Consider the following 72,089-nt stretch of genomic DNA (forward strand, 5'->3'; position numbering starts at 1 on the left):
TTGTCTTAAATCATGAGAATACTTTGAACGAGATTTCGGAATTTTTTTTGATAGATTTTATTAAAGTGTCTTAATGTGAGATGGAAAATTTCTACTACGATGCTAAAACATTTTTCTCAAATATCTAATGTAAAGATGAATTCGCAATTTTTCTAAGGGAATTATAATAGTATTATTCTTACGTCCCCGATTAAATGGGTTGATATAGGTAAAAGTTTATTTTGTGGTATGAATTGCATATGCTTTGAAAGTTGCCCTTGCAAAAATCTTCTAAAAACTCTTGAGACGGTGAAGACTATAATGACGAAGAACAATTTTTCTCGATTCCTTTTTGGAGCATATACAATGCATAAAAGGCATGAGCATATAATGATTTATTTTATTTACCCTTTTCAGAAAGGCTTACGAGAAAGTGGCAGTTAAGGTAGAGAGGTACCCCTCCCTCCGATTCACATGGCGGAGGTGTAAAATATTTCTGGAAATGGTAGTGCCTCCGTTTGAACGCAGGATGTTTGTTTGCCCTGAAATCCATTTGGCTGGCGTGGTATTAAAATAAATTCACCACCTCGAGAATCGGGGAGGCAATAATGTGACATAAGGTGACAGCTGCCTTTCAAGCAGATTCTTCCTTTATTTCCTTTTCTGTCGTTTTATTGCCAAGTTGCCCCTTTTCAACGACACGTCTCACTAACCTGGTATCTGCGAACTTTTTCACCGAACAAAGGAAGAATATCTCTCTATTCATCTCTTATCTTTGTTCTATCTCCCTCCATTGCATCTTGGATGGCTCCCACTTTCCGCAGAGTCCCCGTATCACAAAGGAATTCGTCTTTCTTGACACCGGACACCGGGCCGTAGCCTCTCGTGAGCCATTTGCTCTCCCTACTCTCTCCCTGCCTCACTGCATCTCTCTCTGTCTCTCTCTCTCTCTCTCACTCTACGCTTTCTTGACGACGTGCCTCGTTCCGTGTCCCGGAAATGGCCACCCGGTGATAACCCCGCTGCCCGTTTTACTCGGACCTCACATATTAAGTGCGGTGACACAACCCCCATCCCCATTCTCTCTCTCTCTCCTTGTATCCCTCCTACCTCTATTCCATCTATATCCACGCCCTTCGCGAATGTATGTACTGCCACGACGGTCGGTCAACACCAGCCGCCGACGCCTGCCCCCGTCACCCTCTCCCACCCGCCGGCCCCTTTCCTCTTCATACCCAGCTCCCCGTCGCACACCACCTCGTGACCGGATTACATTTACCTGAATGGTGGGGAGGGGATAGACGATATGGGGTGCGAGGTTGGTGAGGTTGGTGATGGTGGCTCGACGGGGGAGGAGCGACCGCAACACTGTCGTCTAATTCGAGTCTGTTCCCTCCCTCGGCCACTGCTTGCTCTCCTCAGCCCAGTCTCCTCCATCATTATTCCCGGTTCCACATTTTCCTCCAATTATGCCTGTGTTGCACATTACGCCATTATCACCTATTCGCCCGGAGTAATTCTACTGTCGCGCACCGGTCATCTTCTTTTAAACTGGGCGTTGAGCGACGGGTGGGAAATTAAATTGGCTATAATTAATATTTTTACTTTGACGAGGTGTAAAATTAAAGTGAATAACCAGAATAAATTCGTGGTCGGCAAAACATTAATGGGCACTTATCGTTATGTACCTCTACTGAAACGAAAGGATTTATGTAGTGATTTTTATTTATGTCATATATATTTGTCATGTCATGTTCATCATTGATTTACGGCATAAATATTTCACTTAAAAATAAACTATTATTCGTATCCGTGAAGGCATTTAATTTTCAAGTAGTTGCAGTTTCGAGTAGATTTTATATCTAAAGCCTGTAGCATAGCCCTCCTTATGTATAATACTTGTGCTGTCAAACAGTTTTAGAAATTTGATCATAATGAAACGAACTTTCTTATATTTCCATGGAAATGTATTGGTAGTGAAAGCGTTGCATAGTTATGTGCTTCGTCAAAAGGGATGATGACTAATGATCATAATGCAGTTTTGAAACATTTAAAAATAATATTTCACCCCATATATTCACTTCACGGATGCATAAATAATACGCACATATTCGCAGCGTTGCCATTCTCAATTATTCTGATTCAGAAGGGAACTTATGTAATTTCTTTGAGGTTAGAACAGTACTTCGTGGTTGTGTATACAATCCCTTCCAGCTAATACCTAGGACAAGTCTATGTAATATCATAATTATACTGTGGATGGTACAAAATTATTCTTGGGCTTGCAGTATTGTAATAGGAACACAAGCCTTGAATTAACCATGTAAACGAATTTTATTTGGGAATTAAACAATTGTAGCCAGAATGTATCCCGTGGTGCTAGGTACTAGTATGTATGTATGTATGTATATATACATATATATATATAAATATATATATATATATTTATAACTTACGTGAAAGTCTCACGGATGTGAATAATGAATATCAAGATAGCCCTGGCGAAAAAAACAAAAATACAGAAGCACACAAAAAAGAAAAGTAACGAGTGAGTTTCTGTGTTTCTGCTTTTGTTCGCCAGTGCTATCGCCGGTACATATATATGTTCGTTATATATACGTGTTCGCCAGTACATATATATATATATATATATATATATATATATATATCACAAATTTCAAGTGCCGATGATCGCCTACCTGGACGACTGGTTGTTTTTCTTTCCCCCAGGTACTCCGCAATCCGTCAGGGAAATCATTCAGTTCTTGCAGAATGATCTGGGTATTGCTATTAACATAAACAAAAGTGTACTTCATCCAACTCAGAGATTAAAGTACTTAGGTGTGAATATAGATACAGGTACACGTGAACTATCCTTAACCAAGGGAAGCCTACAAAGGGCAAAGTACATCATAGACGTCATCCCAAGGTTACGCAGAAGTGACTTCCCAAAAGCCTTGGGCTTCATTTCTTGGTGTGCATATATTCTCCGTCTCCCATACTTCCTAATGTCCGACCTCGGTCGGCGTCAAGTGAGATGGGCAACGGAATTATGGGAGGCGGGAATAGTTTAGAATAGGGCACAAGAGGCGAAAGTTTAGTTAATATACGACACAAATTGATGTATATACAGACGCAACGCCTTTTCAGGTGGCATGGGTAATCCCAGCCTTCGACGTTACTGAAATTTGGTGTTTCGACACGGACCAACCCATCCTCGAAGCGGAATGTTATGCCGCGCTCATGGGTTTGTCTCACGCAATTCAAATTTGTCCAAATCATTGTACCATTAATATGTTCTGCGACAACATGGCTGTCGTGCATTCGATGTTAAAAGGTAAAGGGGCGCTCTTTGCGAACCCCGAATTAAAACTTTTGTATATAAATATAATAAAGGAATCGTCACAAGTTGTGACCTGGCAGTACATCTCCACCGCCGATAATCCAGCCGATCGTCCGTCTCGGACCGTCCTTCCTCCCTATGCCAGATCGGCCCGCTTATTCGGCGGCCGGATGGATATACTACCTTGATCAAAAATTTCCCGGAATTTATTCAGAAAATTAAAAATACAAGTTTATTCATCTAAATCTATATTGTCCCCTTCAAAGTAATCCCCATCGACTGCAACACACTTATGCCAGCGCTTGATCCAATCCTCGAAACATTTTTTATATTCGGTTTTCGGTGTCCATCAGTGCTTCCTGCGATTTTTCCATTACTTCCTCTCGGCTGCTAAAACGCGTTCCCCGTAATGGTTTTTTAACTCGATTGAACAGAAAGAAGTCACAGGGAGCCAAATCAGGTGAATTCGGTGGCTGTTGGATGGTATTTGTTGCATTTTTCGTCAAAAAATTACGAATAATGATAGCACTGTGCGACGGTGCGTTATCATGGTGCAAAATCCACGAGTTTTCTGCCCACATTTCTGGTCTCTTTCGGCGAATTGCTTCACGCAAACGTCTCATAACGCCCAAATAATACTCTTTGCTTACTGTCTGGCCTTCTGGCAAAAATTCATGATGCACTACACCGTTGTAATCCATGAAAACCGTCAGCATTGCCTTCTTTTTTGACTGAAAACGACGTGGTTTTTTTGGTCTCGGCTCATTTGGTGAACGCCATTCACTTGCCTGATGTCTGGATTGCGTGTCGTACTCATAAACCCACGTCTCGTCTCCAGTAATGATCCTTTTGATGAATGTGGGATCGGATTCAGCCTCGCAAATCATGTCTTTTGCGACGTCAACACGGTCTCTTTTTTGCATGAAATTGAGGTACTTTGCTGCTACACGACGGAAACCCAAATCATTAACCACAATGTCTTGGGCGGATCCATGGGCAATGTTCAAGTCCTCCGCTATTTCTCTGATGGTTAATTTGCGGTTATTGACCAACATTTCTTTTACTTTATCAATTTTTTCACCGACTTTCGATGTCGATGGTCTGCCACTGCGTTCATCATCTTCGATTGACTCACGACCACTTCTGAACCGCTCGTGCCACTGGTAAACGACCGTTTTTTTTAGAGAATCGTTGCCGAAACACTTTTCCAACATTTCCAACGTCCGTGCGCCACTAAATCCGTTTTTTACGCAAAATTTAATACAAGTTCGTTGTTGCAAATTTAAATCCATTTCTGAAATTGTAAAAAATCGCCAACACACACAGAGATAGATGTACTCTTGGCTACGTAACTTTTGCAAATGTCAAGTTATGACACTAAGATTTAAAGGGAATATCAACAACAGATGTACCAATTTAACAAAAAAAAACAGAACTCAAATCGGAACGATGGGAGCGCCACACGGTGGTTATTCCGGGAACTTTTTGATCAAGGTAGTATAGGAGGGACGAGGCCTGAGACGGCAGTCGACTGGAAATCAGCAAGTGGAGGTGCGCTGCCAGTGGAACTTTCGCTGGCCAATGCAGTATAGGGCACCCTCAACATGTACCCTGAAGTGCTTGTTGCGCCCAGGTGCTCTCCCTTCTCAAAACTCAGCTCTTGCTCATTCTGGGATCGGGTGGCGCCTTGGCGGACCCATTCCTGGATCACCCTGATGACCTCCACTACCGTTGCCGACAGTATTGGAGGCCAAAATTGGTCCAGACCTACCTCTCCCACCCTTACCGGGTCCAATCTGACCCTGTCCATTTCGTGCTCTGTACCATTCGGGATCAGATGGCGGCCGATTGGTAATTGTATTTGACTAGAGCAGTGCCTATGGCTTCTGAGGGATCTGCAGGAAGCTGGCGCCCAACGTGGGTACATTCCGTTGCCCGATTATATATATATATATATATATATATATATATATATATATATATATATATATATATATATACACACACACACACACAGATGTAGACTTTTAAACCATAGAAAAATCTGTATTTTTTTATATTTGTGCGTCGCCGAAGAGCGTTCCATTTCGAAGATATATATGTAAAATATATGTAGTATATGTATAATATGTATCTTAGTGAGTCTCTTTTGTGTGTGTTTCTGGGTTTTTGTCTGTGTCCACTAGCGCATATATATATATATTTATTTATTTATTTATTTATTTATTTATAGTGGAACCGAAGCACTATTTAAAAACTAAAAAAAGGCAGTTTCCACCGCCACCTTCTCTGCGCGCCGCCCTCCCGCCCCTGGTGCGGTCTTCATCCCCAGTCCTCGTGTTTGTCTTTCTAATTCCCTCACTTTTTTCTCTCCACTCTTATCGCCACCTCACTCATTTCTTTTTGCCATCGCTCTCCTAAATGGCTGCCTTGATTTCTCTCTCATTCTCCTCTTCTGTAGAGCTTCCTCGTGGGTCTTCACGCGTCGACCCCGGCGTGGACCAACCGCACCAAATCCTCCGCGTCCAGCAAACTTCCTTTGACCAGTCTCGGGCACCACCAAACACGTCCATTCTGTGCGAAGGGGAGGAGGCGGAGCGGTAGCTGGGCTTTTTGAGTTCGCACACCACCCCACCACTATCTGTAACCCCATTCTATTCCTCCAGGGAGAGGTTTGCCGGCGCCCAATCACTGGTAAGTGAGACCGCACGCTTTCCTTTCTCTTCGCAATTATGAATTGAGGGAGATGCGCTTTAAAGTAAAAGAGGAAACTTGACCGCTTAAGTGCTCTCGAAGGCGTAAAAAGAAAGCAATATGAATCGCAGAAGTTGGAGAAATGGGGAGCGGGTAATTGTCATATTTCAGAGCTACCCTATGGCAGTGGTGGAAGGAGGAGCGCGAGTTTGGCACGTGGCCTCGTACTCTTCTATGTACTCCCATCTCAACCCCCTCTGTCACATCGGTGGATCTCTGCACTATGAATATTTTGTAATCAACCCCATTCGCCCTCCTGACATCAGTTTATCACATGCGACAAGTGGGTGAAATTTTCGCTCGTAAGATAACCATTAGGAGTTGCCAATATAACGAAAGGAATTAACATAAATCTGTCCTTGTGCAGGATTATTCAATGATTTCCGGAGACATCTTTCATGGCGCCTATGCTTTCAAAAGTTGATGGCGATGCATTTATAGGAATTTCGTACGACTGTCGCTTTTTAAGTGTCCCAAGGCAAGAACAAATCTTTACTGCTCTAATCAATTTATTGTAGCCTTTCAATTTAGCGGTTGGTTTCATGTGGAACAAAGATGAGTGGAGGGTAATTAATAATAAAAACAATAATGGGTTACAGAGAAATTTCCTTGAGTGAAAACAAACATGATAACTTCTTGCCTTTAAGTATGTGTCTAAATTTTACATTTTCATTCTTTTGTTCATTAAATTTTGATACACGAGATTGATTTAAGATACTATGTCTTCTAACTTAAATGAAGACCATAATCAGATTAATTTGCGTGTCTATTCAGATAAAAATAATGCATGCAATATGTATTTAAATGCGTCCATATTGATCCCACTAATCGCCGATCGCATGCCATAGACTCCTCAATTTAAAGATTAAAAATTTCGTTGCCACGTGGAGGTTATCCTCAGACATCTATTTTTTACCTATTGGGAAAACATTAAAACCCCTTGGGTTCCTTGAATCTCACTTCAGACAATGCATAGTACTTTTATCGCACCATATCTGATCGACGAACGACCAGCTTCGCGGAGCGAGGCATGGTTTTCGTCCGTCATAATGATGCACACTCACGTGCAACGACTTTTACGCTGATGGTAGCCTAGGAAACGTGCGCCCGGAGTTTATGGGCAGAGCTCTAAAATTTCCATAAACGTGCTTACCTCAGAAAGTATTTCTGAGTAAAATGCGGGTCATTGAGTCAGTCGATGGGGCGAAGTGCATTTCGTGTCCATTTTAAAGGCGAGAGCTTGATCGTCAGGTTACCTTCATAACAATGCCAAATGTTTGGGCGTTTTTAGTGGATTATCTACTAAAAGTACGTTCGATATATATAGTAATATCTTCAAGAATACACTCTATCCATAGAATTCGTGTTTTAAAATATATCCGTGAAGGAAATCATTGGAATTCTATTGGTATAATCCAACCACAGTCCACAACACGAAACCCGTTTGAATGGTATTCCTTCGGCGTTATCACCAATGGCATACAAAATGTACCCATTCAATACTATTCCTATCTAAGCTGCTTTCTCTGTGCCACCTGCAAATGGAAGCTCTGGGACCGATAAAATAGAACAGCTTGTGTTTTACTCGGGGTTTTCCAGAGCCAACCCGGATTTGAATCCTACTTGGTCTTTCCAATACGTTTTACTCCACAAGCTATCAAGTTGTTCTAATGATTCTGTAACAAGTATTTTCCTTCCAATATTGCACACAGTTGTTACTTCGGTAGGCGTGCGGGCAATATGCTCACGGGTGGCCGATTTTGTGTTTTCTTGTCAAAGATTTAGTTGTTCTGTAAAGAAACCAAAAATTCTCTGCGGTACGATGATCCTAACTGATGTGGCGCCATCAGGAGTGGTAATGGTGATGTGAAGTGTTCCTTGAAATATCTGCACACGATAAAGGCTTATCCGAAATCAGGTCTAGAATTCCAAGTGAGTTCGTCAAGCTGTTATTGGAAGTTATGACCGCTCCTCGCTAACGCTCATTTTTATTAAAACTCCATCCGCCAATCAATTATGAAGAAAGGACTTTGCGGCACACGTCCTTGGCACTTCTGTCCACATCTTCTGGTAGTTCCGTTGTTGTAGATTTTAGAACGAAATTCGCATAAGGTGAGTGGATCATTTACGTTACACTTTATAAGATACGACGGAGGATGAACTTTGTCAAAGCAAGGGGTTAAGCCACAGACATGTCTCTTTCTGCAGTTTCTCATTCTGTTCATTATATTGGCACGCATTTGTACATGTACTCCTTCACACTCATAAATATATATTTTCTACAAAACATCCTGAAGTCATGTGGTCGAAATTTAATTTAACGCAACACTTGATTGTTAAAACAGAGTATACATCATGTTTTTATAATTGTTTGAAATAAAATAAAATATAAATATAATAAATAAAAAGAAATAAAATAATAACATTCGTAATAATATTCTTGATCTGCTGCTGAAAAAAATTCATAGAACAGAACGCTAGTTTCAATTTCTCTGTAATCGAGATTATTGGACGTTTGGACAAATTAAAAGTCAAATTCGTTAATTCCCACAGACGCTACAGTGAATACTGCTTCTCAAATGCTGAAATCTGTAATTTTCTTAATTACGTATTTCCAAATAGGATGGTTACGATCAATCTTGTAGTAAAAAAATTATCATTTCAACCTATTGTCTGTTCATTAGAATAAATGCTGTACTAATTACCGCTGAGGGAAGATGAACACGATTTAAAAATATGAGTAATTGCTTTGCCTTAAAACTTTCCATTTTTATGCGTGAAATTTCGAGAGTTTAAAAACTTTATTGCAAATAATTGTATTGTATATGTGGGATTATTAAAATTCATAAAAAGAGGAGCATTTGAATCATTTAAAAATATTTTTCATTCCTGAAAAAATGGAAAAATCAGGCATGGATGGATTTAGGTAAATTTTTAATGAATCCATAAAAACTTTATAAATGTTTAGTTATGGACAGGATTTAATTTGATACAGTTATGCACCAGACAACATCTTTTGCGACCTCATTCTGTTCTCAATTTTAGTTCCCCTATGCGGAGACGCTCAGAAAAAGATCAATGACACTGGCGCAATTCCTGACCACTTCATTTGAAAGCAGTTGCTCATTTGCTGATTGAAATACAGTCTTTAGATGAAGCCTGCAAACTCTAGAGGCTCACCTCTCAAGAGATAAATGAACTATGTACGCGCCGTATGTGATTTGAACCATTGAAATCATTTGTCACGGCCTGGGAAATTACAATTTGTGTTTCCCACCGGATAAGGATTTAATTCGTCATTTGTGACATACGAATACTTTAGCTTTTCATGTAGTTAAACTGATCAGAGTTTTCTCCTCTCACTGGAGATTTGGAGACGAAACAATTCATCGTAATAAGGATCTAAGATGTAAATCCATCAAAATACTGTGTTTTGCATTAATGTATGGTATTCTCATGAGCGTAGATCAAGTTGTCTGGGTTGAAATGGCTCTACTTTCACCAAGATTTATTTTATGTTTAAAAAACGTTACCACATAAAATAATTTATTAAGATTTCCGTGAAGGTTTATTTTATTATTGCTAGATATTAAATGCATTCACTCTTTCCTCTTATCAACCAAAAGATTTAGTTAGAAAATAACAAAAGCTTTAGCCAAGAGAAAATATATGTGAGTATGTCTGTATGTTGTGATGCTTGCAAAAAAATAACATTTCAAGGAATACGACCCGAAGTTCAGCGGGATATTCTAATGTATTCGTAAAAAAATCACTCAAATGTGTTTCAAGTTCATAGAGCATTCGGGAACTTTTAAATCAGACATTTTGACTCAGATTTAACATATTTTGCCAAAAGAAGTCCAAGTTGAAACATGAATGCAAATAATGAACAAAAGTAAGTAAACAGGTAGACATAAGAGCACATCTTCATTTAAAATAGCCTTTTTCGAATGGTAGAACTTTGCATGCGACATAAATCAGGACGTTTCTCCTTAATCAGCCTCGAGGTGTACTTATTTCCGAGAGAGAAGAGAAAGAAACAAGACACTGCGGATTATGCATTGAGTTCATCGTGTGAGAGGGGGTGGGGAGCAATATGACAAATAGGTGTGGAGTGGAGGTAATTTCAGGAGTTAGAGGTAAGCATCCGTTTCTCACCAGCGAGGTATTCTTTTTTTAAAAGAATGCGTCGAGAAGAAAGTAGGGTTCGAATTTCAAATCGAATTTGTTCACGTAATTTCATTTTAAAAAGGAACAACGCTGAATTTCTTTGACTTTGATCGACATCGTTGATAATCTCTCTCTTAAATTTATATTTTGGAGGGACTGTAGTCATTATGCATTACGCTTTGCGTAGATTTCCTTTTGTTTTCCCTGTCTCATTTCCTTCTCCGGTTTTCCATATTTCCTCTATGCCTTTATCTCGTCTAAAAGTCTATTCTCTGCATCCATCTATCACTCTCTTTACATACATTCTTATTTTACAACTTTTTAAATCCCGGTACTTGAAATCAATTACCTAATAACCGTGAAAAGGAGGCGAATCAGATAACTTATTGGAGGGTTAAAGCATGAAAGAAGTACCTATATCTTATTTAATAAAATTTGAGCGTTAAATTGTGATGACTCATACAAGAAATTTGATCGCAGCTTGCTTGCACGCCCTAATTACAGCATGGATCTAAGGCTTAAGAGAACACTTGCCTTCCTCGGTAACTTTATTCAGAATAAGCCAAACTGACAAATTTGGTAGGATGGTGCAAGTTCAGATAAAGCCAAGTGTCGGGGGGGGATAAGTTCTCAAATCTATTTTTTAACTCAAGTGGATAGCGCGCTGGGAAAGCACAATGCGGAGAAAAATGGTAGCCGAGAGTGGGAAACCTTAATTGTTGAATTATCTTCACCAGGGTCCCTCAAAGTGGCGCGCAGATCATTTACAGTTTCACGTGTGACTCTGTGGGGGTTCACCGACTTCATCCTTTCATTCGTCGTAAAAATTTCCCCGAAATGCGCAATAGCCATTTCTTTAAGAGTTGGTGTAAAAGGCAGAAAGAACGTCGATGTCTCTAAGGACAATATTATTTCAACATGCATAGGAAAAAAATGTAAACATTTGAATCTGAGGACCTGTTTTACAATAACTGGAAAAACGTCTCTTGTCTTGAGTAATATTTTTAACTAGAATATCCGAGAGACAAGGGCATCGGGACGCTAAATGCTTTAAAAGAAGAAACATGTATTCCAGGTCCGCCCTAACAAAGGAAGGAATATTCAAATATACTTCTTTTGATAATAGTAATACATCAACTTGAGCGAAATGAGGGAAATAGCTTTTCCTCGAAATATCCAATTTTGCTCTATAAAGACCGTAATTTTCAATTAAAATACAGTTTATATATCCCCCTAAATATTGAAAAAATAATGATCCACATTATGCATAATCACAAATGAATAAGCTTTTCTAAAATATTTGTTATCATTTCATTCTTCGTAAAGTAATATTTACTATATCGAATCGTAGAATATTAAAATAATGGGAAATGAAAATATTCTCAACTGCCCCTTAAGTACCACATCTAGATGAGGACCAAGGTAAAGCCTGTAGCCATGCGGAATGCGTCATGATGAGCTGAAACAAATACGGCTTCAATAGCACTCCCGAAGATGCACACCACGAATCTATTTAAAAGTATCACAAAATAACCAATAATTTCTCCTCCCACAAACATATTGACGTCAAGTGCCAACTGAAACGAGAGGCACAAATCCGTCGAAGGTAACTTAATGTGTAAGCACGTCTAATACACAATCCTCCGACGTCTAATACACAATCTTTGCAACCCCCGCGAGCTTGAACAGTTTCTCCTTATATAACCATAATTTAGACTCAAATTCAAGGCATATATGAAGTAAAGGTGGATGCAAGGGACAAACACGCACACACACACACACATATGGAAGTAGGAAGGTCGAAAAGGGGAGTGAATGGGTGGTTGGGTGAGTAGGGGAAGGAGGAAAAGAAGTTTGAGGAAATTCCCTCCTTGCCCCAAGTCATGTTTCGCGCTCAGCAATTCCCTATGCTTTGTCACCGGTGCCCCCATTCTCCCAACCTCACTCCGTCATCTCTCACGCATCAAATATGAACGCGTGCGTGCGTCCCCGCGAGTCTTTCTTTCTCGCTCTCCGTTCGCTCACCCTCATCCCCCCTCCACGCACCTTCGCATCACTCACGAGAGGGCACACGCGTTTCCAGCGGCCCCACCCACTTTTTTTTTTGCACTCTGTATCCCTGGCCCCCTTCTTCCGCCCTTATGATCCCTCTCTCTCCCCCCCGTTCCCCTTACCTTCCGTCCCCTCACACCATGGCTTCCCCTCACCACTGCCACCTCGGTGTCGTCCGGATATGTTTTATTCAACCCCCGTCGCCACCCCAGTTTCATAAATGACTAAATAAAGCATTGGTGCGATGTGGAATAGAGGAAGGGAAAGAGAGAGGGGGTAGATAAAAATTGAAAAATGTAAGGGAGGAGTTGAAAAAAATATAATACATTTAATCCAGTCCGCGGTTGTCCTTGCTGTTTCTTTCTCAGGCCGTCGTCCTCCGCGTCGCTGGTTTTTCCATCCGCTGCCTACCTCCTCCCCCGTGGGGTTTGGTCCCGTCGAGAAATGCGCCGGTAGTTAATGCCCTTAGCATTCATAACTCGGGAGACGCAAAGCGACAGCCACCCCCCCCCCCGCGTTGGGTCCGATAGCGCACTAATCCGGTTTACCAAACGCTGTTGTGGATGGGATAAGGACAAAACATGTTCGTGGGTCTAATGAAAATCACGTACGTCTATAGGAACTGAGTGAGCTAGTATTATAAACATAGAGGCACAGTTTCCTTCAGCGATTGAGGGGTTATTCTCCCAAAAGCGGAGTGGGCTAAGAGGGGATAGTGCTTTCATGATTTGGAGAGGAGCAGAGATTAGCATTGGCTTGCGGGTTTTACCGTTTGGTACTAGATGAATTATTTTGGAAGCTAATTTAGAGTTGATTCGTACTTTTCGGCGGAACCTCTCGTCCCTATACTTTGAAGTATATTGGGTTACGCAACATAAAATTCCAAATTAACGTATGAAACTCCGTTTTAATTATGAAATTCATTTTTCCCTAGTTGTCGTGGAATTAATTAACTTTCCCACATCTTTTATGCAATAATTTTTCTTGTCAAATAGCGGAATTGATAAGGAATAACTGCAAATGACAAATTAGAATAAACTGATGTAATGATAATTCGATTCTGATCCATAATTTTAATTTTAAAATGTTAATTTATAATATTTACTCCAAAAATCGATGTTTTCTCTTAACTTGGTAAGGATTATAAGAAAATTTTAGCTATTCATTTTCGCTGTCAGGTGTAGCAGTTTTAAATAGCCTTTTTACTATTTATTTTGGTAAACTATTCCATTCATCGTTTTTTCCTCAAAATTATTTTTAAAATATTACATACGTAGGTAAATTATTGCACCTAAATGTATTTCTAAAGATATTCTATGAAATGAAGGTATTGTGTGCGTCAACTCGGAATTAAAATAAAGTATTAAGATACATTGTCAAAAATTACAGGATTAGCTGGACCATATCATTTCCTCCAGAAAAATAATCCGGTAATATAAAGGTTGATTTCGAGCAAGCCACAATTTTCTAAAGGTGGAATCTAATTTTTTTCATTCACTTGCATGACAAGAATAGCCTCTTTTGGACACATTTTCGCACAATTCGTCTTGTGAAGTGTAAGAATATCAATTCCATTGAAAAGTAATGCATGTGGGACGTAAATTGACACTACTATTTCTGCAATCCGCGTATCTTTAAAAAGAATGAATAGCTATCATGATCAGCCTATGAAATATTCGATAGGCTAAGTGTTAGCTATCGATCTATTGAAACTGAAAATTACATCGCACTATGTTTTTGATCTCAGTTTAGTCCAATTTTCTACACCCACTCTTTCGGGCGTTTCCCCTTTTCTTATCGTATTTCTTAGAAAATTGCTCCGAGGAATGTTTCATATGAAATCTATTGATAAAAGTCTTGGCGTAGTCATATAACTTCTTGACGCCGTTCTCAACCTACAGCGTACGGACCCTACCCTGAGCACATACGCTCCACATTCTGTGGTTATGAAGTAGCCTAGTAGCGCCACAAAATACTGGCTACGCGACTTCCTCTTTAGAACTTCATCCCGGTTCGTTTCTGCAAAAAAGGTCCCTTCATTTTTGACAGCACTGGTGCCCCATGAAATATTTCTGAGCCAAATATGAGAAGGGGGAGGCCAGGGTGGTAGTCCTAGGGTTGCTCCCGGGGGTGCTGAGAAATATCAACCCCTTCCACCTGCCTCTCTCTGGCTCTTAACATTCCCGCCCCCTCAACACACCTTTATGGTTACCTCACCCTTCCCCCTCGGGTTTCGCCATTCCCCTTTCGCCCCATGCGCTTATGAACGGAATATTTTGGAGCGCTTCTATAGCGATTCTTTGATACAGGCATAACTACTGCCTGCCATCGCCATGAACGAGAAAATATACCCACGGCTGACCCTTGGCTTGTCCCGGCCATTCCATCTCCAATGATATGGTCACGGTGTCGTGGAATCTCAAAAATGAGTGCCTGTACCTTAAGCTACCTTGAAAAAATATCCATCTGATTTTGAGATCTTCCAACAGTACATTGAGTGCCATCACAGAGTTCATTCGCAATATCTTTACACTTATCCATGTACCTCGCCTTCACTATATTCTTTTTAAATATATTTCATGCAGTAAGAACGTGAAATTTTTATCGCAGCATATCTACATGAAATTTTGTTAAAGGTATAGACACATGTCTTATCACTTAACCTAAAATTTACAAGAAAACGTATCTTAATTGCTATATTGCAACTTTATTTCTAAAAAATGATCACTTTTTTCGTCTCTGGCGGGAAATTTAATTTTATTTTCGAAAGAAATCTCATGGTATGCACATAATGCAACGATGTAAAGTCGTATATAGTACCAAACCGCATTTAATTATTTAATTCTCTTGATACTACATTGAATACTCATATTCCAATACTTGCATAATGCGAAATGGACACTGATCTTTCACCTTGGAGTATTTTTCAATCGATTAAAACCAGATGATGAGGCGGAATTGGACGTAATGAATGACCCAAAAAATTAAATTTTCTGCCGAACAAAAATGCTCTATCCTAACCTTTGTTTTGATGAATTGTATGGAAAGATTTTCATTGTCATCATATCTAGTGATGGTGTGAAAATCGAAACCTTGGTTGAAAGAAAATATTTTATTCAGTAAAAACTGCATTTTTTTGGTAATTCATAGCAGACGTTTTTCATTCTTAAAGTTTTTTCTGGTGTTATTATATTTCGACGGTGACAAGATTTCCCGTCCCTTTAAATAAAATCGTCTTAATGGGGTAACCAGGCCATGACTTAAAGGCGGGCTCTTAAACTTTTGAGAACTTATGAATGGGTTTTGGTCTCATAAATCCTTACCGCATTGTCGGCGGATTAGTACATTTTCCATAAAACGCTCGCTAGAATTCACTACATTTGCTTTCACTGACTGTTCGAGAGAGCAGTTATATATGCACCTATTTACGAGCATTGTCGAAAAGTGTTAACTCTTTCACTATTATTTGTTGAAATTTAAATGCAATCACATATTAATCTGACGTTATACGTAAATCAATTGTGACAAAGTTTATACCGAAAACTGTATGGTAATGATTATTCTAATCTTTCACTTCTTTGAGTGAATTCTACTTGCTGTCTTATTTACTTAAATTCATACGGGCGAATGCAAAAAGGTGCACTGAAATTTATTTAATATGTCCTTATTTAATACCTACAAAGTGTGTTTGATTTTCCAAAATATCTCCAAATGCATTATTCATTAAGTTTTTAAGATAATTATACCTTGAATGTTATAATAACAATATATTGTGTGTTGTTAAATAGATTCAAGAATATTTCATATCGTCCAAAACTTAACTTAAAAAAATATATGTCGGTAAGTATCTAATTAAGTAGATACAAAGTCCAATCAGCACATTAGCGTACCAAGAATATGCTCAGCATATGCCGGAACATATTCTCAGCATGTAAATTTAGCTGATTGGGATGATATTAAGTAACTAAAAGTTTGCTAATTAGTGTACAAAATTTTGTTCTCATTAAATTATTTATGTTGCGTGATTTTTATTAATCGGTTATTCCTGGATAATTAATGAAGTTTACGTAAAAACGAGAGAAGGCGGAAGAGGATAGAATAGATATGGTTTCCTATCGGAAAAGCGCACACATTTGAACCACGAGGAAACCTCCAAGGACGGAAGTGCACGCTGTTCATGCTTCTGCGTTATGGCCCGCTCAAGTTGTAAATTCTAAACTGGCGGAAACTGGTCATTTCTCAGCCCATTTTTGGTTCCTGTTTTTCCACCGCACGCTGAGCGCCGCTCAAAATCACCCATAGGGGACGAACGTCACTGAATACCCTGAGGGGACGAAAAAAAATTATCGACGTTATCGTTGTTATCAGGGTGTGTGACGTGCGCTAAGTGGAATATTGAGAAATCAATGTGGAAGAGGGGGAAGAGGGAGAGAGAGTGTGTGTGTGAAAGAGAGAGAGAGAGATGACGAGAAAGGAGCCCCTAGGACGTGAAAGGGAAGCCCGATCCAATTAAACTTCAGGGTCCGCGTGTGTTTAGGTCGGCAGCAGGGGACGGTGAGTGCAGGAGACAGAATGGCGGCCCACTCGCGCCATTGAGAGAATGACGCGGAATGGGACCCGGGGCCAATTATTTATTTTTCACGCCGCCTCCAGTTTCGGCATAATTATGGTATCCTCAGCGACGGAAGGTTAGACGAGGTTGAGTGTGTCGGGGTGAGGCGGTGGGAGAGGGTAAAGGAAATTAAGGAAACCGGAAAGGAGATTCCACGCCCTCCTACTTTTGTGGTCAACTTTAAGTATACCGAAGGGGCGTGGTGATCCGGTCTCCCTCAGTGGTAACCTGAGATTTTCCTAAATACGGTGCGCAAACCCATGGGTGCCCATGATCATATTTTGGAATTGTTCACAAAGAAATACATTATTTAATCTCGAAATATTACAAAACAATTCTGGTTGAAACAAATATTCATGCAAGTGCATAAATAGATTTGTATTCGGGTTTTCATACGAGTATAATATGTTTAACACCAATATTTCGCCGACGTTCCATTCGGATTCTTCGGTTTAAGAAAAGTAAATGACCGAAATGTGTATTTCACGGAAGCTTTCACGAGAATTGAATAGTACTAAACTGCTATGTCTTCCCTTTGAATAAATTTCGTGGCGTTTTAAAAGTATCAATTTTTTTATCTTGCTCTATGCTATGGTGATATTGAAAAAGTTATAACATAAATATTTAATTCTTTTGATAGAGATGGTTTTAAAATATCTGTAGAGATACCCTTCAAGTCATACTTTACCTCATGCTGAGCGATTTGGAAAACCCAACTCCATGACTTTCGAACACACAGTTGAGAAGTAAATGTGTATTTTGAGTCCATAAATAAGCATTTGACGTTTGGTTATCTGAAAATCCAACTTACAAGGTGTTTAAAAGCAAAAAATATATAAAAGTCTCGTTGAGAAAGCTCGGAGGCAATATCATTAAATGTATGTAATTATTTTCAAATAAATATATATCCGTGTACAAAAATGTTGACACCCGATGAACTTGGCAATCCATTTAAACTCCTTCGTTTCAATGGGAGTCATTATGCAGTCTACTTCGAAACTTTATTAGTAGGCATATACTTGAGAATCCCTTCTACAGACCATTCATAGGTTAATACTCTTATTTAATTACTTAGCCGAGACCTTGCACCTCCATAATCTGGTCAAGTGCGTCAAGTAGACTCCATCCATAAATAATATTTACGGCTGCCTTCCTATTCAGTCAACATTCAAATTACTAGAGTGCTGGTAAAATTAGTTATATCTTGATCTCTCATGCTTGAAAAAGGCTATTAGCAACGATTGAGCTCCTCTGCATTCCATCTAATTCGTGTCTTGGAGGAGTATTTGAGAGATCTCACATTAAACAGCATAGAATGCTAGCTTATTTATTATTATTCGTTTGTTGAGGATTTAACATCGTTAAAATTCCCTTTATTGTCTTTAATTAGACTGGCTTCTAGTAACATAGCTTCAGTGACCTTGTTTTTTCTCTGACCTCATGTGCCTATGTTAATGAGCGATGCTGACGAAGATTCTAGATATGAATGTTCAGTAGTAAGCATATTTAAGAGTTCCTTAGTTCCATGTTGAACCTTGAATAATTAAATTCCAAGGGTTTGAGAGGTTAATCCACTCTTTGCAGAATTCTTACAGCACAAATATATATATTTCTTCAGTTCTATATATTTTGTGTAATATAATTTAGAGAATTTGGTACACATGTATTTCACCCAGCAGACAAAACCAATTGATATTTTAATGCCCTATAGTCCAAATTAATAAATAAATTGCCGTACTTTTATTTTTGAAAAAAAAATGAAACTTTTCAAAACTCTATCTTAGCAGTTACCTTTGAAAAAATGTGAAAACCTTTAACTGCCTTGGCCTTAGAGGTCTCAGCGCCGAACCCACTTCAGTAATAAATGTTTTGAACCTTAGAAAAAGTAATTTTATAAAATACCTCTTATTACAATTTACATTTTTAAAACACGCAGCTAATGGTTGTGCACTGAAAAAATGGAGGCAAGTAAAGATTTTTATGGCATCAAAATGCTATCATAAATTCATAAGTCGCTAAATATTTCGTCAGCCACTTTGGATGGCCGAATATCATTTATTCAAAGATAGAAACGCGAATGCTGTTGTGACTAGGCAGCTATTGCTCACAGCAATGACGAACGTACTTAACTAGTAGGTCACGGTTTCCATCCAGAGTTCATTCATGCAATCTGACGATTCATTATCATTTACGGAATTCATTGAATACAATACCTATATGCATACATGATTACAAAACATACACTGAAAGCATAGAGTTAATTAGGAGAATTACGGGGATAGAACAGGGTATTTGAGGGCTGCTATAAAGGTTTCCTGGGATTGTTGTGAATTCGCTATACTGTTGGGGCTATGGCGACTCTGATCGCATGGTGCCGCTTTTGTCGCAGGACGGAATTTCAATTTTGTAATTAATGCAAAATTGTAGTCACTAAAAACCCTACGAGGTGGAGAACAAAAAGCAGTTCTCATAAAGTGTTATAACATGGCAAAATGCTTCCCCACAGCTTGCTCACCCTCTTTTTGTCTTAACCGCTTACGTATCCCACGAAAGACCAATATTTATATGTGCTAGTTCGTACGGACGTATCTTTCATTTGAAAGTTTGAAATGTAAACGTGTGAAATAATGTGGATTTTGATACCAGATGTAACTTAGAAATATATTTGGTTGCAAACATTTTGGATTCACGTTCACAAATTTCTCTCAAGACCTGGCTAAAACTTGAAAAATATTTGCGTAAGAAATGACAATAACACTGAAACTTTAAAACCAAGTGGGGAGTAATAAATTTATTTGCGGCATTAAACATTAAGTTTGCTCAATAAAATTATTGGATTCATGGTGAAGTTGCGAAGCTAATACCCCTGATTTCTAACAGGTCAGTTTAGTCTTACTTGCAGTTTTCGTGTGTTAAAGGGCCACAGACGAATTTTTCATTTTTAAAGCAGACTCTTAGTTACTTTATTAGTTATAAGGAAAGGAAAAGCTTATTTTTCTAATTTTTTTAGTTAAAAAGTAAACTTTTATCTTGGTACCAGATTTTCAAGACGTATTTTAAGAAGTTTAAAAAAACAATATTTTCATTCTGCTTCATTTCAATAGCTGAATGAATTTATTTATAAAATGTTTCATTAAAGTCGCTGCACTGAAGGATTAACTCGATCCGTCATAGGCTTATAAATCTTATACCCCAGAGATATGAGCAGAGATGAGCACACGATTGCTAATCCCAGGATCGAAGTTTCCAATCTCGCTTGGGTTTAACCATGCTGTGAGCACGTGACAAGGCCTGTCAGTTAAAATTTAGTGTTTCTGGTTTGGAAATCCTGTATGACCTAGGACGCAAGTGCAGCACTTGCTGCTACGTTATTGCTTGTACGAAGAGATGTTTTCGATCAGTTAGTAAAATGCATTTATATTTTAAACAGCTTTAACAGTCAAAACTTTTAATGATGAATTTTATTGGAATAATATATGCTTGTTATGGTAAAAAAAAGAAAAAATAGGGTTTTGATTTTTAAGTACATTTATTAATATAAATTGTTATTTGAATTTTTGTTGTTTTTGGGAAAGAATTTATATTCGCGATGACATTCATGGCTATTTTTGGGAAAAATCGCTTGAAATTTTTAAAACATATTGGTATATCACAAGAAACATCGGGAGATGCCGCGACAGTAACTTTTTGACGTAGTCATCCGCTAATATGTATTAAAATGCAATTATTGCATTTAAGTATATATTGGTATGTTTATTCTTAACATTTTGCTTTTTTAGCAGGAGAGGCTGTCGATTCGAAAAATGATATCTTGTGTAAATTTCACGCACATTTTTTGTAAGCATAATTAATAAGACTATTATTGGTTGTTAAATCATCATCCAAGGTTAAAAGAGCAAAAAAAGTTTAAATGCTGCCGTTTACACATGGCAAGGGACTGAATGAGCGCTCCCAAAGTTCTCAGTTTTTGTGTTCTCAAAGGCGCACCACACTTGTGACAGATAGCGCGGGTCACCCGTAGATCCGTCCGGCCTGGGGCGCCTTTCCGAAAGAGTACCCTTTAACGACACGCCCACAACTTCAGGGAGTCGGAGGGCTTTTTATCCTGATAGGCAAAGATAAATCCACATCGGCCAAGGATAAGCGGCCACGACTGGAAAATCTAAGGTGGATGCACACGCGATATACGTTGAGAGCGTTCTGCGCAGAGCCCCGCAGGACACCTAATCAGGTGTCTACTCTCAATGTTAAAAGCTCCAAACGAAAACATGGCGGTCGTGCTTTTCTATAATATATGGACGAGTGTACCCACATCAGAGAAATAAATCAACGGAACTTCTTCCCAAATAAGGCTTCAGGCACGAGTATAAGGGTAGTGTGTACGAGTGGCGACTTTTTTGCTCCCATCTTTTATTATATTTCTGCCATTGAAATCGCGGCTGAATACCGATGCTTTCGAATCGTGCGTGGTAACTCTGCTGGCCTCAAAATCAACGAGGCAAATGACCGTCCTGAAATACACGTAATTGGTGTCTCCTCCCTCCCCATATAATTTGGATTGCGCGCCTGGTGAGGGGATTTCGGAGCTGCAATCCGAGAGCGAGGAAGCGAGGAGTGAGACGTGTGAAACATTAAGTGGGAAGGGAGCGGGGCGGAAGACGCAGGGTAAGCTTCCACGAAGGGAGCAGGGGAAAGTGAATGGTCAAAGGTCGATGGCGGATGAGGTGAAGATGATAAAGCCGTGGCGGACGTCCCGTGTTGCTCCTCCCCCGACTATATATCCACAAAAGTAAAACACTGAAATCGAATTTCAGTCCCATGTGCTGTCGCAAGAATCCCCCTCTCCCTCCTCCCAAACGTCCCGCTCCTCCCTCTTCCTCCCCTACTTCCCCTCCAGTCGTCGACGTGATATCGTTCTTCTCTTTTTTCCCTCCCGTAAATCGAACGGAAAAATATTTTCCCGCAAATAAAAATGGAAGAAATGCAGAGGGGTCTTTTCCATCCCGCGGTAAAATAGAAATTGAATTTTCATCTTTCGAAAAATGACATTGGATTTCCGAATATATTTTTTCTGGAGAATGGTATTAAAGTGGAGGGAGCCATTACTCTTTCCTGGCCTCGGAGGTAACTCAAAGATAAGACTAAGGGACAGCTTCGTGGAGATGGCAGCTTAAGTTCAGTTAATGAATTGAGGTCGGGGCGGTTATTCGCGGGGTAATGATGAAGTTGTTTCTAGATTAAAATAAATTGCTGCATATAAGGCACGGCTAGCAAATTAGTAATATATCTTCCTCTGAAGCTAGACCAAGTGTTTCACAAACCTCGAAGGGAATTTATGACCTCGTTAAATGCAGATGTACATGGATTAATGCAGCAGGATATTTTGGTATTTCAAACAGGGCTGTCAGAACAGGAAGGGCGGGATAAGGGAGAATCAAAGACTACAGCCCAACAACTGACTTACGTGTTAATGCTAATCCTCACTATTTTTTCAATGAAATATAAATAATAAAGTTTCTCAATCCTCTTAATTCCCATAAATTCAAATTGTGTCAGATTTGGAATTCCTTTCCTTTTTGATGAAATATGATTCGTATAGATCTGACTGCAAATATTGCTTGAATGATGAAAAGCCTATTTATATATAAATCTGGGTAAATAATTGAGAGGTAAAGTCCTAAGTCTAAAATTAATCTGGATTGCTAGCGTGGACTCTGAAATAGGTTCACAAAACCTTTAATAAAAGATTAATTAAAAATTAAATTGCAAATTCTTTTTGACAATTTGAACTCTTATTTATTTAGTTAAATCCATTAAATAAATACAATTTTATATAATTTAATACAACAATACGAGAAACTCATTTTCTTCCAGTCAATGTTCAAACACTTAATATAATAGATAATTACAAATAATATATTATTTCAGTGCAGGATATCATGAGGTAAGAGGAAGAAAATAAAATCGATATGTAATTTCACCTTCGTTAGGACGTTCATGCGCTTGATGTACGTGTATGAATAATGGAAAAAAATGCAAAAGTAGGCAGCAAGTATTTTAAATGTTTGTTAATATTTAAATATTGCATATTTTATCTGACACCTATAAATGGAAATATAAATTCATCTCACAAATCTTATTTATGTGTTGGATTTTCAGAGATGTAGTTATTTCGAACGGGTCAGTTTCTCTATTTAATTATTTTTTAAAGTTGACTAACTTAGTCTCTCATGTCATCCGCAGTGAGTTGTTTAGAATTACTTTTTTTAAGTATTCTCAGTGTTAGGCTTCTCAGTTCAGTGAAGCTATTACGACTATGCAATCTGCCCTCATGAGCACCTCTGTCTTAGAGATATTTTATCCTCATTGTTAGGTTAAGTATATTTTGTTGAGATTAATGTAAGAAGCTACTTACAAAATGATGTGATTGCATTCATGTCATCCAATGGAATCTCCATTCCAAAAAATATAAAACAGACCTTATATTTATCTAACTTGAAAGGAAAGAGTCTCCTTTTTGGGGGAAAGTCGAGTCCAGACAGAATCCTATGGCATACCCACGGGTCAGAGTCACACCTAGCAACCCGCTCCATGCCATGGTCCCGGGTACGTAACCACACTCGAACCGATAAAAAAAACCCCGTTGTACTGCGTCCCATCCCATCGCATTCCTTATTCTATGGTGCAGTGGTCCGCGATAGATTGCCTCTAGTGAGGGGAAAGGATGAAGAAGGAGAGTAGTTTGTGCGTGGGAGCGACTGAGAGAGAGAGAGGGAGTGAACGGGTGCGTGGGGTATGAGAGTGGGTTTGTCGCTGCGTGGGCCGTAGATGGGGCTGCGGGATGGGCGTGGGTGGCCGAGGGAAATTGGTTAAGGAGTGGCGGAGGGGTTCCGGGAGGAGGCCGTGGGTGGAGGAGACGAGTTGGAATGACGGTGTGGGGAGGCGCAAAGTGGAGTAACGCCGGGAAAAGAAAGGCAGTGAAAGGATAAAGGAAGGATGTTGGGAATGAGGTGGGTGGAATGGAGCGCGGTTGCCATTTTCGCATTTATCAAAGACGTTTTTGCCCGTAATTCGCGTTGCGTGGTGCCCTTTTTGGGCGTACAGCGCCATGGCTTTACTTTGGCGCGTTCTATGGCCACTGGGTGGCTAATCTGGAGTCAACAGGCAGAAAAACCCTTCATTTTTTTTCTTCTCCTGACATTTGCATCTTAACACGGTGGAATTGGTGTCAGGACGTCAACCCATTCACTGGGGAATGAATATGAAATTGTTCCAAAACGAGTACCTTTTGAAGAGAAAACATGGGTTGGGTCAGGGAGCGATGAGATTCAATCTGTGTTTTTATCCACTATCACGCTTGTTAAAGCTGAAAAGTTCTTGACGGACGTTTTTGGCCTAATTTCTTATTATTTTCGAGAAAAATTTCACCAAATTTGAAGATTCATCTTCTGTGATGACTGAGGATACAACCGAAAGTGGTTTATCGGGATCCCAGCGGTAGACCAAGCGGCAATCTCAATCAGAGATGTTTAGGGAGAGAAATAAGCGAGAGACTTTTTACGATTGGAATTATTTTGCCCTCCTTATCATTGCCGAATTGCTTTGGTGTTGTACATTCACCTCATTTGTGTTAGAATTTAATGTAGTGACCATTATCTGTCAAAGCTTTGAAACCCAAATTTCATTCTCACTTTTTACCAAAGCTCTATGGATTTTGATGAGTCACACTTAGACTACTATTTAATCTTGTCTTACCTTATTCATACTACAGAGAGAGTTTTTGTCAATTTAGCGTCACTTTACTTGACTAAAACGGATGTTTATTTTATATTCTCCGTGAAAATCATCAATTTGACCGATGTTCAAACGCCGTGCTTGGGAGTTTTCACGTCACTGTGAAGATCATGTGAGACAATGGTTTAAGCGATGTTGTAGCAGGTTGTAAAGCCCAACTCGTAAATGAGGATCCGATGACCAGATCCCTGGAAAGTCGGATTTCTTTTTTGTAGCAAATTTCTACCCGAAAGTGTTAGAGTAAAATCATTAATTACACCTTTCATAACTACAATTTTTTTTGCTGATGTATATCCATAATTTCCCCGAAGCCATACTTAACTCTAATAAGTTCATCCACCGATATGAGTATTAGCTTACATGCCAGAGTGTAATGCTTTTTTATTGAGATACTTCCTCCGTATTTATTATTTTATTCCGTGGGAAAAACTCCCAAATACTCGCACCATACTAAAGTCATTGTGCATTTTATTTAAATTATATAGTATCGTTTTAAGTAACAGATGTTGAAATATATGTGTAACAAAACAATTACCATTATAAAAAATAATTAACTCTCTTGTTGCATTAATTATGTTATCGTAGGAAATTGTTTTCTTCCTTACATCGGGTGTGACACTTATGGCATTCGTTATTGTCATCTTTTAGAGGCAGGCCGAGGCAGAAAGAAACTTTTAGATTGAAATATGGGCCTTTTATAGGAAGAAGCAAGAATGTGGGTTGGAGTAAGAGGAGGGGCTAAGGAGGCCCTAATTCAATGAAGCCAATGGGTAATCGATGCGGAAATTTCGAATAAAATGTTAGCAAAACGCGTGGGGTCGCCGATGTGATCAGAGATGGATTCAGGAGCGGAACGAAAATTTTGTTGCCTCTTTGTTAGACATTTTCTCATGAAGACAAATGGTTAATTTCTGTCCTGCAGTACGCGGTGTGGAAATAATTGAGGAAGAAGGGAGTGTATTGCATAGATACCGCTCAGATTTTAAGGCGGACTGAGAGTAGAGGAATTTATATTTGGGGAAAATTGGACGATGTTTCACACATTTATTGTGTTATTCCCTTTACCCGAGCTGCAAAAAATAGTCGCAAATTTTGCAAAGTCATATCTACGTTCACTGAGAAGGGAGCTTTGGTGAAAAATAAGCATGTGCGCTTCGTGAGGGTGAAATATTTCACAGTTAATATTAATGATAGTTTCAAGTGATTCGAATCTAACAAACGAAAGGGATAATTAATGTCAACACATACTCCCCTGGTCATTAAGCTAAGATTTCTCTGATAAAAAATACGTCACAGTAGTACAAATAATTATGCCTGTAACAGGCATTACTAGGGAGAAATTCACTAACTACATGAACAAGGAAGAATTTCACTAACTACATCAAAGGAATAGCTTTTAAATCATATATCCGCTCGAAAATGCATTGGCTGAGTATGCGCTACTGAAGTAGCCATACGCCAAAAAACCCTATGGCCCCGTCGCACGGTGAGGAAAAAACCCAACATATAAGCAGAAAAGTAAAATATTATATTTTATTTTAAACAAGTTCAAGTGAATACGTTCTCGCATTGTGCCAATGTTCTAAGTTGAGGCCATGAGAGAAAAATAAATCACCCATTTAGAACTAGTAGTTATGACGTCCATGTAACAAGAGTGTCTCCGTAAACGAAATGCAAGAGAAGATTAACCATCACCGGGTTAAGATACGGAGTAAGTGAGTAACTAAATAGCATACGAACATTTTCGGGTTATCTTACGCTAACCATAATCTATACCTCGTAATAGCAGCTTACAAGTTATTCACTTAGTCGTAATCCACTTCACACAGTTTATAATCGCCTCTAAACCAAAATAAGTTATTTCGACAAACTGGTTTGCCAAGGGAAGAGCGAAGGATGTGGTAATATTAGAAAAAGGTACGAGGAAAAATATCGGTGGAGATAAATGGAAAAGCGCTGCCGGTCGATCGATTGATATAAGGAGAAGGTTTGTTAGGCTTGACGACACCAAGGAGGTCGACTTTTTTCAAAAAGGCAAAAAACATTTTTATTTGTTGCCCCGGAAAGTCTACTCGCCCTATTCCCGACGTTATCATTGTAAAAAAAGGAATAGATTTATAATCCTATCCATCAATCTAGGCTTTCCTGTGACTCTTAGTACTACATCACATCACGCATTGCAGTTTGGATGGGCATTAGTATAATGACGTAGAATTAACTGTTCATTTACTTTATAAATGATGAGAGACGCTTGTTTTACGAATGTTGGTTACAAGAAATACTCTCCACTTAGATTGGATCCCTCCATCCGAAGTCAACACCCATGATTGTAAATCGGAACCCTCTCGCTAGTAGCCCGAAATTCTATCCACTACACCTCCACACCACGTTCCAATGCATTGAACATAAATTATTCTTTTTTTAGAAAGAATATTTGTCTTGAAATCAATAGAATTCATTTTGATAAACCGTATAATTATAAGCAAAAGTAATTGTCATGGAAGAAAGTTCAACACGTGTCATGAGCTAGGGATCTGGAAATGATCAAGTTTTGTCCACGAGTCCAGAAATACTTTTTGGTATCTTAGATAGGTTCATCCTTTTTGGATAATGCACTTTTAATTGGAATTTCATGAGTTTTTGTTCTTTTCATCATTTGTAGTGTTCTGGAATAAATGGCAACCTCACCGTTCTTCATCATATTTTGACGCGATCTGCCAAAGTTTAACATTTTCTGCGTCCCTAACAACATTTCCAATAATTTTCATCCGTGAGAACGTTAATTCACATCTTAAGATATTTCCCTTAACGTAAACATGCATCTTATTTACACTATGGAAATTGAACTCTATATTGAATTAGATGTCATTAGGGAAATCCTATTATGCTTATGCAGGAGAAGTTGGTTTTGTTATTCCATTCGAGCGAAAATTTTTCCTGCATAATCCGTGAATCCGCATATATTATGTAAATCTGGCCATTACTGATTCAAAAACGCAAATGCGAGACAAAGAAAAGAGAACACTGAAAGCTAAATTTTTCGCAGCATACCTTGCAAAATGTCTTTAAGGGTTAATGCTGAATGGTTACAATCATTAACTTACCTCATTGTATTTTATTGGATACCGGTTCATCACTGCTTATGTGCTTCCTAGAACGTTATCTCTTAGGTATTCATCAAATGCAAGATCACTATGCCTTACATTTACTGCACAAATCAAGTTTTCTCTAAGGTTTTAGATAAGAGCGCAATTTTCAGTAAATTGAAAACTGTTTGGTAACTCAATATAACTCAGGTAATTCGGCCCTTGGGAAAATGGATGACACGCATAGCTATCTCATTTTATACAAATTATGGCATTAATCATTGCTTTATCTGTAAATGAAGTGTAGGTCTTATACCACTACGACGCTGAATTCTGAACCTCAGATAATCATTGTAGTACTTCACATGACTTAGCTTTAATCTCCTTTGAAATTATGTTTAATGCTATACTTTTTAGTCATTGTAATTAGCCTTGTTATAATAAAATAGGCGTTTTTTCAACTTTAACTTTCAAGTAGAAAAATATACGTTCCTTCAGCCGTAATCATCACTGGGACGGAAAATGAGATGAGTACTTTAGATCCTAAGCACATATGAAAAATGAAATGAAGCACTATGATTTGGAAGTAATTGTAAACAGAAAATATAAATTTAGTCCTACTTTAACGTAATTTTCTATCAACCTCCATGAAGACTAGTAGTAGAATGTTTTAATGCTTTTGCTATTCGATTGCTGGTAATTATGATGTGATTACCATGTCAAGGCCAGGTAATAAATATGAAATATGGCGTTTAGCCCTTGTCTAAACCCAGTTAATTTCATTTCAATACATAATTTCATAGAAAGCCTTCAATTGATACTTTTAAAATATGGGAGTCGTTCAATGAGTCCTTAGGAAAAAATAGAAAAACAAGTAATTATTTTGGGCAATATTTCAACATAATCTCCTTTTAGCTCGATACACCTTTCCGAGCGTTTTTCCAACTTTTTAAGACGTCCAAAAAGTAGAGTTTCTGGTCCTCAAAACAGGCATATGTGTTGGCGATAGCGTCGTTCATCGTGAATCGCTTTCCTCCGAGCCATTTTTTCAAGTTTAAAAATATAAAAAGCCAAATCTGGTAATTGCGGTGGATCTTTTATTCGAACTTTAATTCCATAATTTTCCCCTCAAACTACGCAGGTGTGCGCCCGTACATATTGCTCTTAGTGGAAGAGAATATTTTCCTTTGCCAAATAAGGCAATTTTTCCTTGATTTTGTCGCTCAATCACTATAATAACGACGCATTATACTCTCTATTTATTATTTGTCTGTTTTGTAACTGCTCAATGTAGATGATTCAGCGAGCATCCAAAAAACCAGTCGCCATCACCTTGTCGGCCGATTTCACTGCCTTTACTTTCTTCGAAGCCGAATCGTTCTTAGTCACCCACTGTTTCAACTGTTATTTTAACTCTGGAGTTCATTACTGTATCCCTGTATCCATAATTCTTCCACAGTTATGTCGACGCTGACGTTCGTCAGGATTTTGATGGAAAAACGCCAAATCAGCCTACGAATCGACCGCACAATTGCGTTTATTCTCGATTGAGAGCAAACGCGGCCAATCTTGCGATATTTTTTCACACCCAATTTTTCAGCCATAATTGTATACAAGCCTCGTATACTATGCTTGTATGTCTGTGGCCTCAGATATTTCGCGGACTTTGATTTGTCTGTCACCCAAAACCATAATGTGGATTCTGTCAATTATACAGTCAAGCTTCAACTCGCTAACCCAATTGTAAACACTCGAAAATACAAAAACAGGTATGCCATGACCTTCATTCAACTCGGTCTTGATTTCTTTCGGTTTTTAAGCCTTTTAGAGAGAAGTGTTGAATCACCGTACGAAACTTGTTATATTCCATTATTATAAAAACAATTTGTGTTTTCAATCGTCTATTGCTACAATACTTTAATTACTTCAACAGTAGTCTACTGAGGGATGAGACTAACTACAAGTAAAAGCAAATCTTTCCCGATACTATCTTTTCGATTTTCTAAGGACTTATTGACCATGATCCACGGACCTTTCCCCGTGATTTATGATTGTATTAAAAGATTATAAAAATATTTCACTCTTCAGGACGTTTCCATTAAGTAATAATTGCGTATGAGTTAAGTAATAATATGTAGATCAGTACATCAACATCTCCCTCTGCCGGGTACTGCTGCTTTAATCGTTCCCTGTGGAATTCGTCTACAATTCCTTTCCAACCGCATTGAAATATGTATTTAATTCTAATATGGCGACCCTTCTGGCCAATGATCCACAGATAATGGAACGGTTCCTTTCGCCGACCGAGGGGATCCGTAAACGGTGGGTGATAAAACTGTTACCCCAACAGGTGAGGCATGAAATAAAATTTTCAATACCCGCCTTCCCCAGAACGGGATCGAAAAAATGCACCTCACGTTATTTATTGACCCCTGTTCCTCAAATGCGCATCTGTGGGTGAGTATCGCGGAGAGTTTCTACCATCTGTTAAATAGTTCCTCGAACTGCGGTTCTTTTGGAAGACGATATGAATATTTGACTTTCCAAACGACTTGAATTGGGGAGCAGGATGCAACTCTTTAAACTCCAACAGACGCAACGGAGATGGTATAACCTTTGGTGGGTTTGTGTATACGGATCGCGGAGGGTCTAGCCAAGTCGCAAGAAGTTGTCGCTCCGTTGATGCCTCGTGCGGTCCTGCGGCTCATCGCTTTCTTCCCTTTAAAGATTTTCTCATGAATATCAATTTCGACTCATGATCTATTCCAACCTATTTTTGAAAAGCTCTGCGTGCTATCACGATACAGTGTAGTGTGGTCTGTTAGAATCCTTATTATTTTAATTCCCCCGAAATGTTAAGAAAACCTTGAATATTTTTCATATTGATGAAAAAATAAAATAGCGATTATAATTTCCTGCTACTATAAAAAACCATCTCGAGTTAGGTTTTATTTCAAAATTTGATCGGTTTTCAATATGAGGAACTAGAATTCTAAAAAGAGTTTATGGTAACCTCTAGAGAAACAAGACTATTGGAGGGTAAACGATGAGTAGGAGTTTCATATGGCAGATAAAATAAGGAGATTCGGAGCAGAAACGAGTCGTCGTCAACCTCTCCTCCGCAGAAATCGACGAAGCCACTTCTTTGGTTCTCTCCAAAGGTCTGAATTTCGTTCCAACATCTCGGAGAATCCCTTACCTGGAAATCTTAGGGAGTGTGGAGCAGGCTGTCCGGAATCTTCCCGTTGAAGCAGCGGAAGACGTCAGAGGGGAAATCTCTATGGCCCTTAAAAGGGCCGTTCCGCCAAAATCCAACATTTCGGGAGAAGAACGACGAGCGTTGAACACCTTGCGCAAAAACATTGCCATTACGGTCCTGCCAGCAGACAAGGGTAATGCCACTGTACTGCTGAATGCTGAGGACTACCACAGAAAAATCCAAGAGCTCCTCCATGATCCAACCTACCGGACCATACCCCGGGATCCCACGGACTCCATTGTAAGGAAAACGATTGCCCTCATCAAGAAATCTTTGCCCACGTCAGAGAGGAATAGCAGCCTGGTGCCACAGGCACCTGTTCCACCAAGATTATACGGTCTACCCAAGATCCATAAGGAGGGTACTCCCATAAGACCCATTGTGAGTGCCATTGGGGCTCCAACATACCATCTGGCGAGGTACCTGACGGGTGTCCTTGCACCTTACGTGGGGTCGTGTGAGCACCACATCAAAAACTCCGCAGAGTTCGTCCAGACGCTACGGACCATTAAGCTGGATCAGCATGACATTCTTGTAAGTTTCGACGTTGTGTCCTTATTTACTAAGATTCCGGTGAAGGACACCATACTGCTGCTGGAAGAGAAGTTTGACAGCAAAATCGTGGATCTCTTTCGCCACGTGCTGACCTCGACGTATTTTCAATACCAAAAGAAGTTTTACGAGCAAGTGGAAGGCGTCCCCATGGGCTCTCCATTGTCTCCGGCGATTGCCAATTTCTACATGGAGGAGTTCGAGGAGAGGGCACTTAGAACGGCCCCACTAAAACCGAGGCATTTCTTCAGGTATGTGGACGATACCTTCATCATATGGCCGCACGGACCGGACACCATCACCAACTTCCTTGGCCACATGAATAGCATTCATCCCAGCATCCAGTTCACCATGGAGATTGAGAGCAACGGTCGGCTGCCCTTCCTGGATATCCTAATTGAAAGGAAAGCGGACGGGAGCTTAGGCCACAAGGTGTATAGGAAGCCTACCCACACCAATCTCTATTTGAACGGGAAAAGCCACCATCACCCTGCCCAAAAACGAGGGGTTATGTCAACGCTCATCCACCGGGCAAAATGCGTGTCAGACCAGGAAGGTTTGGAGGCAGAAGTTCATCACCTGAAAAATACTTTCCTTCAGAATGGATACACAAGACGGGAGGTCAATTTGGCCCTTAAAAGGGCCTTCACCAGAAACGACCGTCAGAGAGAGGAAAGAGAAAAACCCGTTGCCAGGGTCAGCATCCCCTTTGTTTCCACGGTATCCCATAAGATCTCCAGGATACTAAGGAAACATAAAGTGGAAACCATCCACAAGCCACAAGGAAAATTGAAGAACTTCCTTGGCACGGCAAAAGACGAACGGGGTTTGAAGGCGCCGGGGGTATACCGGATCCCGTGTGAGTGCGGCCAGGTATACATCGGGGAGACTGGCCGCACAATTGAAAAGCGACTAACGGAGCATGAGCGATGCATCAGACTCCATTACCCTGAGAAGTCTGCAGTCGCCGAACACAGTATCACGCATGGTCATCGGATTGACTGGGGGAGCACCAAAAGACTTTGTCACACGAACGGCTACTGGGACCGAGTGGCGAAGGAAGCCGTGGAAATCCGACTGGAAGGACAGAATACCTTCAACAGGGACACTGGCTTCCAGATCAGCAGCACGTGGAGACCTGTGCTGAGAAAAATTGAAAGTACGAGACGTCACCGGGGCGGCTCGGCACTTGGGAACACATCGGACCAATCGGAGGACACCTGACCCTACGACAGGGTATAAATACATGGCGAATTCATTGCTCTGCACTTCACCCTGAAGACGATGGCAGAGTTAGCCGTCGAAACGTCGGTGCACACCACGCTGACCCGGTGGGAAACCCGAGAGAACTTCCTGAAAAATAAGGAGAGTTTCTTACCTAAAATTACATCAACCTCTTTTCTGAAGATATTAAGAACGAATTTAAAATTCCATTGAATAATGGGAGCGTGTGTCACTTTTGGAGGGTCTTTTTTGCTTGCCTGTCTTACAAACGCTAAAATCTAATTATTTCGTGATTTCCCTCGATTGCAGGGTGTGCATAATGATTATTTTTGTTAAAAAAATTTTGAGAATACTCTCTCCCCTAATTTTCAATTATATAAACAGAAGAATCCGCATTAAAATAAAGTTTATTGTTTGATTTTAATTGGCGGCGATGAAAGCTCTATAAATACTTTTGCTATTCCTAAGATAAAATCTTTCAAATTCATTTATCTTTTTGGAATTTTATTTGTTATTTCGTTATCCTCTTGGACTTCATTTGAAGCGTCTGCGCTAAGGTTTTTAATATATCTTTTAAAATATCTCTTTAGATTCTTTATGAAAGAGTATAGTTGAATACTCGGGAACTTAAAACAAAGTTTCCGATGGAGTTGGTGGAGTGCAGTACCGTCAACAGCTTTCTTACAAACGAATTATTCTTTTTTTCCATTCTCCGGAATAAATTATGTTTTTTCACTCCCTTATACCATCGAGTCTTAAGTCAATACATAATGAGCAAAAGTGAGCGAGCCCTTAAACCTATGGGAATATTAATTTTTTAAAGATTGTAATTATTGATTCCGGCCAATTTCCGCAGTAAATAATGGACTTTGCCGATCTGCTTTACAATCAAGATGGGAATATAAGGGAAGAAAGGCGAAGAATGCTTTGATATAAGGCGGAAGCGCAAAGGGGCTCAAATCATCCTATAGGCCCCTGGGGGACTTTTTCAAAGCCGGGAGATAAGGGAGGAGGATTGTTCAGGAGACAGGGGTTGAAGGTCTCCCATTCTCCTGAAAGGGAGTTCCAACAATAAGGGCAAGTTATTCGAAGGGCAATCGAGCCACGACTCCTTCATATCCTTTCAAATTTCGCTGAAAGAGATGAATCAAGTGACGTTAGAAGTTCGAGCTAACTTTCACGACAGGCAAATTCTGACGGAGACCCTTAACTGACAAAATCTTGGAGATGAATTATGATAAGAGGAGCTATCATTAAGAAATTGCTTTTTTCGTCTGAAATGCTACTAAAATATATCTTATTTCCATTTATGCTACGAAAACGTGATGGTAAAGGCTTCCTTGGAATAAAATATGTATAGGTGCATTGAGAAATAGAATGCTAACAAAAACTGTGTGCTCAGCACAATGAGGAAAAACCCCGGCATACTTCATATTTAAAGTAATCCTAACTGATGTCAAAGAATATGACGGAAAGAATTGTTGTGTAATTTCACCCCACCAAAAGGTCCGCAGATGGTAGGAATTACTTGATAAAAGAAAAATGGTTCAAATTCAGGTAAAAACACAAATATTATGGCACTCATAATTTATTTGGATTATGAAAAGCAAAAAATTACATAAACTCTTTTGACAAGAGATCTCATTTTGAAGCATTCGCTGAATCTCATTATTTAATCCAATAAGGGAGATGGTATAATAAATCATGTATTATGGCAAATGGGTCAATATTTAAAAACACTGCATCGCAGTTTCTACTCAAATTTTGATGACCTTGATTGATCCCTTGATATACACTCTTCATGCGGTCAATATTTCTTCAGCAATCACGGTAATTCTTGTTTAAAAAACGATTTAACTGAAAGTCTATTCAATAATTACTTCTTTCCCCCAAACGAGTACTTATCCAATAATTTCTGTTCTAAGATTGGTAACACATATTTTTGTGGAACATCTATTCCACAAAAACGCTATAGTGTAATAAAATCATATATATCATAATGTCACTTTCAAGTGACTTCACTGTCAAGATGAAGAAGGGAAATATTCAGAAACTAGAAACTCAAAGTTTAACTAAATTAAAGAGATACAAACTTAAACATGACGAAATATAAGTAAAAATATACGAAATTTTAATGTCGCATCAGCAGATAGTTATCTGAGTAGAGCTTTTAAAATATGTTACCTGGCAAACTCAGGTTTTATTGTCATGAATAAGATTTTGAGTATCGTGTTTGCATGTCGTCCATACCTAAAGATACAGGTATAGAGGCAATGGATGATGTTTGAAAAAAGCCTTGAAACACTACTAATTATTTACTAAATCCAGAAAATTACAGTTTTAGAATGTATGTCTTGTTTCATACACCGTTAACCAATAATTTAATGAGCTGAACGACAAGCAATTTGGGTATAGACTTCGATGGGAATGATGCTGTGGTATATCTCTTCCCATTCTGCCTCCCATGATAATCCACATTTAGCAAAGCAAAATGCAGTTAGTAATACTAGCGTGCATTATTGAAAAATAATCAATACATGAGCTTGCAGCGCTGTGTAATTACAAGTATGTAAGTCTTTCTTGTTTGCGTAGCATTTATTTCATACACACCGCTTGCCTTTTCAATTGTAAATCATCACACAATTACATTTATGAATTGTGATCTCGTTTTTTTCCGACGTATCAGCTTAATGAAGTTTTCTCGAGTCTTCTACCGGGTCAGGAGTTCCATATTGGCCGACGTTGCGATGCCCTGCTCGTGTATTGTCCTCAGGGCAGATGAGAGCTGAGTCAGGGCTGATGGACTACCTTTCACTCGTATGGACTGAGGGCGATGCTCGAGTCGAGCGTCGAAATGTCGGCCAATATGGAACTCCTGACCCGGTGGAAGACCCGAGAAAACTTAATTGTAAAAAAATGTCATTTATCTTTAAATGGTTGAGGCCACTTTACGCTTATTAAAAGAATCAAACTTCAGGGTTCAAATTAAGAAAGATTTGTTCAGAGTGGGCAAGGATACTAGAATGATTAAAGGAGCCATGATCACATACTATTATGTAAAATGTAACCTTTGTTCATCTTTTAAGTTGATTCGTTAAATGACTCAATGTAGTGTGGAAGCAAGGTCCTAAGCGATATCAATCGTTTGAGCAAGGGTAAAGTATTTGGAAACCACTCATCAGCCAATTGAAGTAGAGGGAGAGAGTTTAATTAGTTGAGTCAACTAAAAATTTGGCGTTTTTGTGGGCTATGGAGTATTTAGGACTCGAGTCAAGCTAAGCCTAATTTATGTTATACGTATTATTACATCCGATGCGATTTGGCCAACATCCGCTCTTTTTCACTCACCCCCGTGATGTCCGATATCGAAAAGATTACCGCAGTCGTGGAAGCAGATGCCAACGTAAGAGGTTAAGAATATTGTCACTTTGAAGTACGTCGGACCAATATTTATGTGAAATTTCCCGTGGTATTAACGCCCATTATTTTCTTCGACAACTCAAAGGGCCTCACATCCGAGAACATTGTTAAACGGTGGAGGTGGTAACGGGGAAGATTGCCAGGACATGGAAGGGAAGGGAAAAAAGGGGGGGTAGTAGGAAGGCGTGTTATAGGCCCCTGAGTGAGGAGGCAAGGGGAAGAGGTTAGGGTTAGAGTTGAGGTTGGCGTGGGTTGAGTCGTTGTTCGGTAGGAGTGTTAAAAGGGAAAGGCGGTTGAAGAAGAGAGGGTTTCTTCAGGAAGTGGATCCCCATTCCTCCTTCCGATGGCCCACCTGTCCGGCGCCCGCTTTTCTCCTCCCCCTCCCGCCCCATCACCATCACTCCCTCCCCTTCCGCTTTACCCTTCCTCCCGCCTTTCAATCTCCCCCTCTAGTCTCCCATTCCCCCACCCCCAACACCCTCTTACCCTTCTCTTTCCCCCTTCGTCTCCACCCCACCCACTCCTTCCTCACCTTGGAGGGGGCAACAGGTGGCCTGTTGAAGAGACCAACCATTCCCCACGCAAAGGACTCAGCATGGAAGTTTTGCCTAAGATAGTTGTTCATTTATTTCTTTTCCCTCCCGATGAGGCCGCATTGTTGACTGCTCGACTGTCCTATTGGGTTGAGGTAGGTGCCGCCGAGTCAGTCGCCTTCTTCCGCCACGGACGCAAGAGACACGCCTTTTTCGATTCTCACGGTCGCCAACGTGTTCAAATTTTTGGTGATTCAAATGCAATCCTTCCTTCTAAAGTACCACGACTGCTTTTCTACTTTTAGTATTTGACTCGTACTCTCTATTACAACGGAGAATTTTGCGGGAATCACTCGTTAAAAACTAACCGATAGATAATAACTGAAGCAGATGTTTATTCCAAAGTGGAAGTTTAACTTAATTTCTAGAAATCGTTTTGATATCATTTAAGTTTAGTACCTAATGCTGTTTCTAATAAAATAAATAGGGTATTAGAATTAAATTGTTAAAACGTGCACGACCTTGGGTGGATTCGAAACAGGGGAGGCTCTTGGAAATTCTAAATAATTTGAAAATCGTATTAAATTCATGATGCAATACAATTATATTCATCTAATTAATTTTCGATTCGTTTGCAAAATGAATACAAGAGTTAAAATAAGATTACAATGTCTAGATTGCAACAATTGATTGATACAATTCTCCATTCTAAAAGTGTAAAACCTTTCCACTCTGTTATACAAGGATTGATAGCATATAGAGATCTAGTGACACATCTCTTACGCTGATTCGATCGACTGCCTCCTCAAGCTTGGTCCCACCTCTATGCCAACCCGATTGCTGATGAGTTGGAGGCTGAGATGGCATAGGGAAGAAGGACGGTTGGCTGGATTCTCAATGGAAGAGAAATACTACCAGGTCGCACTGCGCGACGAATCCTTTATAAGGTCAATGTACAATCTTTTAACATCTGGGAGATAAAAGAGGAGACCGCGGCCTTCTGACAAAGAGTAAATTACAGCCTGGTTATCACATAACGCTTCAATCTTGGTGAATTTCTGGGGCAGTGATATGGCGTGGGTTGTTGCCATCAATGCTGTCGAAGCCTCCGCCTCAAAGATTGGCTTCTCCTCGTGTAGCACCCAAATTTCTGTTATGTCTATAGCTGGGATCACCCATGTGGTCTGAAAGGACGTTGCGTCTGAGTAGACCCATAAAGTAAAGGGAAAACTCGAGAATTTTCTGGGACGATGCCATGCCCGTCCATATAGCTTTTTCACACGATTATACAAGGATTTATAGCACATAGATTCTTCATCCAACATAAAGTTTTCTATTATCATTAAAATATGGTGTGTGATAAACATTTACCCTATGAAGAATGTGCTGTGAACAATTTGAAGAAATTACTTAATATTATGAGACACAAATAATAGTATAAGCATTGATAATATCTTAATTTATCAAAATATATTAGGTTTTTATATAAACCTAGACATTGATAATAGTTTCGTGGAAGAGTTAGATCACTGATGAGCATATTATATTAATTATATAATACACTTGGAGTCAGTCTATTTAGTAAAAATTACCTCTACTTCAATATGGGCAAAGGGGAATAATCTGATAATGTTCCCATTGATTCGCTTTATAAAGCCGGAATGGAATGGTAGACATGTTTGGAAATGAACACCGGCATTTTTCTACGATCAGGATAAACCTATGCAATTTCAATAATTACATGCCTGCAAAAAAGGTTTACAAATAAGATTTTATATGCGTTTCAGTCTTGGTAAAGTTCATTGACTGCTTCTTTGAGGAGTTATTTAGGGTTCAAATGGTTGTAAGGAATGAGAAGGAGAAGAGGAAGTAATCAACTGGGACAGTAAATAATCCCTGTCCAGAAAACCTATAAAGTGGGAAACACCAATGTAGCGGAATAGACGCGCAAGAACGTCTGCCGTAGCAGAGGCGATAAATAATTTCACCATCCCCGAATGTCCGTTTCCTGCCAGAGAGGAGAAGTTTAAGGTCTTTACGACAGCACGGTGGGGAAAACATCGGAATTTTTATCTCCTGCGATCGAGCAAGAGAAGTAAGGCAATATCTAGAATGAGGGCACTTTGGAGAAATAATACAGTCCAGAAGTGGTGGAACGGGGCAATTTATTTTCACCGAAAATAAATTTATCGAAGCTATTGATCAGGAAATAAGGTAATTTAGAAATAATTTAAGCAATGGGAGAGTGTATTCAAGGGCTTCTCGTGCCTCGGAATCATTATTAAACAATTATTTGTTCTAGATAAACACGTGGAAGTTCGTAGAGAAAGAAACGAGGGACTTCTTATTTGATGGCGGGATGGGTGACTTGATTCACGCCGATGCTGTCATCATTTCAACCCAAAAATTGTCGAATAAAAAAATTAAAACAGATGCACCAAATTCAAGTATTCAAATCCTTTTGGAATGAACTGTCTGATCGCTTTAAAATTCTTTGAGCGATTGACCTAATAAAATTCGGCATTAGGCGGCGAACTCAGTAAGATTTGGCGGTAGGTGGTGCAGAAAATGGAAATTATTTCACAGAGCAGCTTCGCGCCCTGGATTGATTTCAATATCTCTCTTCGAGGAAAATTGGGATCCCTAGGCCCACTTCCATTGCGAAAAATATGTTGTGTGGGTTGGGGCATGATGAAATCAGTTAATTAAAAACACACTGTTTCAAAGAAGTGCAAATAGCCAAGAGAGCGTATTTAATTTCTTCTGGGTTCGCAGAAATCGTTCATCATAGGGTTGTACAGGGTTCGTCCGGAAAATAACTGTACTGACTCCTGGGCTGGTCGCGCCGCTCCAGGCGCGCCCAGCACCGCTCTGACGGGCTGTGATTGGAGGGGGGTATGTTGGCAAGCGACGCTGAAAAAGGCAGTCGGCTCTGAGCTGTGGTGTAGTGAGGAGCTCTGTTAACGCGAACCTCCACGCTCGACCCACGTCACGGAACGCGATGCCGAAGTTTTTGGAGCAGCGTTATTCCATCAAATTTGCGGTAAAGCTTGGGAAATCGTCTACCGAAACTGTCGGTATGATTAACCAGGCTTACGGGAAGTCAGCCATGTCCAGAAACATGATCTTTCGGTGGCACAAGATGTTCGTGGAGGGCAGAGAAGAGGTCGACGACGAACCACGGCCTGGACGCCCATCAACGACACTCACCGACGAAAATGTGCGAAAAGTTCGCGATGTACTGAACTCTGATCGTCGTCTTAGTGTTCGGATGATAGCAGAGCAGTGTAATGTGCCAAAAACAATAGTGCACGAGATTATTAGGGAGCAATTACAGATGCGAAAAATTTGTGCAAAGTTGGTGCCGAAAGTGCTCAGTGATGATCAAAGACTCAATCGTTTAGAAATCGCGACACAACTTGCGGATCACTGCAAAATTAATCCACATTTTTTAGAGAACTGTTCTGTTCCCGAAGATAAAGAGGAGTTTGAAAGGAACGCGATACGGGACTTGGACGCCGTCAAAGAGGCCGTGACGACGTGTCTTCGAGAGGTTCCCGATGATGCCTTCGCGGGAGCGTTCCAGGAATGGGAACGCCGCTGGAACAAGTGTATCGACTCACAAGGGTCCTATTTGAGGAATATTAGCTTAAGATATGTAAAAATGTAATTAATTTTTTTTCCTGAGCTCAGTACACTTATTTTCCGGACGAACCCTGTATATCGGAGTTAGCAAACACACATAGTCGTAAAATGTTTGCTACCTCCAAAGAGTATTCCCGAACTTTTGTACGTCAAGTTGTTTGTCTTTATTCAGAATCCACGAAAAATTCTAGACCTTTGAAAGAAGTTTGTCTAGATTTAGAATTCCATATAAGAACAGAGTGAATTTGGAGGATTATTTCTTTTTATGCTTTTTTGCAAGATTTCTGCTCAGCATAGTCTACTGAGCAGGGGGCCTATACAGCCTTTCTCACTTCGTCTCTTTTTATTTTTATTCGATTAGCTTTCTCATATTCCTGAAAAATGTGCATTTACAATTAAACATGCAAATAAATGGAAGATTTATGCCAGAATGTATTATGTGGAGAATATACCAATGGCTTAAAAGGCGTTTGAAAATATCTGGAAAACCTCCTATCTATTTGACCGCCTTCAAGCGTTTTCTTTTACAACTAATGAATTCATTCTAGAATGAATAACTGGAAAAAATATTACTGAAATTTCCTTTTTTCAACTTCTTGATTCAGCTAAGGATAGGATGGCAGTATAAATAGGCTGTCCAGATTACAATTAAGATTAATTAAAGAGCCTTTTTAAAAGGTGCCTCTTCACAGGCCTTAAAAAATAATTCTGTATTTTAGGAACAAGTTTGACATAGATTTATTGCGTATTATCAGAGCCGTATTAGCTCGTTGTATAATCAAGTTTATTGATGATAAATGGACCAATTTCCTTCATGAATTCATCACCGTTCAAGTAAAATCGGAGGATCAACTGTTTCTCTATGTGCGGAGAGCGCAGTAGGCCAAGATTATTTGAAAAATTCACCTGTTTCACGTCATGTAGGCAGGCACACTTGGAGAGAAATATTCCAATAAAAATGTCCTAAAAAAGCACGAGGTCGAAACCCGGACATCCTGTTTCAGGTCGCTGTCATAAATTACGTTCCACAGCGGTCCCTTCCCCTTCTCTCGCCTGACAGCGTCCAAAGTGTTCCAGTTTGAAACCCCTATGTGCCCGGCGTTCTGCATCCTCAATTTAATACCCACGCACCGCACACTATTCCCATGCATGGATACACGGATAATCTTCAGGCCATTTCCATAAACGCAGATACATATGTGCCCACCTTAGCGGGCGCACTTAAAACTTCCTTTTCCATTTCCGTTCCCGCGTGTGTGCACGCGCGGATATATATATGCATGCATCATGTATTTATGTATTTGTATACGTGTGCGCGCATCCCATCGCCGCGGCCATCCGGATTTGCGATCGGCCGGATATTGGCGTCACTTAATTCGACCCCGCGGCGGCTATCGAGCGCGGGATAGTGCCTTAAACCCATTCTTTCCTTCTCTCACTCTCCTTCTCCCTCCCTCTTGCCGTCTCATCTCTCCCGGAGTACCATCGCCGCGGGGTGGTTCATTCTCCTCTCCACGTAGCCGTCCTCCTCCTTTTCTCCGCCACTTGATCCCGAGCGCTCCTTCCCATGCCGCTCCCTCACCTCCCCTGGAGTACCCCATATGAAGGCATACCCCTCCCCTCAATCTCATCCTCTCGGTCTCCATTCTCTTTCTCCCCCGAAGACCTGACCCTTTAACTCTGAGCAAGCTCGGGACCAGGAGACGAGCCCTCAATGGCACGCGTGCATGCCGTTAGCATGCCGCAGTAATGTAAAATGTGAAATATTCTTCAGATTCTACCGAAAAACATTCTTTTTACACAAAAATTGCTTGAGCTGCAGACCCATACAGAATGGAGCATCAAAAGCATTCCTTGAGTGTCGGACAACGCATCACCCAAAATTTTTATTATTTCCGATATTCAGCCAACGGCTTCGATGCATGCAGCGCTGAAACCCGTTCACAAGTATAGCTGCGCCTCTGTCGTTGCCAGCCGCCCCGAAGGCGGTTTGCTATAAAGGTTAAGACACCTGACCCTGGGTTATCAATGGTGGATCAATTTGAAGTGTTTCACAGCAGGAATGGGAGATTACAACAAGTTTGGTTTTTTGTGACCCCGAATTATTCAAAGGAAGAACAATAGTTTAGTTCTATCACTTTATAATTCTCTTTCTCTAGTTTCACCAGGGTTGCACGAAATAATATGAAACTGAAAATCGACTGGTGTGACGGAAGTATGCCACACTAGTTTGGCAATGCTGATAAAATGGATGAGAGTCAAAATGCGAAACTATGAGTATCAGAAAAGAGTAAATCAATTGAAAGGAGAGATATCAAAGAAAAGCACGTAGAAATGTAGTCAAAGTGACTCCCGAGAAATTTTAGGCATTTTTCATGCATAGCATGAATCTGAGAAAGAGAGAGAGGAAAGAAGTATGCAAGGACGTTATATTTTGGAGGAAATTAGGAAAGAGGAGTAACTTTCTGATATACCTTAAATTCAGGTATTTTGCACTTCGTCTGCCTCTAAAAGGAAAAGGGTTATGGGCCTATTTGCATTTTAATTATATTTTGTGCTAAAATGAGGTGACTTAAGTTTATTTTATCGGAGTTCAATCAACAATTTGGTTCCCGAAGGGAAACTAATCGTGAAACACATCTCGCTACACTCACCAACGTACTTTGCTCATAAATATCGATGACAGGGTTTACCTCTCATACCGTTCGTTTTGTAATGACCTCCTGACAGTTTATGACCGCGGGTTGAGAAGAGCGTCGCACATAACGAGAGGGAATCAACCCCAGGGATAAGGACATTTTTCACCCTGGAAATGTGGTAAAGGGAGTGTAGAGATAATCCTAAATCGTCTATAGGCCAAATCCACTACGAGAATTTTAGTCTTGAATTTCAGTAAATTTTCAATTATGAGATCATTCTATGTATTGCATGTGCATCTCACTTTATGCGCTTTTACTAACGGAAATATTTAGGCTGATATTATACAAAAATTATTCTATATTTCTAATATAAGCTCACTGTTTGTTATATATGACCAGTTTGGAGGTGGCCTAGGGCACCAACCTAGGAATGCGGCTGGCAGGTGAAGTAGTTTATGTCATTAGTTGACTGAATTTAGGGCCAGTAAAATTCTTTATGGTTCATAGTGACTATTTGTCAACTTTAGAACTGTCCCCAGCAGGACACCAAGAAAACATGGGGCCTACGTGACAACTGAATAATATTGTGCATAATGAATAGAATATTTTTCACCTGCGGTAGTGTAAGAAGGGGTATTACTTTTCCGCCCAAGTAGGACCGATGTCAGACGTAGAGGAATATTCTGCTGTAGTAGGCTGAAATAGCGTCAGCTAATTTCGGTTTTTACTCGTAATTATATGTAATTTTAAAGTGTATTGTGGAAAATAGGACTTTACTAAGGCGCAGAAAGTGAATTCGTTATGAGGACGGAGATACTGAGAAGACACGGCAGACACTGTAAACCGAAAAACGAATATAATTTTTTCTTCAGTAATTGCATGTATGTAGTGGAAAACAGATAGTATGTGATGCCAATTATTCCGGGATTAGGTTTTCTTTCTTTTCAAGCTTTCCTTCTTTTGCAAAATCGGCACCAAGTTTCACCAAACATTACGTTTAGTAGTTCAATGTCTCAACGAATGGCCAAAGAAATAACATTCATGAATCGTCTCTCGAGCATTCAAAAATAAAATTTAAAACATGGGTATAGAAAATTAATGGTATTATCTTTAGCCAAGTATATCAGGTACCTGTTGCGAAAGTTTCCTCAGTGTGAACTTGGAAGGCCAATGCTCTCAGGTTTCACCGTGTGTGTTGTTATTGACAACAAATACGACCTGAAGACGCCAGGTAGAACCCTGGCAAAACTATTGTCAGTCATGAACAACAAATGTACTGAAACTCGAGATCATTTAGTCTTCCATGTGTAGTAATCGTTTTTGAATTCTAGTGTCAAGAATATGACTGGAATATTATTTGAAAGAATATTTTGATTTTGAAACTATGGACGGACGTCTTTATATTTTTGGGGTTTTATTGTTTACAAAGTTTTATAATGCTTATCAGGACGTCTTAAGGAATGATTAATGTGGAATCCTGGTTAAATTGCCTTTTTTTATTTTCACGGTGTATATAATAAGGTAAATGTGTTTCAAGAGCAGCGTATTTTTTTTTTATTTTAACCATGACAACATTGCGCACTATAGTTACCTGTATTTATGCGAAGTGAGTCTTTTCCTCTCATAGTCTTAACCAGCCTCAAGGCTGGTTCAATTATAGACATAATTAAAAGAAGGCATTGGAAAATTTGATTGTCTCATTAATTGATACTGCTATTATTTCTTGTTTTTTGAAATTTTGATGCGCTCTTAATGATTAGGGATAGATACATCGGAGTTAATTTAAATTCTTATTCAGTCCAAATTTTTCTTGCACGAGGATATTGAAAAGATATTTCAGTATTATTCATCTTTGTACGACCGAACTGACGTTATGGGATTCTTGCTCAATCTCGTCACGTCCCTGGGTGAGAAGTCTCTTACTTCCAGTCTTTACCCTTTAGGTAAGTCGTTCTACTGATTTTTTTTAAATCACCCTCTGAAATCTATGTGAAAAGTTTAAATGTATGGTTTTGTAACCGTAATTATACATAGATTAGATAATCTTTCGATTTCTGCAGGAATTGCGAGCGCTTAAAATTACATTAAAATGACAAAGGGTTTTTATTGATGAAATTAGACACTCGAACGCAGATAGAGGATCAAAGTTAGTGATGTTAGCGACACATCAGATTATGTTTAACCTGTTGGCATGCAACTTATTTTGAACACACCACCAAAATTCTCAACATTTGAAAGCAAGAGGCTTCAAAGGTAGGAAAGTTCCAAAGTAGAGGAAAACGTTCCACTACTTCCGCGAGTCGTTCTTCCCATTCCCCTCACCAACATGACTTTAGGGAGCCTTCTCAAAACCCTTAAGTAACCGGAGCCCTAAAAAAAAACCTTTTAATTCCCTCGCTCTCCCATTTCTTATTCCCCTGCCGTTCATCCGACCTCTCCTTTTTCCTCCTCCGATCATTAACCCTACTTGATTCGATTTTAATGCCTCCTCACATATATATCCACCACTCCCCTCCGTTTTGCCCGTCTTCGATTCTATGGAAGCATTTTAAGATTAGACTCCTATCTTCCCATCATCCCTTTCTTCCCCTTTCCAATTAAAAAATATCCCAAGAAGAGATAATATCGACGATGCCTCTGGATTTTGTATTTGATTTTGGTACTCCCGTGTGTGGGGAGTGAATTAACGAGCGCTCCTGAGTTCCGTGAATCCACCCTCCATCCCTCGCTCAATTTTTTTTATCTCCACTGCGACTATACTTGGGGCGGGAAACTGAATTCGCTTCTGCGCGATGGTTAACGATTTCAGCTGAATTTATATCCGGACTCAAAGTTTCCATCGGTCAGAAGGGAATAATTTAAGAGTTACGGAATATACAAATATTGTTAACAGCGTGAAAAATTAATTAGAAGTGCTTTTTAATTATTTGTTGAAATCCAAAAGTTCAATTTCTCTGACAGCCGCATTTCAATATCCATTTCCTCTGGTGTTCAGATTTAAAGTAATAATGTTCCTTGCCAAATAATTAAATTTCTTTGGAAAAGGAAATGTATGTAATGAGTTTGATTCATTAGATATAATTTATTTTATTTAAATTGCAAGTTGTTGCCTTAAATATTAGCTTTTACTATTTTATCAATCTGGTAAAGCATAGCCAATAGCTTTTTAAAACTTTGTTGGACCGTGCTTATGCAATTAAATGACTAATTATGTTAATGTAACAATGTATACACCCACAATTTCTATTCCCTAAACCGTATAAAATTTACTTTTTGGAGTAATGCAGTTTGGTACGTTACGATTTTTCCATTAGATATTTCCCCTAATGAAAAATTCTTTCCCTTTTGATAGCACTTTGACTTGAAAATCAATAACTTTCCTTATTATGTGGGCAGACTCGTTACAACTTACAACTTATTATATGCACATAGTAGATTCGCAAAAAATGCTAATATTTATCAATATTTTTGGCTTATAATTAGTGCATATATTCTCTAACTTGATAATGACTCTTGTTTTAGCTTCCTTAATAATAAAGCGCGATATTTTGCAAAATTATTTATACATATGCCTTAGGAGGTCTGTTGCATTAACCAGTAATAATACTTGTATTCCTAAGTAAACCGCCTCTCACCCGAGTTTTTGCTTATTTTTTGTTTTGACTATTATTAGAGTTTTTTCTGAATTTATATATTGGTCTCTTAGAGGACAGAAACCATTTTCAAGAGCAAAAGGAACCAATTCTTAGCGGCTTGACAGTTGAAAGTAATGTCGGGTTTCAAGCTTTATATACCCAAAAAGGTGAATGTTTAAAAGATGAAATGATTGGGTCAAACATACCTGTAATTGGACAATTAGGCAATTGAGGTAATATTAATTAATATTTAGAAAATAGAGAAAGCTTGTTTATTTTATGGGTAAATTGAGTCCTATCTTGTTTTCTAAACGGTCCGGCTACAGCAAGAAAGATGTTGGTGCCGTTCAATACACGCTCCCAATGTCACGGTGGGAGCGGATATACTGCTACATTGCTTTGAGCCCCCATCAATGCATCACAAATAATGAGCACTTGTTCTTTTATCAGAACGTGGGAGAGGCTGCTTGAAAGAATAAACTTTTCTCATTTCTGAGGGCCTTTTAAGTATCGCACATCTTATCACCGTTAAGTTTTGACGGTAGTCTTAAAATATTTAGGAAATTATGGATATCAGTGACAGGAAAAATTAGCCGTGTAAAATTTTATGTATAACGGGAAAGGGATCAAGCATTTTTCATAAATAAACATCCTAGCCAACCAAAGTGACTATTGTCACCATTTTCTTGTATCTAAAATTCTTACTACTTAATCCTCTATATATCTCACCTAACCATTATCTTATCAGGTGAAGATATACACTATTTATTTCTAGTGCCTCCGGACCCTTTTCTTGTATTTTTTCATTAAAGTATTGATTTGGGTTTTAAAAATGTGTAGATAACCTCAATTAAAATATTTGTGTATCCCATGAACTATCTATAGCTTAAATCATCATCCGGGACTAGCACAATGGCTAATGAGTAGAACTAGCTAATGGCTATATGGAAGTATTTCATTTGAATTTAATACGAAGCGAAAATCATGCTACAGATTTTTTTAAAATATCAGATATAGAATTTTAAGATTCATTTCAATATTTTAAGATCCGCAATGACTGCATTTGTAACTGTGTTGAGCTCATTATTTTTTATTCCGGCAACTGTTTGGAAAACTATTTACTGAAGCATTAATAAGTATCATATTCAAAAGAAGGGATTATTTTCTGTTATGTGAAAGCTCAAAGCACAAAAACACTAACAATGACTACAGTGCACTGGAATTAAAGTATTTTTTGGGATTGTCGATACATTTTTCACCCATCTTGTTTCTGGCTAAAATTACCCCTTAAATGAGCTCGTAAGTACGCAGGTATTTAAGCAATGCATTGAACCCCTATCAACTATGCTTGTTATTGAAGTGGCATCCAACCAAATTTCAAGGAAGATTATTAAACTTTTGAAACATTTCCATTAGATTCAATAACTTAGATAACATGTCTTAAGCCGTAATGCTGGTTTTTAGGCGAAAAACATAACGGAAGGTATACAATTACAGCGGAGGCAAATTGAAAAGAGGGCATTTGAATTACGGAAATCCAAGGTAAACTAGGCAGGAACGTATTCCTGCCGGGATCAGGGAGGGAAATGGGAGCAGATGAAGGGGCTCACTTATCTGGGGCATTGCCACCTGGAGGCTAGGCTAGATGAGATGCAATTTTGTGAAAACGCCATTCTTTGTCATCGATTTGGTGTTCTGGCGGAGCCATTGGAATCACTTTGCAGGCGTACAAACGAGTGTGCACCAGATAAAACGTGAAATAATAAATTTGATGGCAATGGAAATTCATGTTCACTAATATGTAAATGTGTTTTGTCATAAACTTGTTATTTAAATCAATGGAAACGATCGTGAAATGTAAATGAGTGAAGAAGAAGGCACATCAAAATTTTTATAGATTTCTGCATTGACTTACCTTGTTCAGGTGTTTGGGCCAGAAATGATTTGGCATTGCACTATTCATTTATTTACGGAAAAACAAGGAAGTGTGATAGTGCTTAGTGAGACGTTTACTCCGTAATTAATGATGAACAAACAGTTGCAAGAAATGAAATTTTAATTGAATAAATTCAATGTGAAAATAAAAAAAATTATAAACTATTTTTGTGACTCGATCCGGTTAATTCGGTGGGTGATCTACCGACCACGGGCCCGCAGTTCTAAAATATTCAATTTATATACACAGAAAATGAATGCTGCACCGCATGAATTTTATATATGTATGTACGTATTTATCACACAAAAACCTATATGCGTACATTGCTTGATTTTATCCATTAATTTAGCTCGTCTTCCGCTCCGACCACAAGCTTTTAATGTTCTTATACTTTTCAGGAAGCATATAGTAGAAACATTTTTGACAACAGAAAACTCTAAATCTAACAGGTGGAGTAATTTTCTGATGAACAATGCATCTTTGAATATTAAATAATTCAGTAACGATCGGAGTACTATGGTTTCAATCTTCATTATTGTTGGGTTTTTTCCTTGGTAACACAGAGCTGATTGCTAATCAAAATTAATCGCTCTATATGTGGATATCTTTATAGATAGGACATTGAGTTAACAGGTCTGTAGGATCAGACGTGCCTAATCTTGGAAGGGAATAATATCCTAATAATTGGAATAGAACGCTGAGAGGTAAAATGCATCGAGTCTAATATTTTGGCATGAATGAATTTTGCAGGTAGGATAAGTTTTATTTTTTTTAATATGACACAAACATACTTTGTGGCTAAACTACGGTTCCTTCCTAATACACATAATTATCCATCTAAGAAAACTGCATGAATAAATTATTAACTTTATTATTTATCCCACTTTTACACTTTCTTCACAAGCTCTGTAGAAGGAACTCCTTGGTAGCAATATTTCTGGTCATAATATAATCGAAATGGCATTATGTGGACTACCCTACAACTAAGGTACACCATCAAAGAGTTATGACGCCATCTCTGGATTTACCAGCCCCTCAGTGAAGAGAATTCGTACTTTCAACGCTACTTTTTAATTTTTCATACCATTTTCCATGCTTAGAATTGCCACTTCTATTCATTTGAAATCATGGAAATTATTTTGAAGTTCTAAATCTTTCTCTATTCGAAAGAAGATGCAATGTTAAATTCTTCTTGTTAAACATAGGCTAATATCAGTGACAAAAACATAAGCATTGAATATTATTGCGGGTATTTCCACCAGAAAGCATAGGAAAAGGCTAAATCCTCTGAATATTTAGGTTGAAAGCCAGGACATTGAGGAATGATTTCTTTTATTTATTGCCGATTTCCTCGCATATGTGCTGTTGTTTCGTTCAAATTGTCTGGCCTTACTAAGGCACAAAATTAAATTTGAGTTACACGTTGACCTTTCAAGGGCATGTGTTCAATGTGTTTCTACCACCATTGAAACACGTTGAACAAACTATAATTAAAGACATATTTATGCGTTTAACTATATACTAAAATTTATCAGAACGCCCGTAGACGCAAGCCAAACCATATGAATCTTCCAAATAATTGAACTGAAGCCTAGAAATTATGGAAATATGATTTCAAGCATTGTGAACATTTGATGTTTTTCAGTACTTTCTGAATGAAATAAGAGTTTTTTTCGCTTTCCCCATCAAAGCGGCACCCTGTACCCATCAAAGGTCTCCACTCTCCATTAATCAACGGCGTAATTGCGTTCGTATCTATTCATTTCGTTCGACATTTTTTTTACAGGGAATAATTGGCTGCGAATGAAAGGAGCGGAACTTGATTAGCTCTTTCGACCACCACGGGAAGCGTAAGCGTCGTTCTCCGATCCACCTCAAAGTGGGTGAATTCCTGGATTCAGGGGACGGCGCTTAATCCATCAATCAGAGGATCAGTTAATCAATCGTCCCCACCTCAGACTACCTTTCTTTTCTCTCGCTCTCCCTCTGATCTTCCCATTGAATATACTCCTTCTATTTCTCTCGATCCCCTTCCCCCGTTCACTCTCCCTCATCCCCCCACACATCCCACACTCCTTCAGCCCAGTCCCATACGTCATCCGAAATGGGCGTTGTTTCCTTCTACCTCATCCTCCCCCGCTTCCTATCCTCCAATCTTATTTTCCATGTTTGCCATTCGCAACCTCCCTCAACACGTTCCGCGTCGTGTTAAACCCTAAGTGCCTGCTAACAAGGAGTCAGGTTGATTCCATGTGAATTGTTACAAAGCGAAATTTTGTTTCATTTCTGGGACAGCTGTTAGCCACCAGCGGCGCCTTCAAGTTGGTTGGTTGTTAGTATGACAGAAGAACAAGACCTTCCTGACAAGCTCTATGCACGTGCCAAGCGGCGTTAAATTTCGTGCAGACTTGTACTGACTCCAAGGGAGTCGGTGGTGGCGTAACTTTTACGCGACGTGAACTTGCTTCCGTAACAGATTTAATCGTTCATAGGCACTTGCTCGAAATGAAAAATAAAGTAGGTCGCATTCTTCATTTCAGAATGGGGACATTAGTTTATCTCTTAATTGAAATACACGTTTTGGATATTAGGTCACATTTTTTAGTAATATATATCATAAGCACACATTTCAATTAAAAATATGTGGAACACACAGATTTATATACTCTCAAACTTTAACTGCCAATCCTTATGAGAATCAGCTGGAGTTAGACTATTAATATATGGATAAGAAAACTACATTTAACATTTTCAGTATCGATATTAATGATTTTTTAAATATGAAACGTGTTTTATATGATGTGGCAATCATTATTTAGATTTTATATTCTATCACAAGTATTAAGGCCATTATCAACAGCAAACATTTGATTATTGATGATAATGAAAAGTAATTTACGGGCAATTGTTAACACAAAAATATTAAGAAAAAAATGATGAGAAAGAGGAAAACTAAGGGCCATTTAAATAGGGCGAAACCATTGAAGCTGATAAAACCGCGAAGTTGGGGAAAAGATGAACAGGCATAGCGACTTTTTCAAAATCAGTTGAGTAAAAAGCATAAGTTACGATACAAAAAATTGTAAAGCGGATTCGTGTATTGCAAGATTGCTACACTTTTCATGAGTCCCAACTATAACAGTATGATTTCCATTGAAGTAAAAATAATAAAAACCAACTGTCCAATCAACATTTTAAGGAACAACTATGCTCGAAGGGCGAATAGCTATACTCAATAGATAGATAAAAAAATTTTTTGGCCCGGTTTTGTAATCTCTCATGAAATGCAATCATTAATTGGTGAGAATGTTAACTAAGTTCAGGATATTACCAACAACTCCAATTTTATAAATAAAAAAGATAGCTTATTGGTGAATGCGAGGATTGTAACCGTAGTAACATGATTGGTCAGTTATTGAACAGTTTAAAGGTCGGTTTTGAACTTGGCTAGAGGTCATAGAACTGATTTTTGACCTTAACCAGAGGTTAAAGTTAGCCTTCCGCTTAACGAAGGAATATAAAACGCAACTTTATTCTCAACAATCAGTACGTACATATTCATTAAATGAAGAACACAATGTACTTTTTCACTGTTCTTTAAGAGCAGTGAAAATATATTTTGTTCTTCTTTTAATGAACATGAACTTCCACAAAGTTGAGCCAGAAATCATTAAATACGGTAAATATATAGTTTGATTTTTTATTATTTTGGAAAAAAACATAATCTAAAGATATTATTTTGTATTTATTCAAATTTAACTTTTCTTCACCTTTCCATTAGTTCATTTTCTTTTTTTCAATGATGTTCCTACAACCATTTTTACACGCATCCGTGGTGATTTTCAACGTAAAAACGTAAATCTTCTGTGACGAATACATAATTTCACAGGTGAACTTTCCTAATCCCTTTTTAATCTCATCAAGTACGACTGATTGCATTAACGCTCTAAATGGATAGGGTTAGAATATAAACTATCTTCGATCTAATTCTTAAGTATTAGAGTTTCCAATGTAGTACTTGCTGTAGAATGACTATATCTATTTTCTACCATCGTAGATTTTCGTGGGTATTAGTTGTTCAATAATCATTATGTGTAGATGAGTGAAAAACTATCAATTATCCTAGAAAAATTTGTTCATATTTTACAAGTTTTAAAGTAGAAGAATGAAGTGGCCGTTCTCCCAGGGGTTCATATTCTAGAGCGATCAACCAGAGGTTATTATTACTACGGGACTTTCATTTGATGGACTTCAGGGTAGACAACCGCCGCACAGGATGATTCCTTAGCGCCATGAAACGGTATTCTATTGTTGTGCCCTTCAATCTTAAACACAAAAATCATCTCTGGTCCATCTCCTTCTACCCTCTCTCTTTCCCTCTCTTCTGGCCGCCTACCTCTTTTCAGCTATGTCCTTCGCCAAGAATGCTTTCTCCCAGGCCACCCCATCCAGGCTTTCTCCCTCGCTCTCACCCCACTTTCCCGTTTTCTTTGGAACTTGCCCTGTTCCGCCGCTTCCTCTTTGTCTCTCTCCTCTCTCTCTCTCTTTTCATAGCCATGAAATTCCGCTCTCTTCCTCTCCATGCGCCTCGCTACAAATTCCACCCTCCACCCCAACTAGACGTCTACCCACCACCGTCTCCTACTCTCTTGCCTCAATTCCTCTCTCGTGTTTTGCCAAAAGGACCTCTTTCTCTCTATTCTTCTCTCTTGCTCACTTACTTCGATTTCCCCACCATCTAGGACTCCGCAATCTTTAAAATCAAAGCATCGTATCGTGTCGCGAAATTGTGGATCATGTGGCTAAGTAAATAAAATATCAAAATGTGTCGTTTGGTAAAATCGGTCTTGGAATGGAACTGAGAAATATCGTATTTTGTACGAGGACCTCATTCCCGGTGTGGAGTAACATCGTTCAAAAATACTATTTCTGGGGTTCTTAATAATGTGCTGTGAAGATATTACATCAAGTCTCAAAGCTAACAAGTTTCTTCAAAGATTCTGACTTTAATACCAAAAACATTTCCAGCGATTATTCGTGATACGAATTTATTTCCCAGCTCTTTCAAAGGAAATCACTTTTAATTATTAGCTAAACAAGGAAACTACTATATATAAACTAGTTAGAGTAGTGATTTTTATCATCATTCCCCCCCCCCTAACTCTCCTCACCTTGTCCTCTCCTCGCGTCTCCACCAAACACCCTCCCGTCTTCCCTCTCTCTTCCTTATCATCCTTTAACCGCCCCTCCCCTTTCTACCTCCACCCACTTCCCACCCGCCCCACCCACTCTTCCTTTTGAGCATCCTTTGTATTGTGTCCCAAATCCTTGCCCCTTTTATCTCTTCTTCTGAGAAGTGCTGTTGAGGACCTGGAGGCGGGGGAGGGGGAACAGGAAAGGGAGGAGGGGAAGGGGTAAAGGAGAGAGGGGACGTTTCCCAAGCTACGTGGAATTTTCTGAACTTCCAAAATAAGTTTCGGGAACGGCCCCAATGATAAGGCATTCCGTCTTAAGGGGGTCGAGGGGGAGGGAGAGTATGGTTTTCGTAAGATTCCTCGTGCCTACTTCTTCCTATCCTCCTCTACCCGCTCCTCAACTCCCTTCTCTCCCCCTTCGGATCGGTGTCTACCTGCCTGACCCTTCGAAAGAGATAACTCGTAACTAACTCGTTGGGAGGACGGCGTGTCAAAGTAAACCGGTTAATCTCAAGTGAATGGCTTCATCGTGCGGTGCGCTTACACACGTGACGGGGGGCAACGTTGAATATGTCGGTGGAGTTCGTCTGGTGGTACCCATCACGGAGATGTGTTTTATGAGGAGTGATGACTGGTAAAAATTGATTGGTGACATAACCATTTAAGTAAACGGCATTAAAGAGACTTGAGGAAATTAATTACGAAATGGGTACATGATACGTAATTGGTAATGACAATATGGCATCCACACCAATGGTGTCATTCAGACTCATGAACTACTTGTCAGTACAAGGAACGCCTTACTCCCATGGATAAGCGTAATGATACGCAATACCTAAGTTCGAGGTCACTTCAAATGTAGTTCTTATCGTGCTATCAGTATACCTATATAACATCATATCAGCAACATATCTCTACAGCACTCCACCAATTTGATTTGACTCTTTGTATTTAATTTAATTTTATCGTTTTATTGAGTTGTCAAAATTTTAAACCAACAAGTAAGCCTTTTGAAATCAGCAATGCAGAACTAATAGCAACTGATGATAATCAACTACATGATTGGATCATCGTGTATTAACTTTTCGCCTAGTTCATAGCTATCCGCATTTCATATACGCACAAACAAGTTGCATAACATCCAGGATAAACCACCATGCACTCAGTCACCTTAGTGTAGTAGGTAGTTGAATATGGGCAAATTCGCCAATATTTGAAAATATTATGTATTTTTTATGGTTTGGTTTTAAATTGAAAGGCTTCGGCCAAATGCCTACATTTAGTATTTGAAATTCTAAGTATAGGTAGCTTTTCTAATGATGATGGCAACAAGATGGTATTGATGAACAATTACTGCAATGTATCTAAGAAAAAATACCTTATTTCAAAACATAATTATTAGGTAATCTGCCAGTTAAGGTAGGTTTTTGGATGGGCACAGCTCCTTAATAAATATTTTGTGACTCCTAACAAAACACAAAATCCATCATCTAATTCTATATCAAGTCCCTCTTCATATTTTAAAACATACGTGATCCATTTTCATTTTATATACTAAATTCCTCATTATCAACATCGTCATATTAACACCAGGAATTCTGGGATCTCTCGGAGAATGATTTTATAGACCAGTTTCATATTCCTTACTCAGATAGAGTCGTATGCTCTGACGATTGCCCCTGCCTTCCCCTACAGCTGTCTCCATACGTTGTTCATTTCGATTACAGAGGTTTGGTCCACCAATGTGGTTCACAAGGTGACCAAATAGCCTCTCAGTTCTTCTAGTACCTTTTTTACGCGCTGATGTTTTGATAATTTTCTGTAGCATAACCCATAGTAAAACACTACATTTCCATCGGTTATAACTTTATATTCTTATTTTGCCATTATCAGCCATGACTCATAGCCTAGGAACAGTTACCTCTATAAGCGGTTTTTATGGTACTCTCCTATTGCCTAATGCTCTTTTTCATTGGTGATAGTCTCCTGACAAGATGTTTTCTTAGTTTCTGCTAATTCAGATATAACATCTCTCCTACTTCTTTAACCATTACTGCCCTAGCTACCTGAGTAGCAATATTATTCATCTATTCAAGCATGCTCTATCTTTATTTCGTTGATTTAATTCGATGCTCTTTTGGCTACAGGTTTAAGTTTGCTACCTGAAAAGGCCTCAAAGAAGGCCGAAAGCTTCAGCTTTCTGCAATGTGAGTGTCCTTTTATGTTTTATTTGTTTTATTTTTGTATTTGTGATGTCCAAATGTTATTTATTTCCTTCAAGATACATGGCATCGTATCAAGGTCTACCTTGTCAAAACATTTATCTAAATTCTCAAATGTGTTGAATCTTCTTTGGTTCCATAAATATTCTCCTTGCAGAGAATCTGGGGAGTAAGGGCAGCTTCCTGTTTTCCTCAGGCAGTTGTGCTTCCAAATTAATCTTCAATTTTCTCTTTCTTCCTCCGTAAATTATTCTTTGCATGACCTTTAATGTATCGATCGTTAGAATCGTTGTTCTTACATCTTAAGTTTTTCCTATGTTTTCCTTTTGATTGTGGAAACTGAAAGGCATTTACAATAGTATACATTATTCTTATATAATATTAACTTTTTGCAACCGTAATTATTTTCCCTCAATAGCTTTTTAAATCTTTAGTTTTATTTTTAGTCTGAGATTTAGAGCGTTTGCAAAACTATCTTGCGACGTTCGCAAAATTATATAATATCTTACCCGTATTTTTTTCCCATAATCTTAATTTCTTTGTTTTCCCATTTTTTGACCTTATTTGAAGCTTTTATTTCACTCTCCCAGGCTTATTCTCATTGATCATTTTTATTGATTTGACGATACCGTCATGAACATCATCCAGCTTCTTGTCATTCTGGTACGGTCTAGATTGCCATTAAATATATTAATCGATACAATTGAGTGTTTTTGTGAAACCAATATTCTGATATTACAGTTTTTCGTGTTTATCATAAATCATACTCTCGTAAGTCATAGGTTCAGCATACCTGTCGTGTATTTTCTCGCCTTTCCTACATTTACTTTATCTGTATTTACGCGAGTATTTACGAGTAAGTTAACTAAACATTTGGTGTCTTACTTATTACCATCCACCTTTTTGTGACTCATATTTATACCAAATGAACTGTTAAATAACCACATCACTTAAATGGATTGATTGAATCTACGGCCATTTGGTTAAGTGGCTCAAACTTCGAAAGAGTGCGAAATACATTTGATAATTCCTAAGTTTTGTAAATCTGGGAATTAAATGAAACTTTAAAGGGGAAACACGCATGACTCATAGAGCGTGTACAAGGAGATGGCTTAAAATAATAGTGGCGACTCAGCCTCGGAAAGCGCTGAGGCTCAATAGAAGCTATCTCTCCATTTTGTGAAACCCATATCTCTTCCTGCTGACGTCCAGCTCGGCGAGATCTTTGGAAGTTTGACAACATTGAAACGAGAGAGTGTACTTATATACGTTCAAAGAAAGCTTTATGTTAGTTTTATATTTCTCGATTAAATTACTTTTAAGTTATTTTCTTACAGGCATTGATATTTAGTACACCAAATGTAACAATCAAACCGAAAATTCATAAAATATTATTTGGAATATATGTTTAATCCGAATGCTGCTCTTGAGATTTCAGTCAAATTTTTCCATATATACTGAGGAAAGAAGGAGAGTCATCAAAATATAACGGGATATTATTTAATAAAAATGCATTGGAATGAATATTTAAATGATACCTACCTATCTAAGAAAGAGGGTTTTTGTGGATTGTAAACACGGAAATTGTGGTTTATTATGAACGCATTTTCGTTTACGTTTGCTCCACATTATTTCCTTTAGCCAGCTTTTAAATACAATTACTTTAAATAACCCAGCCATTTCCCCTTCAGAGAAGTATATACAATCGGAGTTGTATGTTCGGTCACTTCTCTTAATCCATTATACCTGGAAACTTGAGCTTACACAAACCTCGAAGTCTCATTTACTCGCGTCACGTGCCTCTCATTCTGCCTAATAGGATGAGCGCCTGTGCCTTTTCCTCATCCGTGGGCCACATTACGCGTTTCAGGCATAAAAGCACCCGGTGTGTTGCGTAAATACTACGTCAAATGGCTAAATATGCGACAGTGGGCGAGAGAGGTGCACCTGGTGCAAATGATAGGGCCGTTTTATAGGACCGTCCAAACAATTTGGGTTTTGTAGGGGGCAACGGATGGTGAAAACTCTGCAGCGAGCAGGACTGTGATTTGGAATATGTACTCACCTCACGTGTGATAATCTCGCTCAATCATAATATCATACTCGAAAAAACACTAATTCGTCCATGAAATCATTCACATTTTCCACATTGAGAATAACCTTTTAAAGTAATTGAAAATAAACACTTATAAAGACATTCATTTGCGTTATGCGGTTCTTCTGGGTGCTAAGTCAAGTCTACCAATTAATTTAAACATTATCTAAATGAGTTTTAAAAATAAACTTCATTAGCAAAAGGATGAAATATTTGCATCAGAATTGTTTATTAACGTTAGTAGTAAATCGTTCAAATAACCTTCCTCCATGGGTTGCTGGAATTAATAAATGGTTTATATTTTCACCTTCTTATATGGTCCCGGTTTTTTCTTCGACGTCGTTTCACTATATTCCCGTCAAGTTACGGCCGGCGGAATTGCGGGTTACCTCCGCAGCCGGAAGCTTTGCAATGAACAAGGGAAGAAAAATTGTAGATAGGGTGCCAAAATATTTTTACTTCTCCCCCGTCCTACAAGAAATAGTGACATTATTGTTCTGGGGACCAATATTCCTAGATCAATAAAAATGTTTCCGTTGGCGGTGTCTTTCTTTAATTTCCGGGCACGCACCCTCCACCATCTCTAATCCTTTCCCTAATCCTTTTCGCATTTTTATTTCAGCCTTTTCCCTCTTTCTTTCACTCTCCTTCCTTTTTTTCTCAGTTTCATATTTCCGCTTGCCCCCACGGTGCTCCCTAACTACCGGTTCCTTTACCATCCACTCCTCGAAAAGACTTGCTCCGCCAAAAGAGGGAAAAAAAACTTTTGGAGGTGGTGAAGGGCTCGAGGATTAGTGTTAAGCTCGAACAAATGTGCAGTAATTATACCTCTGAGAAAAATAGTCTTTACGCTATACCATGTCTCCAATTTAAACAGATGACACGAATATGTCACAAGTACTTCAATATCACTGTCCCCACAGGCATTGCCATGAAACTAAATTGGGGAATAATCATCAGAATAATATGTGTTTATATCTGAAAAACTTTTCATTTAACTGGACAAAAGTAAACGCAATCATAAAGGTGGTGGAGAGTTGCCAAAAGAAACCTCAGTTATCAACCCAAAGGTCATTTTGATATATGTGGGTTGAGATCACCTGATACTAGGCCTGATGGCGAAATTCATGCTTAAAAATTACTCAGCTTGGTTAATGTTAAAGTTCCCAGCGGCGTACCCGATAATTGAACTCTAGCCTTCAAGTCAGTAGCCTAGCGCTCTGCCACTGGATTACCACATTTCAAGGGAGATTTGTTATTTAAAATGAGTTTGTCCATGGTTAGGGCACGCAATAAACATAATAAGCCATCGTAAAACAAGTTAGGCAAAGAAATATATTAAGCACAAAAGAACTTCAATGAGTATGTTAAAAATTGTGACGAGGAAGAAATGGATCCATGATTATTATAGAAACAAGAATGATAACCTTTTCAGAGATCTCGAATTTAGTGATTTGAAGTGAATCATTCCAACCCGAATTTTCGGATATCAGGGTAATGTACTAGCCGAAGACATGAAGAAATAGATTACTATGCAGATAATTTTAAACCTCTATTACTCCCATCATAAACATTTTAATGCATCAGATATTTTTATCCAAATATTAGTTGAATATTGTAATAGTTTTTCTTTGCAAACTTGGACAAACTAATTCCACAGATTTCAAATGTTTAAAATTTAAAAACTGCCTTATTCTGCCCTGAGGCAATTTTACAGGGTGTGATGCAGATGCACCGATCGTCTCTTTAACTCCCGCCGCTCTTTTTCCCTTTCTTCTTCTCCGTTTTGCTATCCCTACTCATCCTCGCACTCTTTGCCCTCTTTCCTTTGAAAGCAATCCCGGGTAGAGGTCAAAATTCTTCCCTCTATTGCGCTCTCCAGGGTGAATCATATTTCTCTTCGTCTTCCTTCCCGTACAATTCACCACCGCCATCGAATTCGGCAATCCCACCTCACAACTTTCCGACTCCCTCCTTTTCCGTCTCAACTACACTATCTCGCTTCGGCTCAAGTTATTGTGATCGCCTTAATTTCAGCTTTCGGTAGCTCGTAAACTTTTTTCCTCTCAGACCCGATAAAATGGAAAACTTGCGGAGCAATTTGCTGGCATAGTGAGTGAAAGAGAAACTTGATTGTCGTCCTTCTTTCCTTTTTTTCTCCCTCTTGTGACTCATCCTTGTTTGAAAAGTAGGAATTGAAACTGGTTAGTTCACTTTACTCTCTAAAAATGTACATATCGAGAATATATAAGCATTATTTCTGGGGTTCATTTTATTTTTCAACACACATATATAAATAGAAACCTCTTGACCCGGCGGGGTATATCTAACTATGTCCAGGGAAGGCCGAATTCACATGTATTCACTCTTCATTTCTTTAATTTGTTAACTGATGTTTATCTTTTGATGAAAATATTGTTTATTAAGCGTGATTATTCCGCGAGATAAAATTAATACCAATCCATTTACCTCTTGGTCGCATCCACTTATCCACTCGTGCAGCGATATATTCCGTGAGACAGGAAGAGTTGATGTTGATTAAGCTAATGGACGTTACGTTACCTAGTTCAAACCAGGTGACCATAGGTAAAAGATAGAGTCAATATAATTTATTACTTTTCAATGTATCCTAATACATTGACCGGACGGACGGACTTTCCAAGGTCACGGTTTAATGTTAACGACGAGTGGACGGGCCGTGGTTTCACATTAATCGAAATTCGATGCTTATTGTTAGCTCGAGGAAAAAAAATTAGACGGTCAAACACTGGGTCGTGCTAAAAAGTTGACATTTTTCGCATCAACTCCTTTTATTTCTTCTCCACTTTCTGTTTTCATTTTTGGAAAAGCGACGGAGATTTCCCCGGTGGCTGCCTATTTCGGAGAATGACCGACCTCTTTGAGAAGGACCTCAGAAATTAAATTTTCCCAAGCACGAGCGATGGCCAGTGGATGGATAAGAGGGAGGGAAGGAGAGAGAGAGAGAGAGCTAGGGAGGGAGGGAAGGGATAAAGAGACGCGAGGGAATGAGGATAGGAGCATGGGATTCGTGGAGAGAGGAGGGTAGGTTGACGGGGGAGTGGTCCGCAGAGGGAAGAGGACGGGTGGTGGTGACGAGTGGGAGGAGTAGCAATGGTTTGGTTGGGGAAGGGAGCGGGGGATGAAGTGGTGTATGTCGAGGATGAAAAAGGGAAGAAGGAGAGTAAGGCGGGAGGGGAGAAGAGGAGAGAAGTGGGAGGACGAGACAGAGGGGGTGGAGCAGAGAGGGAAAGAGAAAAAGTAGAGGAGCTCGCTCAGTCGCTCGTAAAAGCACTTTCTTCCAGTTTCACTGAGTTCATCAACAAGATGAAGCTTTCTTATGTGCCACCAATTTTTTTATTTCTCTTAAATCTCCGTCCAAAGAACTCGGGTCGCTCTGAGGTGGAGGTGACGGCAACGATGAGAGAGGACGCTGGATAAGATGGAGGTTTAGAAAGAGAGGAAAAATAGGAAAAGGAAGAAAGGCAATGGGAGAGAGGAAAATACGGAGGTGGTAGAAAGTTCAAGACTTACGCAATGGAGCTGTTTTCTCTTTTATACGGTACGCCTTGATTTCTAAGAGTGCAAACCAGATCGAAAGGCCACCGGCGCATTTAAGTTTTCCCTCCTGAGTTGTTTCACTCGGAATGTGGCAAATTAGTTATGCAAGTGCTATGATAGATGCGGGCGGGAACGAGAACAGCCCACAGTCGTGTTGACATACTAATTGCTCCGGGAAGAAGGATTAATAGGGCTGCATCATGATGCAGTTGCACATTTAGTTTCATTATTACGATAATTACCTTAGGTTCTCTCGTTTTAAAAAAGGAAAGATATGATTTACATTCCCCCCAAAAAGAATTAATTTACCCGTAAGAAAAACAACTATGCCTCAAACTTATATTCATTTCATCGGCTGATTCCCCGAAGAAATTTCCATCTCTTCTATACTGTATTATACACATACGGCGTTTACAAGACGTACTGATCCCGATATGTAGGTACTTACTGATTCCTCTATTATTTAGGTGTTTTACTTTTTTCAAAAGTTAGCAGGAAGTGTGCATAAGTATGTCAACAATTATTATTTTCATAACTAGAGAAACGAATTCCTTTTCTACAGTGCTTATTTACCTTTGCCTATGGCATTTATCAGCGTTGCTGTTTCATTTTTTTATATAGCCTTTTCATTTGAGTTAGATTGATTTTACAGCTTCAAACGCTTCCATTAAATCCAAATCATCCAGGCCACACGGAAGTCGAGTCCAACGATCATTTTCACGCACATTTTTGTTCCCGGTATGAGGGTGTTTCGCTCCGTAATCCTCATAAATTTCAACATAAAGTGCAACTAGACATTTAATGAAACAACTAAACATCCCGTTAGCGATAATGCCATTGACAAATGGCCTTTGCTTCTATGGCCCGTAAAAATTTGATAAAAGCCATCCTCCACTCGGGTACCCGGTGACTTCCTCCCCCGAACGTAGCCGTGGAAAATCCGTGGGCGAGAAATTTTTTCACGAACGAAAGAGAAAAAGTCGCCGGACGAGAGAACGAAGGAGGTATTACATTTTTTCGTCGCGCACACAAATGCGATGGGAGAGGGTGAGAGAGAGCGGCGGTGGTGGCAAGAGGAGGGAAAGGGTGGTGGTTACCCTGTTCCCGGAAAAGTCCATCTCTGAAGCCGCGGGGTCGGTCGCGTGAGTGCCCCTTTCTCCTGCTTGTCGCCAACCCCTCCTCCGCTCCGTCGCATCTCCAACTCACTCCATGAGCCACTCAACTTCCCATTCTTCCTCCCCCATCGTCCGTCTCCTCTCTTTCTCTCTCCCTTCCCCGCCCACTCAATCTCTCCCTAAACGTGTCCGGCTTCTTTATTCTTCCCCTTAGCTCGTTATTTTTTGAGACGACTATTACGAAAAAAATCATTTACTGGAGCTAGGTAGAATGCCTGCTGTATATCTTTACGGGAACTGGAAATTTCCCTCCCATTCGCATTTCTTAGCGAAAGAGTGAAACAGCTCAACTTAAACGCCGTCACGACGACCTCGCAACCGTCCTCTGTCCCACAAATTTTGCACATGAGTAGCTTCAATTTTATTTATTTATGGTTCCAAACCCTCTGTTCCCCTGGTGGCCTCCTGGTCTTTTTTATCATGCACGGGAACGAATAAATTGATTTCTCTTGAATCCTTTGGCGACTTAATTATTAAAATAATTTGGGGACATATTTTCCGCTGGTTGAGTCTAATAGATTTTGGGATGAAAATCGATCATTAATCCCTCTCATTGCCCCCTTCCGATCGGCAAAATAATATTAAATTAGGAATTTTTTTGAAAGTGGTAGAAGGCTGAAGCATGAAAATCTGATAAATATTTACTTATTTTTAGGTTTCAAAATGTTAAACTTAACTCATAGGATAAGAAAATAATGCGGCTATCTATTCAAATCTGTTAATTTATCGACAGATGAGACAATTTTGCTCTCTAGTTACTGAGGTAGCACCTTTTTCAACGTATTACTTCCCTGTTTCAGTCAGACAGGAAGTCGAGACCTTGGAGTTAGCCGTAATTGGTTAATGGGCAAGCTACAAAGAATTGGAATATACGAGTATATTTTATTTCATTTTACACGAAACTTTTTGTTCAATTTTTTTGTTAAATTTGAAATTGCGTTAAATGATTCAGGAGAAAGTAAACATTAAATTTTGAATAACAAACTCCCAAGAGCAGCTAGGAAGGCCACCATCAAAATAATGGTACGAAAAAAGAATTTCAAGGATGGTTAACTGCCTTCCGTCCTGCTGGCAGGGCAACTGTCTATTTTGGTGGTGGCATTTTTTAACACACCATTCTTCAGGTCTTTTGAAGGATTGAGACAAATACCGGTCCCTTGAAAACATCACTTGTCAGGCCAACTCACGAAATCGCTCAATCCTTTCCAAAAATATTGAACACCGAAGAAGTAAGCCTCAAATAAACACGTGACGCACGTGTATTCTTATTTCGACCGGCCTAAAATTCACATTATCATACTGATTAGCTGGTAGCTCACTTCTACCACAGGGGAATGTTTGACCTACTGGTTAGCATATTATGTACGGTACAAGTCAAATAGCTAAGATACCTCCAGTTTCAAATACATTTTAATAGTCTTTTTCTCTACAATCTCTAAACTAAATCTTACGAAAGGAAAATTTTCTTTCCTCATTCCTCGCCCGCCAATATTATACTCCAACATCAATAGAAATTTCACACAAACTGATAAAACGTAGGAGGGGCCGGTGTAATTTTGGCATGCGAAGGAGTTGTGGAGATGGCTGTGAAAGAGTGAGGACCACGTGAGGGAGGTACATGAGGAGGATATATACGCAGGGATGGATTGATAGTATGCGAATGCGGATAGGGAGAAATGACTTTAAATGAAATGAAGGGAGAGAACGAATAGGAGAAGGGTGTTCAAATTTGTGAGACATTTTAAGCAGCAAAGGGTTTAGAAAAAGGGAAAATCTTAAAAAAGAAGCAAATGGGTCAAAATTCTAGGTTCCAAATGACAATAATTGCACGGAGTGCCATATTTGACTTTATGGCTTTTATTATTTTTTAAAGTGTTTCCGGTGAAATTTCTCAACTTATCAGATCACTTAGTAGCATTAGTAAAGTTTAAACGTAAATTTAAATCTTATACTTGTACCTATTTTTAGAGAGAAACAAGGCAAACCGTTAGCAAAATCAAGGTACCATAATATCTGTCATGGCAACCAAAGCCATGGTTGTCAACAATTTGCATTAGGAATGTTTCAGTTAATGAAATTAACAGCATAGTTTGTCAATATATCCTAAGAAAATTCATGTGATAATTTTATGTATTTATTTAATACAGTGGAAATTATGTTACATTGAATCAACTACATTTATTAAATATGCCATAATCTTTTATGAAACTTCATTTTCATATTTATTTACCCAAAAGAAGAGACTTCAATACGTATTGCTAATGCATTAAAATGTAAAATGCATATTTATATTTCATTGTGAATGCGGTACATGCACATAATTAGTGACAGTAAAGTACAATATGGCACAGTGTGGTTAAAACATCTACCGTAAAAATTAAACTGTGGAAGAATATCATTTGAGTCCTACGTTTAAGTTTAAACTGCTTCCCTTCAATCCACTTCTGGCCAATTATGGTATAACGAGAAGATAAAAGAGACATAAGCCATCATTCTCTATTCATTTTAATTTTTGTAAGAATTGTGTGTCAAGTAAATTACCATGAATGAATATCGATATCATCTATGATGAACAACTTTCGATACGATAATTGTCCACAGATTATCAAAAGGAAATCATCATCACAAACTTCTGTCAATCAATAATGCTCATCCCTAACCTAGATCTTTAGAAGGGGCGTTTAAAGGGCGCTTCTGTCGACATCGGATAGGAAGAGATCGGGTGGGAGGAGAAATAGAGAGTGCTCGTGTTTTCTTGCCGGCGACGAGGAAGACTGAGGGAGATTGGAGGGGAGGCAAAGGTACACCAGGGGTGGGGGAATATCGAAGAGGGAAGGAAGCTGTGTATTACGTTGCGTCGGGATAGGGAGGAAGGGTATCGACGGAGGGAAGAAGATGAATTTACGTACGGACCGAATTTATTTTCTATTAAATCCGTCCCTATACGTTTTGGAACCGTCTCCAGACCTGGCGCTCAAAAACACCGGGAGTCCTGAGGATTTGTCCCTATTTTTCGAGGTTTCCCTGAGAACACTCGCCCTCTCCGAATGGAAAGTAAATGAAAAAAAGATAGAATAAAAAATATATAGAGGCTATAAAAATGCAGATATGGATCCGCTTTCGATAGACAGACAATCCAATTGATTTCAATTTGTGCTATAATCCAAGAGGACTTTCCGAGCAAACGGTGACTGAGGAAGAAACAATTGGCAATTTCCGCGCAAAATTGAGCGAATTCGAAGGCTGATGACTGAATAATTTCTATTCCAGAAAGGGAATCTTGAATCATCTCTACAATACAAGCGCCATTCCGTCCGTCCTTCCGTGCTATTCTTTTCCCGGACGAATTCTCACTGGCGATGGAAAACTTCTCATTGCCCCATCAATTATTTTTCATAACACTTCGTCTTCAAAATTTTACCGAGTGAATTCGATAGCATTTTATTCATAATGGGAATTTTTTCCCGCACTAGGTTCAATTCTAAGGAGTCGGTAAATACTTGTACTTCATGAGGTACTTCATATTAATAATGGATGTTAATATGCAAAGCACTACGCTCATCTCGGGATTGTGGATCATAGTATCGAAATGGGTTCCACCGAAGAGTAATTTCATTTTGCTCACCGATTAATTTCCTATCCGTTTGCAGATTTTTCTGTAGAAATATCTGTTTATCCGAACTATTTTCTTTTACCTTTCTACAGTCTAAATGACCTGACATATTAAAAAACATTCTCAAGCTAAACAATTCAAGAAAAATAGGGATTAAATGATACTACATTTTTTATTTTGGAATTAACCTTTAACCATTATAAAAATCCCCTTATTCATACTGATATTATTATTATTTTAACTCACGCTTCTAATATTTCGCTGCCTTAATTGTTGCGCTATCTACTCGTATAACTTTACAATTAAGTAATAGTTCTTAATTTTAAAGGGATTTAATGATATCGCTAGGCTTTGTAAAATACTCTAATCAAAACGTTAAAAAGGAAACATAAAGCGTATTTCACATATTTTCAATGGCCACAGTCGATTTCATGGTTACCACGTCAATTCCAAGGGAAACTCACATTCATAAATTGAAAACAGATCATCATGTAAATATTTTGGAGATTACAACAGATTCCTCGAGAAATACCAAAGAATGAGTGCACCTTCCACGTCACCGGGATTTCAACCTACGCAATAGGAGAGGCATTTGTCTCTACTTAGGGATCAAGGAACAAAAGAGACAATACTCGGCTTGTGGGTACTGGCCGAGGAAGTTACACACATTAACAAACAATTATATGTGGAGGACCTCGACAATGACGAATAGAACGAGACGTTCAAATTAGTAAATGAAAAATCGAAAAAAATAGAAGCCAAAGTAAGTAGAACAAGTTAGACAAAGATGCATCCTCGTATCAGAGCCTAGAAATATTTATCTAGAAGAATCACTAAAAGAAGCTCAAGAAATGAGCATGAAAGAGGTCAAGATGGACGGCGAAGTAATTAACATGCTCCGATTCGTAGATGACATCATAGCAGTTGCAGAAACGCGAGAGAACCTGCAAGAAACTCAGAATGCCACAGGCCAAGCACTCCAGAAAGATAGAATAAGCACAAACAAGAAGAAAAATAAAATTCTCATATGTAAGAGAAGCTGAAGACAGATATCATTATTCGAGTGAAACTAGAGCAAGGAGAAGCAGTATAGCTTGGTATAGAAAACGTTTGACCGAAATCAAGCGTAGAATAGCTCAGGCAAAGAAGTCGCTCATTAAGAAGAGGTACCGCGCCTGCTATGTTCCGAGAACCAAAGGTTCCAACCAAGCAATTAGTGCGTAAAGGCGTACGTTTAGAGTAATGCGCTCTACAGATAAGAGATATGAAATATTGGAAAAATGGACTAGCGAAGAAAAGAAACCTTTCAAACACTGTGCTAGAGGCAAATGTTGACCATAAATTGGGCAGAAAAAATAGGGAACAAATAAGAATATAAGAAGAGTGGAATAGTAAAGGGCCTCCTTCTTAAATATGGCAAAGAGCTAGATGAATTTAGCGAACCTTGAGGCACAATCAATCAGTTATAAATATAATAGAAGGGAAAATTGAAGGGAAGATTCCGCATGAAAGACCAAGAGACAAGTTCATTGGACAAATTAAGAAAGACGTACATTAGAGGAGCCCATCAGAGGAATATGGGATTAACACTAGATAACATAGATATGAATGGACGGCCGTACGGATGATTTTGAGGGGTAATTTCAAAATCAGTTTTTGCAACCCAATAACTTAAAATAGTTTAAATATATCTTCCGATCTCAAATGTTTTCTATTCCGACTTTCCATCCCGCTTAACGCTCTCTACACCAAACCACAAATTTAACATGCCTAAAATGTTTGCTATTACCTAGCAGTCATGATGCACTTAGCTTTTCGCAAACTTTTCTAAACGACTCCGTAAGCATCAATCTACACCCGACACCCTTCAGCCAGCCCCATCCCTCCCACTCTAAATCACTCTCTTCCTTTCATTTTCTTCTTAAAAATATACATAAAAGACAACCTGCAATCACAATTGATCCTTTACCTAAAAAATGAAGTTTTGTTTGTATCACGAAGACATGGAGTTTAGCCAATGAAAAAAGGGTATGAACCGTTACAGAACATTATCTATTTCAAGTATGGATATTTTTTTGGAAAAAAGTTAATTATTGAGAAAAAATATTTTAGGAGGATCTGTAAAGGGAATATGAACTGCATTCTGTGCCTTTATCCTGTTCAAATGGGAATTCTGTTTCTTTGGCATGCCAATTACAAATTGAAATGAGAAGACAGAGAACATTATGCTTCGGCTTTAGAACTTAATTCCTCCAAGCTTTCAGTTAAAAACCATTAAAATTTAGGGCTACAATTTCATGCAACCTTTGGATTCTCTGTGGAAATTCACATAGGGGGTGGCATCGCTATATTTCACCATGACCCAAGGTGGCTGCGAAAGAGATTTATTCACAGCATGGCGCAGATTTTGGGATGCTCACCTGTAATAGAAAGAAATTAATGCTATGATTTAATTGAAACATCCTTTCATGAAGTATTTAAGTCTATGTATGTGCACATTTAAAACTAAATAGTAAGAATTAGGTTGAACATAGAAGCGTTTAAAATATTTCTTGCTATGCGAGGGTAGTAAGGGTATTGTATCTATATAATCGTCCTTATTTAGAGGTGAGGCAGGATTTTAGAGTCACTTCCATTAAGTGAAATACCACAAGAGTATTGGAAGAATAGATAATACAAAAAAGTTGAACAATATGCAAACATTAGTGCATTGCATAAAGTGTCATTATATTCATATTGTTTTCAATCATCTTGTTTCCTTTGCAGAAAGGTTTACAGACGAATGCGAAAAATAAAGATTTTAGTATCCATTCCAATAAAAAATCTATTAAGGAAAATACCATGCGAGAAAGGAAACGGCAATAAATGTTAAATATAAAAATAAAAAAGCTAAAGACAGTGGAGTATTTGTGTATGTGTAGGGATTATATACATGAATAAATATCCTAAATCGCCAATAAAAATTTCACTCTAAGCGGCTAAAAGTATCTGTATTCAAAAGATAAGTTAAACATTGGGATACACAAGAGGTCATGGAGAAGATAACTAAAACAGCTCGTCGTAAACATTTTATGATAGAAAAACACGAAAATTTACTAGAACTTGTTGCAATACACACTAACTTAATGCAACGGATCTTCCTAGTATGTAGAATCAAGGTACAAAAACCAAAGCAAAATAAAATCTCACTGAACCCTAAGTAGATGTAGATGTAGAACCAGAACAAATCCTCCTAAGAAACAGGCTATTTTTATTTTAACGGCAACTATCAACTTGGGTACCGGAAAAAAATATTCCGCTGCAGAGGATGGAGACAATTCAAACGGTAGAAACAAAATAAAGGAAGATCAGAATGGATCCGAATTATGAGAATGAATAGTCACTCTGGAAGGTCAAGGGCCACTTGAAATAGGTCACTCCCGGATTTCTGTTTTCCGGGCAAAGATAGGGTGAAGGCGATCGGGATTTAGCCTCCTGATGACTTGAATCGTCGGGGAGGTTGGAGTAGGAAGCGGAGCAGGGAGAGCGAGAGGGATGGAGGGAGGTACTTGAGGGCGAGAGAGAAAGAGAGGGGGGGAACGGATTAGGAGGACTGGACGGGGAGGGGGAAGGGACGTGCGGAATCCCGTTCCAGGAATTCCTTAGAGGACGGAGTCAGGACCTCTGCAGTCGTCTCCTTCTCATCTTCACCCCATCCACTCCTTCCCAACACATCTCTAGCAACCCCAATGTCAATACGGGTGAACTATTCAGGGGAGGGTATCGATATAAATAGATTGAATGATCAAAAATTACATTTTTATGAAAGCATGTATAATCAGCCACTTCACAAAGTAATTTGACGAATGTTTCTGAGAGGATTGTGACTCAGTTTCATTTACTTAATACCCATAAAACACCACAGAGAAAAAAACGTTACCATTATGCGCTTTGGATAAAGTTACAAAACTAAAAAATTATCACAGCTGATTCGGAAGTTATTTATTCATTTTGAAAGGTTCAGGGTACGTTGGACTGAATTATGTCTTGATCAATAGAACTCGTTTACCTTAACGGAAGTTGCCACGAAATTGGAATACAAAATCGATATAATCCACTAGAGGGTAAACAAATGATTGGAGTCATCAAGAAATAGCTCACTACATCTACTGGAGCGAATAAATCTATTTTTATGTGTAGAGCAGTGTCCACACTGTTCAGAGATTGCATAGATTCCTCCAGCAGAAATATCTGTTCGTAAATCCTGTTTTATATAAAAATATATCCATGAAACCATAATATTCTGTATATTAATATTCCTTTGCCCGTCCTTAAATGGTGGATCCAATGCAATCCTTGAAGCATTTTCTAACGGCGCAAGTCATCTTACTAGCCCCAGTAGAAGCTTAATTCTCAGAGAATATTCAAATGATAATTCATCTCTTTCAATACTTATCTCATTTTTACTCATATTTTGTTTGCAATTTTATAGCTACTATATTTATCATTAGGTTTTAAGATTGATCAATACGATATATAGTATTGGAGACATTCATCCTTTCCTCTTATTCCCAGTCTGGCTTATGTAAAAATATTTGCTAACCACTGGCTTTCCTGATGGATGTTGAGCATTGCTATAAAGGGGACGAAGAGATCACCTGAATGATCAAAAAAGTTTTGCTTCATTCCAATTTATTAGATAACCACAAAACACTTGACCACAAAACAAACCTGATTTTCCCCTATAATTAACGCTTTTGTGTCAAACCGAATGGTTTTTATAATGTAATATGCTTTAAATTTTATTTATGGAATACACATGACAGAGTTCTGTTAGGTAACTAGGCATACACATCTAAATGGATTTTTACGCATATTTTATCAATAAAACATCCATAATGTGGTCTTTGCACGCATATGTACTTATAGTATGTATAGTCAAGTCATGCCCTGTTAGCGGTTACAAATGTACAGGTTTGTGAGACACCAGTCTTCTAAATAAGTGCTATTTTGTGTCAAATCAATGCAAAATGACGAGTATATTCTATTGTTTCAGGGTTCACTTCGTGGAAGTATTTAATATCCATACTAAAAAGAAAGACTCGTACTTTTCCACAGATTTTAGTACCGTATAATAAAATCTGTGGAAAAGTACGAGTCTTTCTTTTTAGTATGGATACAAAATGACGAGATTTTCCGATTACTCACTGGATTATTTAGACTTAGTTTCATTCAATGAAACAGTGTGGTGAGAGAAAGATGGCCGTTGTAACAGGGTATAGGTCCACTCCAAGTAGATGTGGCGGCCTTAAATGCAGAATGAATCGAGAAGAATTCTTCATACGGTGACTGCCGTTCGCTCGCTTCCCAATGGGCGCCGCCCTTTCTCCGCGTGCTCTCTCAATAGCATCAGAGCGAGTAGGGAGGCGGTTGAGAAGGGTAAGGGAATTTGGGGGAGGGGACCAATCCGTGTGCAGAGGTGTCGCCATGGTAATGGGAATGTAAAAAGGGGTAGAGAAACGGTGGGGGGAGTGAGGGGAATTGTTCCCTCGCCCAGGCGTCTGCTCCACATTGATTAATTACAACATCAAAACATTC

The sequence above is a fragment of the Hetaerina americana genome, unplaced genomic scaffold (assembly GCF_022747635.1).
Source record: "Hetaerina americana unplaced genomic scaffold, ioHetAmer1.1.p SCAF_1, whole genome shotgun sequence".
NCBI lineage: Eukaryota > Metazoa > Arthropoda > Insecta > Odonata > Calopterygidae > Hetaerina > Hetaerina americana.